General features: G+C 40.6%; 2 protein-coding genes and 2 non-coding genes across 4 annotated transcripts in view; 2 read left to right on the forward strand and 2 right to left on the reverse strand.

Annotated features, from left to right (window-relative positions):
- Positions 1 to 4,456: 4,456 nt before the first annotated feature.
- Rnf8 (ring finger protein 8) lies at positions 4,457 to 42,017 on the forward strand (the record flags this gene model as incomplete). Its single annotated transcript, XM_015487345.2, has 7 exons — positions 4,457 to 4,618; positions 15,497 to 16,225; positions 18,654 to 18,716; positions 30,061 to 30,150; positions 33,557 to 33,664; positions 36,008 to 36,212; positions 41,539 to 42,017. Coding segments are annotated over 7 exons (1,374 nt in total), but the record flags the coding sequence as incomplete, so codon positions are not given.
- On the reverse strand, positions 19,375 to 19,481 carry LOC125617542. The gene has a single exon (XR_007348584.1). It is a non-coding gene; the product is annotated as a U6 spliceosomal RNA (small nuclear RNA).
- Positions 31,321 to 31,825, forward strand: LOC107143866 (40S ribosomal protein S25-like). The gene has a single exon (XM_048805228.1). It carries the CDS (start codon positions 31,397 to 31,399, stop codon positions 31,817 to 31,819), a length of 423 nt encoding a protein of 140 aa, XP_048661185.1. The 5' UTR covers positions 31,321 to 31,396; the 3' UTR covers positions 31,820 to 31,825.
- A 30,065-nt stretch (positions 42,018 to 72,082) lies between the features above and the next one.
- Positions 72,083 to 72,089, reverse strand: part of LOC125617538 — a 107-nt gene continuing 100 nt past the window's right edge. The window contains exon 1 of the small nuclear RNA XR_007348580.1: positions 72,083 to 72,089. This exon is cut by the window's right edge and continues 100 nt beyond it. This is a non-coding gene — a small nuclear RNA (U6 spliceosomal RNA).

Consider the following 72,089-nt stretch of genomic DNA (forward strand, 5'->3'; position numbering starts at 1 on the left):
AGGTATGGTGATATCATTTAATTATAACAGCAGTCAGTTCCCCACCTTTCCAGTTCCTTTCAAAGTTTCAGATTTTGCAGATGAAAAAATAAAACATGGCTTCCCTCATTTTGTTGAAGGGAATACTATAGTAAAATTATCTGTTGGTCATGGTATTTTAAACTTTTTAATACCTGTTCAGAGTTCGGTGTAAAAACAAATGTTTTATTGCAAATTGACTAGTTCTTAGGTCCTATAACTATCAACCCTAAAGCCATAATATCTTTTTTTTCTTGTTTTCTTCTCTCATATCTGGTTTTCTTAAAGCTTTCTGCCCTAAGTGGGTTGAAAAAGGGAAAGGATGGTTTTCATCTGGGAAACAGCAGGAGTTGTGCCCAGGTGGAAAGGGTAGCATTAGTGAAGGTGGACAGGGTCAAGATGAACTTCTAGATCAATAATGTCAACATGTTCAAAGGCTTGCAAAACTGTTGTAAATGGATTTCCAAATGAGCATGGCTGTACTCTTTTAACTGTAGTATAGGTGAAATATCAGAATGCTAAGGTAAATTCTTGGATGAAAGAGTGAAAGGATGTGAAAAAAATCTTTTCTGGATTTGCAGTCTGTAGAAGGCAATTCAGAAAAAGGCACTCCTTTGTTTTTTCTGTACTATTTTCCCTGGTGGCAATCAGGCTGTTTCCCCCTCAAGTATTAAAATGGCAGGTGGAAATTTTTTTGTTTTTGAATTTTTTTAATATTTATTTTTTAGTTTTTTGGGTGGACACAACATCTTTGTTTGTATGTGGTGCTGAGGATCGAACCTGGGCCGCACGCATGCTAGGCGAGCGCGCTACCGCTTGAGCCACATCCCCAGCCCCTGGAAATTTTTATTTCCTCTGGGGGAAGAAAAAAAAAAAAACTATCAAAGCTGGGTGTGGTGGGTACAGGCCTATAATCTCAGCAACTCTGGTGACTGAGGCAGGAGGATCACAAGTTCCAGGCCAGCCTCAGCAATTGAGTGCGTTCCTGAGCAACTTAGGGAGATCCTGTCTCAAAATCAAAAATAAAAAGGCCTGGTGATATAGTACTGTGGTAAAGCACCCCAGTTCCAAAAACAAAAAAGAAAAATGAAAAAAAGCTACCAGGATGGAAATTCATACTGAATGTGAATGACAGGTAATCTTTATACACTTTCCTCCCCCAACTATGATGGGACCAAACCTCACGCCTCTTGCATGCTTAGCAAGGGCTCTACCACTGAGCTATGCCCCAGCCTTCAGAGGAACTTCTATAATTAAATGTTAAACTGTCAAAAGCTTCGGACAAAAGAGTTTTGGTAGAGATGGCCACCACAATGTTTTAAAGGGAAACAAGTCTGATTTTTAAGAGTTCCTAGCTGGTGCTCCATATTTTCAAGTGTAATAATTTAGCTTCCAACTTCTGACCTAAAAAATGTCCATTCTAGAATCTGGAAGGACCCATAGGCAAGATCTCTTTGTCCTTCTATTCATTTAGAAATATTTGATGAACACCATGTCCAGTATAGGAATACTGTGTTAAAAAAAAGATAAAGTCCCTGCTCATGAAATCTATGTTCTAGGAAATGCGGAGGGGGAGGTCAAACAAGCAAGATAATTTAATCATGATAAGTGCATGCTAATAACGGTGGAAGTAGTGTAGACAGCAACATTAGATAAGGGTAATCAGTGTAGGCCTCTGAGGAGTTGAAACTTGAAAAAGATGAGAAAAGTAGCCTATGCAAAAGTCTGAGAAAAGAGTGTCTTAAGAAGAGAGTGTTTTAAGCAGAGGGGACAAGTAAAAAAAAAAAAACCCTCCAGTAAGCTGGAACTTGGAGGAGGTTAAGGAACAAAAAGAAGGCTCAAGTGGCTGAAGAAGCAAGCTAGTGTTGGCAGCCCAGTATGAGTCTGAGACTAAAGAGGAGGTCAGGACATTCAGGGCCTTATAGTCCATGGGAAGAAGTTTGGATGGTAGAAGGATTTTAAAGAAAGAGAAATGATCTGATTTAAAATTTTTACATCACCACTGATGCTACATGAAAAATACAATTTAGGGGAGCTAGAGTAGGAGCAGAAACAGCAGGTGGCCAGGACATTTGGACTCAGATAGTGTCTGGAGAGGTAGAAGTGAATAGATTATGAATTATGGCCAGTAGAATTACTGATGTTTTATTGTTTATTTATTTATTTTTGGTACTAGGGATTGAACCCAGGGGCACTCAACCACTGAGCCACATCCTCAGCCCTTTTTTTGTATTTTATTTAGAGACAGGGTTTTACTGAGTTGCTTAGGGCCTCGCCAAGTTGCTGAGGCTGGCTATGAACTTGGGATCCTCCTGCCTCAGCCTCCCAAGATGCTGGAATTAACAGGTATGCCCAGCAGATTGCTAATGTTTAAAATGTGGAGATGAGGAATAGATGAATCAAAAATGACTTCTAGATTTTAGGCTGAGCATTTGGTTGGATGACATTGTCAATTACTGAAATGAGAATTTGGGAGGAGTGACTAGATTAGGTCAGAGACAGTCAAGGTAGACTTTTATTTTTCCTTCTCCCCCTCCTCCCAGGGGTGCTGTACCACTGAACTACTTCTTTGAGCCCTTCTTAAAATTTCAAGACAGGGTCTCGCTAAGTTGCTGAGGCTGGCCTTGAATTTGAAATCCTGCTGCCTTAGCCTCTTTTTTTTTTTTTTAAATATTTTATTAGTTATTCATGAATCTTTATTTATTTGTTTGCTTATATGTGGTGCTGAGACTCGAACCCACTGCCTCACACATGCTAGGCAAGTGCTGTACCACTGAGCCACAACCCCAGCCCCTGCTGCCTTAGCCTCTTGAGTGGCTGGGATTACCAGGGTGCAATGCCATACCTGGCTTCATTAATCTTTAAGGAACTGAAGACAAGGATGATTCTGAAAGATTTTCAGAAAGAGCAAAGAGGGTAGGTCTTAGAACCCCACAGACTTTCTATGTATGTGTGTGTATGTTTCTGGGGATTGAGCCCAGGGTGTTCTTCCACTGAACTATATCCCCCACCCTTTTCAAAACATTATTTTTTATTTTGGGAAAGGATCTTGCTAAATTGTAGAGACTTGTGAGCCTCCCGCCTCAGCCTTCCTAGTCACTGGGATTATAGGCATGCACACTGTGTTTGGCTAGAAAACCACAAACTTTAAAACTTCAATATTTCCAGTTAAGGTTGTGGAAGGGGTCATTAAAGAGAGCACTTGTGCACTGAAAATAATAAGCAGGAAAGATCTGGATCTAAGAAGAATTTCATTTCCTTCTTTCACAGGGTTATTATGAACTTGACAAGTCCATCAGAAAATATGATAAATGTGAATTTGGGCTTCTTTTCAATCTTTGCCAGAGGCACTCAACACTTTCCTTATGGCTAAGATGGAGGATATTGACTCAGTGCAAAGACTTTTGGTTGAATTTTAATTGATTGAAAGTATACCTAAGTTATGTGGGAGAATGTTTGCTAGGCTTTCCCTGAGAGCTTTGTTTTTGGCTACTTCCCATTTCAATATTTTTTTTTAAATATTTATTTTTTAGTGTAGTTGGACACAATACCTTTATTTTATTTATTTATTTTTATGTGGTGCTGAGGATTGAACCCAGGGCCCCACGTGCTAGGTGAGCGCTCTCCTGCTAATCCACAACCCCAGTCCCCCAATTTCAATATTTTTTATCTGTGTCTTGAGTGAAGGTACAGAATGAACTGCCATGTTANTTTAAAAAAAAAAAAAAAAAAAAAGAAATATAATCATTTCTAAGTCTGAGATTACATTGGCAGAGTACTGTATCTGCTGTGGAAGCAAATGCAATTTGCATTCTATGCTAATAATATCTAGAACTGGGAAAGTGATAACTTGAATTTGACTGTGTGGTAAAATTACATTTAATTTTCTTAATACAGTATCCAGGAATAAAGACAAACCAGGAGTCCTTTCACAGACCCATTAGAATGACAGACTCAAACCCATCCCCTGGGAATTAGGTTGAAGTAATTGGGAACACAGCCAGGGAGAGAGAAGTCTCAGTAGACATTTTATAGATGAGGTGGAAGGAGGATTAGAGATTTTCTGATGGTCCCCAGTGCAGAACCAGGGCCAATAAATGGAATTTGTAGAGAGAAAGATCCAAGTTATAGCCATTAAAAAATCCTAAGGCCTGACTTATATAAAGGCAGTGTTCAAGAAGAGTTGATGGGCTTGTGTAGAAAGAATTCTTCCATGTTATGGCGTCCTGAACCAGATAACCTTTCAGGGTCTTAACTTCCTTCAGCTTTTTCTTGTCACAGTTTCTTGACTTTCTACTTGGTGGCTCCCTTGGCAGCTGAAGAGGAGATAGCAAATGAACTGTTTGGATTCCACAGGAATCTGGTTTCTCAAACTGGGGCTTGTGTACACTGTTGGTTGATAAGATATAAAGGACCTCCTTTTTCAGTACAATGATTGATTATCTCTCTTGCATCGTTGTTGTTTTCCCAGGTGACTATAGGCCGAGGATTTGGTGTCACATACCAACTGGTATCAAAAATTTGCCCTCTGATGATTTCTCGCAACCACTGTGTTTTGAAGCAGAATCCTGAGGGTCAATGGACAATTATGGACAACAAGGTACAGGAATTCACAGATTCACCTAATTGCTTTTATTTATTTTTAAATTAATTTTTAAAAATTTCTTTTTTTTTGCTATAATTTTGATTATGCCAAGATAATTTCTAATGCTTGGGTTGAAATTTGTTACCATGAAGGAAACATCTGAATTGGGGATGTAGGTCTTATTCCAAAAACTAGGCTTTAAGTTACTGGAGGAATTGACCCTTTTGAGATGCAGAACTCTGGGAATCTGCTGAAATTTCTGTAGTGTATCTACAGCTCAGGGGACAGGAGAGGAGAAAGAAAGTGAGCACTTAGCTCCTTTCCTTCCTCACTCCTTTAAATCAGAGCAGTTCCCTCCCTCATCTATTTCTCTTTCTCTATTTTTGGCATTGGAGATTGAACTAGGGCCTTGCATGTGCTAGGCAAATGCTCCACTGATGTACATCCTAGTTCTCCTCCTTTTTTTTTTTTTTTTAACTGTTTTACATATTAGTAAATTTACAAATTAGTAAATCTTCTGTGGAAGATTTCCTTTGGGGAGAAAATAGTTGTTCTGCTTTAAACAAATTTGAAAAACACTGCTCTAGTGGTCAGTATACATGGTACAGTTGAATGAAAAATACCAGGTTAGGTCATATATAACTTCAAAAAGGCCCAAAGGAGGGGAAATAGTATATAAAACCCAGCAATTAAGTACCTTGCTAGCCTAATGTGGTGGTACATGCCTATAACCCAGAGATTTTGGAGGCTGATGTAGCAGGATGACAAGTTCAAGGCCATCCTAGACAACTTAATGAAACCCTGTCTCAAACTTTTTTAAAAAATTAAAAGACCTGGGGATGTAACTCAGTAGTAGAGTGCCCTTATGTTCAGTCTCCAGTACCATAAATAAACAAACAAGGGAGAAAAAAAGAAGTATGAAGAAGTACCTAGCTACTCAGGAGACTGAATCAGTAGGAGTGCAAGTTCAAGGCCAGTCTGGATACCATAGCAAGACACTGTTGCCTCCCCAATCCCCTCCAAAAAAAGACTTACCTAAAGTGCAGATAGGCAGATATACTAGTACCCATGAATATAATGAAAGACTGTGAAGTGAGAGAAATTCTAATATGAACAATTAAATTTAAGAAGTATGAAATATCTTTAGATATCATTTTATACTGCTTCACTGCTCTGATTGGAAGGATTTTAAAGGTACCTGTTAGAAGGGAGGATATCCCACAAGCCTGCCCAGCAGACTCATTTTGCATGCATAAATCTACTAGATGTAAGCTGTTGGAGAAAGTATGTTTCTGGTCTAGAATTAAGTTGAGTTAGCGCTGCATTGAAGGAGCTAATTTAAAAGCTAAGTGAATTGTTTCAATATTATTTGTAAGGTACAATGAACAGAATAGAAATTGGTACTGAAATTATCTAGTTTAACCCTTTCTGTGGACACAGATACACCTGAGCCTCAGAGATACACTATCCTCCCAAACTGGTGAATGAGTGAATAACTGGTGAGTTAGTGAATAAGCCATGACTTAAACTCAAATTAAGATTCTCTACAGTGCCCTGTTGATAAATATCAATAGAGGACATAAACAATTTGCTATGCTAGTTTCATGATTTAAAAAAATTGAAAATTATGCATATCTAAGCTGTAAGTTTTTTTCTTTCTTGGTACCAGGGATTGAACCCAGGGGCGCTTAACACTGAGTCACATCCCCAGAGCCTTTTTTCTTTTTTTTTTTTTTAGTTGTAGTTGGACACAATACCTTTATTTATTTATTTTTATGTGGTGCTGAGGATTAAACCCAGGGTCTCGCATGTGCGAGGCGAGTGCTCTACCACTGAGCCACGATTGCAGCCCCCCAGTACTTTTTTATATTTTATTTAGAGACAGGGTGTATATATATATATATATATTATATATATATAAAATATATATATATATATAAAATATATATATATATATAATTAGTTGTAGTTGTCAATACCTTTATATATTTATTTTTATGTGGTGCTGAGGATTGAACCCAGGCCCTCACATGTGCTAGATGAGCGCTCTACAGCTGAGCCACAAACCCAATCCCTAGAGATAGGTTCTTGCTGAGTTGCTTAGAGCCTTGCTAAGTTGCTGAGGCTGTCTTTAAACTCCCGATCTTTCTGCCTCAGCCTTCCAAGCTGCTGGGATTACGGGCATAAGCCACCATGCCCTGCTAAGGTTTTTAAAGCCTCTAATAGTTTATTTTGAAGCACCTTAGGAGCCGGGAATAGTGGCATGTGCCTATAATCCCAGCACTTGGGAGGATGAGCCAGGAGGACTGTTTGAACCTGGGAGTTTGAAACCAGCCTGGGCAACATAGTGAGGCATCCTCAAATAAATAAATACATAAATAAAAATAAAAATTAATCTTTAGGAAGGATGTTTTCTTCATCAGAGTTGGCCATTCAAGAAATGAATTAGTGCAATAGAGGTGAATTCTCTGCTGCTGCTATCTTTATGCAGATATCTCATATCTTTGGTTATGAGCCACATGGATGTGATCCATGTATGGGATTAGCAGATTTTAATAGGTTGGGAAGCTACCAACTGACTCATGTAGTACTCCTGGAATGTCAGCCACAGGGATGATAGAAGCAGCCTGTGTTAGCAGTAGGTCATGGCTGTGCTCTAGGGTTGCACTCCAGTGTTTCTTCGTACCCTTTCTTGTAAGGCTGTCATGATTATCATTGTGACTCTTTATGTCTCAGTTGGCTAATTTGGAGGAAAGATAGGTTCCTCATTCTTCCAAACCTTTTCTGTACAATTGGTTTAAACCTCTTAGTTTAGTTGGGTCTTTTTTGTTGTTTTGTTGTTTTTTGGTACCAGGGATTGAACCTAGGGGCACTTAATAACTGAGCCACATCATCCCCAGGGTCTCACTAAGTTGCTGAGGCTGACCTTGAATCTGTAATCCTCCTGTGTCAGCCTCCTGAGCTGTTGTGATTACAGGCATGTGCCACCTTGCCTGGCATAAACCTCTTAATTTTGATTCTGTTTTTGAGGTGACTGGCTTTTAGGAAAAGCTATGACAAGGGTTTTTTGTTTTTGTTTTTGGTGGAGTTGGGGAGCATGGTACTGGGGAATCAAACCCAGGGCACTCTACTACTGAGCTACACCTCCAGCCCTTTTTATTTTTTATTTTGAAACAAGGTTTCATTAAGTTGCCGAGGCTTGTGATCCTCCTCCTTTATTCTCTCAAGTAGCTGGCATTACAGGCTTGCACCACTGTGCCTGCCTAGGAACAATTTTCATAAGTAAACCCCTTCCCTCATTTGTTTACTTACTTATTTGGCTTGACAGATGCTCCCTTTCCTTCGGGCTTTTTTCTGGCACAATAGTATTGCAGTTGTCTTCTGCTGATGAGAGATTTGAATTTCTGCTGCAAGATATTATTGTTGTGGTTATTTTTGAAGTCATTTGTCAAGTCTCTTTTTAAATTATTTTTTATTATTTTGTGTGGTTCTGGGGATTAGCCCAGTACAGCAAAACAAACACACACACACAAAAAAAAAAACAAACAAGAAAACTGATGGTAGTATTACAAAATTTAGAACTTCAAAAGATACTGTGAGATGAATGAAAGGCAGACTCAGTAGAATGTTTGCTGTATAACCGACAGAACTCCAAATCTATTTAAAAAAAAAAAAAAGGCAAAATGGAAAAGACAGGCACTTCACAAAAGAATGTTCCAAATGTTTGATATTCATGAAGTTATTCAGCTTCATTAGTGTTCAGGGAAATCAAAGCTACAATGGAATACACTGCACATTCACCAGAATGGCTAAAATTAAACTGGTAGTGCCAGGTTCTGGCAAGGATATGGGACAAGTAGAGTTCTTTTATATTTGATGGGAATAAATTGATACAACTATTTTGGAAAAGTATTTGACATTACTTACTAAATTTAAACATATTTAGCTCATGACACAGTATTTTCTCTCTCCAGAAACAACTGGAATGTCCATCAACAAAATGGATAAACAAACTGTGGAGTAGTCTTATATCTTATAATGAAACATTATACTATAGTAAACATGAATGCATGACGACACTATCCAACAATATGGATATATCTCACAAGCATAATATTGAATAAGAGAGTAAATGTACATATGTGTGTGTGTGTGTGTGTGTGTGTGTGTGTGTGTGTGTGTATGTGGCTTCTTTTGTGAAGCCAGACACACAAAATACTATATATATTATACATACATAATCTATATATCTTTTTTCCATTTTAAACATTAAATGTTCAAAATTATGTAATGTTCAAAACTAGGCAAAGCTGGCATGCTTTTTTAAGATAGTATTATCTAATTTTGTTTATCCATTTCATTAGGAGCAAGGACCTTGCTTATCAAAACTGCCAAAAAAGAGTACTCTGCCTTTTATCATTATTATTTTGTAAATAAATTTTTCCAACTTAATTTTTGAGAAAAGTATAATTTTCATATTCCTACTAAGATGCCAGTGTTTTAGATTTTTTTTTCACATGGCATTTGTTTGAAAAGAGTAAACCTTACCCGGCCCCCCTTACCAGGTCAAACAAAAAGAATCCAAAGAAACAACTCAAAATGCCTGTAAAATTATTGCTTTTCTTTCTCTAATGCAGGTGAGGCTACAAATAGAAGGAAATTTGGTAAATAAGTTACAGTTTGTGCTTGCTCCTTCTAATGTGATTGCATGTCCATGAGTGTCAGTCAGTGAGACAGTCTGATACTGTGGGTAGCATTTGTTCAACCTGGAACACTGAGGAAGAAAGCCACATTGTAGACACAAGGAAAATGAATCGATCCAGTCTGTCTAAAGAACAACATTGAGAAATGGTACTAACACCTTCTTAGAACATGGAAATAAAATATAACCCCGTCAGAGGTACCTTGCCAAGGAGCATGTTGAAAGTCCAAATAGCACCATTCATCAGTGTCCTGGGTCTTATGGCAGCATCTCGGTCAGTTAACATAGGAAACAGTGAATTTCAGAAACTACTTCTATATATCAAAAGAGTGCATGGAAAAAATGCACAGATCATACACAATCGATGAACATAAGCTACTAGGCTTATTGCATCTATATGAAAAAAAAAGGCGTGTGTTGAGGGAGAGACTCCCAGCCTCTGCAAGAAGCAGTCGAGAGCTGAGTGAGTGGAAAGGCAGGAGTGGACCCGTTATGTGAGCACAGTAGGAGTCTGAGTTGAGAAAGAAAGTGTTGTAGTTAACCAGGCCTGTTCACTACGTGGGTTCACAGTGTGAAATTCTATGCATTTTTCTTGAGTCAGAATGATTAAAAACTGGTTTGATGATACCTTTTTGTTCACTGTAAATTCTCTCTTCTTTTTTTTTTTTTTTTTTTTAATGCTGGGGCTGGAACCCAGGGTTTCACACATTATAGGCAAGTAAGTGCTCTACCACTGAGCCACATTGCCAGCCCTCCACTGTGAATTCTAAAGCAAGGCTCAGACTCCTATAGTTTCTTCTTTATTTTAGTGGGGGGGAGTACCGGGGATTGAACTCAGGGGCACTCAACCACTGAGCAACACCCCCATGCCCATTTTGTATTTTATTTAGAGACAGGGTCTCACTGAGTTGCTTAGTGCCTCGCTGTTGTTGAGGCTGGCTTTGGACCCGTGATCCTCCTGTCTCATCCTCTTGAGCGGCTAGGATTACAGACAGGTGTGTGCTATTACGTCAGGCTTAGTTTTTGTTAGTTTCGTCTTCTTCTTCTTTTTTTTTTTTAAAGAGAGAGAGAGAGAATTTTTTAATATATATTTTTTAGTTTTCGGTGGACACAACATCTTTATTTTATTTTTATGTGGTGCTGAGGATCGAACCCAGTGCCCTGCGCATGCCAGGCGAGCGCGCTACTGCTTGAGCCACATCCCCAACCCTTAGTTTCTTCTTATACTCAATGATTTAAACAGAAAAAAAAAATCCCATTTAGGATACCATGGCCTCATCAGTACCCATATGCTGTTTGCAAAACAAATGGAGATGTTACAATTAAGAAGAGTAGAGGTGGCTTGGCACAGTGGTACACACCTATAATCCCAGCTGCTAGGGGGAGGCTGAGGCAGGAGGATCACAAGTTCAAAGCCACTTCAGCAACTTATCGAGACCCTGTCTCAAAAGAAAAAAGGTGAAGAAAAGAAAAAGAAAAGTGGAGGTAACTGGTACTTGGGGAGTAGAATTCATTGCTGCCCAGTGGAGTCAGGGAGATAGTGTTAGTCTCTTCTTGTGATTCACTTCCTTTGGGACAGGAAGTCTTCCCACAGGAAACCTTTCTTCCATTTCCTTGCCTGCAAATGGATCTTGACTGATCCAGACATAGAGTTCTGGATATTAAATGGTTTTGGAGGCTGGATGTCCAAATAGTAGAAGTCTCTGGAATGCCTATAATTTTTTTTTTATTTCATGGTTGTTATAAAAGATATATTTACTCTGTAATTAGTTATTTATTTGGGCACTTTTACGCCTGTATGTTGTACTTTTATTAAAGACTTATTTATTTAATTATTCATTTGAGTTTTTTTGGAATACTGGGGTTTGAACTCAAGGCCTCATGCATGCTAGGCAAGTGCTCTATCACTGAATTACATCCCCAGCTAAAAATGACTTCACAAAAGATTGACCAATGCACACCTTTTAGGATTTCTAAAATAAAACTCAGTATCAAGTTCTGGCGAGCATGCTGAGTAACTCGAACTCTTATACGTTGCAAGTAGGAATATAAAATAGTAGCTCCACTTTGAAAAACACTGATGGTGGGCTGTGGTGATACACACCTGTAATCCCAGTGACTCAGGAAGCTGAGAAAGGAGGATTGCAAGTTTGAGTCCAGCCTCTGCAAATTAGTGAGGCCCTTAAGTAACTGAGTGAGACCCCGTCTCCAAAGAAAAAAATAAAAATTTGGGGGATGTAGCTCCATGATAAAGCACCCCCGGGTTCTACCTTCAATCTAAAAATAAAACAAAACAAAAAACCAAAAAACACTTTGGTGATTTTTTTAAAAAGAGTTAAGCAGTACATTTATCTAGTTTCCTATTTCTAAAATATTTACCCGAGATTAACAAAAATTTATCCTCTCATAGCAACTTGTACATGAATGTTAAGGTGGTTTTATTCATAATCACCAAAAACTGGAAAAACAACTAGGGAATGGCTGAATTCTGTTACTCATACACTCAATACTACTCAGCAATAAAAAACTAAACTCCTCTGATAATGCAGCAACATGGAGAAATCTCAGAGCCATTCTGCTAAGTGAAAGATGCCAAACTCATCTAGAAAACTCCAAGAAAACATTGCCTTGGGGCTTTGGGTTTTCACTGTTTTTTACAATTGTTTAAAAGTAGCTGGATAGAGATTGAGCTTTGAGTAAAGTAACGTGTCTGGAGGGTGTGCCCTATCCCATCTTTTTTTGCCATTGATGGCTTGGAGACTGCAGGGTGGCTGAAAGACTTCAGGCAGGTTTTTCCTCTGGTTATAATTTTGCTGCTGCTAGACCTTGTCCAAGCTGGTGACTATGAAAACCAACATTAGAAAATCCTTGAACAAAGCATGATTTATGTAAACCATTGTATTCGTGACCATATTCCTGGGCAAGGCTTGACTGTCCTAATCCAGTGATAGTTTGTTCATTATTTTGTAGTCACCTTTGGAACAGACCTGACTCAGAGCTGTGGTTCAAATTATACCACTAGGTGTCACCAGAAAGTGATGAATGGTTAAACAGAGGGATCCAAGGATAAAATGTATTGGGAAATTTTTGAGAACTTATTTTGCAGGCCAAAAGAACCCTGTTAAGATGGGTTAATGCAGAGAATCCAGTGGAGGGCTGCAAGACATCTCAAAAGTTTGCTTCAGTTTCTTAAAGGTTGCTTGTTCCTTCTAGCCTGGAGCTTCTATAACCTATTTATGCTACTTTTTAAGACTTTTCTTAAATTTCTATATACAGGCATCAGGTGGCCACCTATATCACGTTACTTTGCCTGAGACCTTTTTCCTACGTGTAATCTAAAATCAACTTTTATGTTCTAAAATTGTTCTCAAATGGATTGTTCTGGCTCCATCCCCATCCTTTGTTTTTTCCCTATGTGTTGATGCAGAGTCAGCAGGACTGATCATTCCCCTAGGCTGAGTAGAAGAATGGGGGAAGGTTGCCAGGTGAGCCATGTTAGGCCCAAGGAAGTGGGTTGACTAGCATTTATTTATGTATGTATGTATGTATGTATGTATATATATATATATATACACACACACACATATATTCTGCTCAAGCCAAATACTATAGAAAAAGCCAGAAATAGAGGCCTAATACCAAACCATGGCTAAGATCCAATCTCTATTCCCCATTCATCCTCTGTGCCTTGTGGTGAAGCCCTCTGTCATATTCAGGTTGATCAGGGATTTTTTTCTGGCTGAAAAGTAAGCAGCTGTAGTTGCTAGTATAAAGATAAGTTTTTCCCTTCTCCAATGCTGGGGATCTAACCCAGAACCTTGGACATGCTAGGCAAGCACTCTACCACTGAGTCACATCCCCAAACCCCAACATAAGTCTTAGTCTCAATTCAGAAGTGAGTTTCATCTTTGGCCTCTCCCCTAAAGTCAAGTCCTTGATATGGGTTAAAATAACTACCAATATCTGTTAACTCTAAAGCCTACATTTGTTTCAGATCTATTTGTGGACCTATCATTTCTGTTTAGCATCCCTTAGCTAGGACCTATCATTTCCATTAATACCCCAGCTTCACGTGATAATCCTTTGCGTTTATAGGCTGTGCCATGTAATCCCACACCTGTTTGTGCCCTTGGGTTATTCTTTCTGTAGTCAGCTGCTAAAAGTTTTCAGATGGGCATGGTGATACACACCTGTAATTCCAGCGTCTTGGGAGTCTAAGACAGGAGGATTGCAAGTTTGAGGCCAGCTTCAGCAACTTAGTGAGACAATGTCTCAAAATAAAAAATAAAATAAAGGTCTGGGCATATATACCTTGGTACCCCTGGGTTTAATCCCCAGTTTAAAAAAAAAAAAATTGTTTTCTTCTGCCTTTGCACTTGATGTATTTACCTTGTAAGATGTGGAGCTTAGAATTGGAGTGACTTAATAAATCAGTTGAGCCAGGATATAATAATAGTGAACATTTATAAAATGCCACAGACTAGGCACTGTTCTAACTGCACATTAACTCATCAAATTCACAAAAAGATCATGAGGGAGAGACTGTTATTATTCCCCATTTTATAGATGCAAGTAAATGGTCCATAAAGAGGCAAGAAATCTGCTCAAGGTCATACAGCTGGTAAGTGGTAGAGACAGATTATAAATCCAGGCAGCCTGACTCCAGGTGCAGGGTCCATGGTTTTTTTTTTTTTTTTTCCATGGTGCTGGGGATCGAACCCAGGTCCTTGTGATTTCAAGGCAAGCACTCTATTACCAAGTTACATCCCCACCCCCAGGTTCCATATTCTTTTTATTTTATTTTAGTTGTAATTTTTAAAATTTTTATTTTTATTTTATTTTATTGGTAATTAACAAATAATAATTATGATTATGTTGGTCCATTATAGTTGTAGCTAATGATGGGATTTGTTGTTACATATTTGTACGTGTACCTAGGTTCCTTTTTTTTTTTTTTTTTTGGTAATTTTGTTGTTGATGGACCTTTACTCTATTTATTCACATGTGGTGCTGAGAATTGAACCCAGTGCCTCACACATTCCAGGCAAGTGCTCTACCACTGAGCCACAACCCCAGCCTCAAGTTCCATATTGTTTTTTATTTAGTTAGTTAGTTGTTGATGGACCTTATTTATTATTTGTGTGGTGCTAAGAATCGAACTCAGTGCCTCATGCATTCTAGGCAAGTGCTCCACCACTGAGCCACCCCCACCCCACCCCCAAATTCTTGACCTTTACACTTCATTGAAACCAGACAAGTAAACATCAAGCATTTACTTTATACTTAAACACGTATAATAATGTTTTATGCACATTATCTTATTTGCTCCTTACCATCCCTATTTTACAGACAAAATTGAGGCACAGAGAAGTTAAATAAATTGCAGAAAGGACATACAGTTAATAAGCCCAAGGTGTTGCTTCAGGCTCTGGGCCCAAGCCTGGGTCCAGAGCTCTAGCACTTAACCACTATGGGCCTTTGTTGGTATTAATTAGACCAGATCCCACCTACAGTTTGATCCTAGTACAGAGCATTGGTATTCTTTTTTTCGTTTATGCATATTGAGAAGTGCTTTGTTCATTGTGTTGAGGCATCACTTCAGAAACGGTACTTGAGCAGCATTCCTGGCCAAGCCGGCCTTGTGGACTTCACTATTAGGTGACGCTTCCTTCGCTAATAGCAATTTTTCCATTCTTGGGCTATTGCCTGCAGTTTAGGTCAATAAGAACAATTCAGTTTCAGTTTCCTTTAGTGCTATTGCATGTGTTTGAGCAATTTATCCACCAATAATAAGGTGATTCTTGCCTGTTTTCCAGGCAGTTCTCAGTGGAGGCATGAATGTGAAATATGGGTAAAAAGCCAAAGCACTGTTTGAAGAATGCTGTTTCTAAGGATGGTGGTTTATGGACCTTTCTTTTCTATTTGTTCTCAAGGGTGTTTGTTCTGAAAAGGCAGAAGGTTTTGCAGCAGCAGGTGAGAAATTTCATTAAGAAGAACAAAACTGGGCTCGGGTTGTGGCTTAATGGTAAAGTCCCTGCCTAGTATGTGTGAGGCACAGGGTTCAATTCTCAGCACCACATATAAATAAATAAAATAAAGGTCCATTGACAACTAAAAAAAAAAAAAAAAAGATTAAAAAAAAGAAGAGCAAAACCAGGAAACTTACTTAATCTTTCTTTCCCTTTCCCCAGAGTCTGAATGGTGTTTGGTTGAACAGAGAGCGCCTGGAACCATTAAAGCTTTATTTCATCCATAAGGGAGACCACATCCAGCTTGGGGTGCCTCTGGAAAATAAGGAGAATGCAGAGTATGAATATGAAGTTACTGAAGAAGAATGGGAGAAAATTTATCCCTATCTGTCCCCAAAGAGTGACCGGATGAATGAAAAAAATAAGGACTTGAGAACTAAAAGGAAATTTAGTTTAGATGAATTGGAGGGTCTTGCAGCTGAAGGCCCCTCAAATTTGAAATCCAAAATAAGTAAAGTGTCATGTGAACCTGGTCAGCCACTGAAGTCACATGGGAAAGGTGAACCCTCTGAATATTTGGATCCTAAGTTGACTTCTCTTGAAGCACATGAGAAGACCCCAGGGGCTAGTATTTGCCCTGGCCCTCCCAAAGTCATGGAGCCTCATCAAAAGAAGCAGAAAGCCTCAAATCCTTCAGCATCTCAGAGCAGCTTAGAGCTGTTTAAGGTGACCATGTCCAGGATTCTGAAGCTGAAAACGCAGATGCAGGAAAAACAAGTTGCTGTTCTGAATGTGAAAAGGCAAACCCAAAAGGGGAGCTCAAAGAAAATCATGAAAATGGAACAGGAACTGCAGGACTTACAGTCCCAGCTGTATGCAGAGCAGGCTCAGCAGCAGGCAAGAGTAGAGCAACTAGAAAAGACTTTCCAGGAAGAGGAGCAGCATCTCCAGGTACCACACTAAAGGGAAGGCAAGGTTGCCCATCGGTGGGCTGTTACTTTGGGAACCTCTATCTAGAGCTGTCTATTTCTGGTCCAGAGACTAAATGTTTGAGTACCAGAAACAGGAGATAGAATGGGAGAAGAAAGTTGAGAAGGGGGTTAAAGTTTGAGCATGCTGACCAGGAGCCAGACTTAGGGTGTCAAGATATAGGGTATGATGACTGAAAGAGCCAGCTAGAGCATAACTGATCTCAGGATACAAGCCAAGGTATCTCAGACCCACTGTCAGGTGAAGAAGTTGGATGAAGGTCAGGATGGCACAAAACCACATTCCACTCCAATTAAGCCAAGAGTTGACCTCATGACTTATCTGTCTTTGCTCAGTGATCAAAGCCAAATCACTTAGCTGCAAGGCAGTAGGTCAGCTGGTTACTCTGCCCTTGTACCTGACAGTTTGTTAGCTCTGAGGATGAGTCCACTCTGTAGCTAACCTAAGAGGTCAGAGGCTAGAAAAACAGAAAATGTTTTTGTTTCAGTCTTGAGCATCCAGCATGCAGAGGACAGGGACACCATGACTCTGGTATTATGTTGAAATGATAAGCCACTTACTTTCCTTTACTGGGATGACTGTCTTGGTGGTGTCAAAATAATGCTAAATGTGTTTCCATGCCTGAATCATTTGCTTAGGTGACAAGCTTTTGCACAAGCTTTAGGCAAACCTGATTCTGTTCCTACTCAAAATGTCAGTTCCCATCTGGCAGGAACCACACATTACTCCCACCCATTTGCTCAGGTATTGTTGAATGTCAGGAATTCTCTGTTGTTGACTTAGAAATAAGAAGGACCAATCACAACTGAAGTGAATAAGCTTTTATTTTTGCTTAGGTTGCTCAGGGCAAGGAACAACAACTGGCTTATTTCTGAACAATTTATAAATTTCATTCTAATTTCTGTTATCCCTTTGAGCTGGCTAGTAGTAGCAGAGAACATGGATTAAGAAGCTCTTTTTTAGGGCTGGGGCTGGGGCTCAGTGGCTGAGCGCTTGCCTCAAACATGTGAGGCACTGGGTTCGATCCTCAGCACCACATAAAAATAAATAAACAAAGTAAAGATATTGTGTCCATGTATAACTAAAAAAATATTTTTTTAAAAATGAAGCTCTTTTTAGGGTATATACTGTTGCATGTGTGTACCTTTTTGTTTCCCTTATCTAGCCTAGACTAGTTCTTTAGATTAATAAAGGGTGTTTTATCTCTACGTATTTAGTGTGTCAAACCTTCACTAGAACAGAACCCTCTTGAAGGGATAATGTGTTCAGGAATAAGAGTTACTCTTTGTTTTGTGATGATGGGGATTAAACTCAGGATCTCACGCATGCTAGGTAAGCACTCTACCACTGAGCTACATCCTGAAGAGTTACTGTTAATATTTGTGGCCATTCTGTATGCTTCAAGGTATAGGTGCAAAACCTATTCCTGTAGCCAAATGTTAACTAAAGGTGAAAAAGCCTGGTTTAGAGAATTTCTCCAGGGGTCGTGTATTAATGGCTCAAAGCAAAGTGTATATAGTCCTAGCTGCATTTCCTTCTGCCCACCCAACCCTGGGGATTTAGCCTACCCCTGCTCCTTGTTCAGAAGTTCACATAGATTTTTTTTTGTTGTTTTTGTTTTTTGGGTAACCATGATGCCTGGCACTAAGAAGTTCTGCTGGGCAAAAAATGCTTAATAAATGGTTTTTGCCATTAAGTAATTCATCCTGTTGAAGAGACAAGATGTATTATGCACATAATATAATAGGAAAACAGTTTTCATTGAGTTTCTAAACCAGACTACAATTTCATGTGGGCATACTAAATGGGTAGGTAATTCTTAAGGAGGGAAGAGCCCAGAGGTTCTTTTGGAAGAAGCTGGACTAGATTAATGAGATTGTGGAAGGCTTGCATTATCGCAGCTTTGGCGGACGCTCACACCGTCAGGTGGAGGAAATATAACATAAGCTCATGCTGGGGGACAGGAAGACTAGTTTATAAGCAAAAAGTGGTCTCAGAATGAGGAGACAGGGTGACCAGAATTTAGGGAAAAAACATAGAAGATCTTCTGAGTCCCAGCATTAGACATTATGTCTGAGTTTAGATTCAGAAGTTCTCAGTTTATATCCTTTGGGGTGTCTTGGCATTAGCCAGTGAAGGAGGCATGGACTGTTCCAGAACCACCCAAGTGGTGGCTTAAAGCTGACAGTCCTGAGGTGTGTAGTGTTTGTGGGGATAACTGCTCAAATCCTTTACTGCCATAAGCTTTAGGTGAGAGTGAAGAGATTTCAACCTGCTCACTGACCTCTGTTATTTCTAGATTCCAACACTAGCTCATAGGTTCTGCTCCTTGTTGGGTTTTTCCCCCTTTTTTAATAGGAAAACCTTTCATTTTGTTTTGGCTTTGCAGGGTTTGGATAAAGAGCAAGGAGAAGAAGATCTCAAGCAACAGCTGGCCCAGGCTCTGCAGGAGGTAACTTATCTCTTGCTTCTGTAAGGAGATTGTAGAGTAGCCGGGCATCACATGGCCACTAGCTGCCCCTGTGGCTTAGCCCATACCTCTGCAGCGTCTCTAGTCTGCAGACAGAGCAGGTGGCAGATGCTCACACCATCAGGCTGGAGACTTGGAGCCTCACAGATATGCCAGATCTCAGTATGAAAACTTACATCTTCATCTGAGCAGAAGTTGCTCTGGTGTCAATGGAACCGAGTCTGTAGCAATTAGGAGGCTCTCTGGGGAAGTAGCTCTACTTCAAGAATAGTGAGGGCAGCGGAGAGGAAATGTGATCTATGACTTGGCTCTCAGGGCTTGTGAGGGCCTCTAAGCCTCATCATCCCTGAGCTGTGGCCATCCAGAAACCATTCGAGAATGTTCTAATTAAGCATTTTCAGTCAGATTGAAAATGTTCAGTTTTAATGGTCACCAAAAACACATTAAATCAACAGAAGAGTAAAGCTAACAGGAATAAAATTCCTCTATAAGATTGCCTATAATTTATTTCATTCAACTTGGCTACTTCTCCCATTGATTATTTTATATATATATATATTAGTTGTAGGTGGGCACATTTCTTTATTTTTTTATGTGGTGCTGAGGATCAAACCCAGTGCCTCACACTTGCAAGGCAAGTGCTTATATGGAACGCTTCATGAATTTGCGCGCCATCCTTGAGCAGGGGCTATGCTAATCTTCTCTGAATTGTTCCAATTTTAGTATATGTGTCACTAAAGCGATCACCCATTTGATTATTTTTATGTATTTTTTTTGCATCTTTAAAACCTGCTGTATTTTCTGCCTTTTATGTACTATAATTAGTAGTTTGATAAAAGTTTACTTAGATTAGTGGGGTGACTTGAATTTCTTTGATGAAATTTAGCAAACTGTGTTAGAATTTATCTTTTCAAACTTACAGTACTAACAGCTACATTGTTTGGAAGCATGACAGGGTGCCTGCCTTAATTTCCTTGAGGGGTCCACAAGTAGCTTTGGAAAGAATTGGGTGAAAATCAATTTAGTCTTTTTGGAATTTTATTTCCTGGGCTCTTTTATTTTTATAGAGTGGGAGAGTAGGCATTTTTCCCATTTGGAGCATTATTAAATTAATAATTTTTTTTTTCATCAATTGGGAAAGAGTAAGGTTCCATGAGGATCATTAAATTCCCTGCATCCACAAACCCCTCACCTTGCCTTGAGGCAGACAGGAAAACACTTATGTCAGAGGGTGGTTGGGCATGCATTCATCAACCTAAAGTGTGATGCAAATATCATGGCTCCAGTACCATCATGCCTGAGGGCATGACTTTCTCAACTTGAGAGCAATGGTTGTTTTCTCTTTCACCCTTCCACCCTGCTGGGCCTTCTGAAGTTCCTAGGCCCATAGAAAATTTTGTATTTCTATAGAGCTTCTTTTTATTATACTGGAGATGAAACCCAGGGCTGCTGAATTTATTTATGTTTTTATTTTGAGACAGGAACTTGCTAAATTGCCCTGGCTGGTCTAGAGTTTGTGATCCTCCCACCTCAGTCTCCTGAGTAACTGGTATCACAGGCTGTGCCACCACCCTTGGCTCCATAGAGCTTTAAAAACTTTTTTGAATGTTTTTCATACCTATTATTTTTTATCAACACTGGGGTTAAGAGGAGCACCCATTTTTCCCATTTTCAGGTGAAAAAGTTAAGGAACATAAATCTAATTAGCGGTCAAGATGAAGACCCAGGCCTCTGACATGACTTATTCCAGGAGATCACACATTTAAACTTTCGTTTCTTGAGGAATGTCTTTGCAGAAATGCTTGCCTTTCTCCACTTCTTTTAAAAAATAATTTGAGGTGAGATTCTAAAAAATAAGCTATGCTTACATGTGAAGGAACTCACAAATTTTCTTCCTTCCTTTTCTCCTCCCTCCCTCTCGCCTTTCCTTCTTCCCTCCTTCCCTCCACCTCTAGCATGCTAAGCACGTGTTCTACCACGGACTCACACCTCCAGCCTTAACTTTGTTTCATAGACATGGAACTCCTAGACATTTGCAGTGGGCAGTTAGTTATAGTGAATTAACTATTAGTTCTTGGTTATGCCTACTTCTAGAAGATACTGGCAAGGTTCAGGCAACATTGCCTTGTGATTTGTAGAATAAATAGGTTAAAGGTCTTTTTTATTTAAATGAAAATAAGTATCTCATTTCTCAGAATCCTCTTTCCCCCTGAATGTTTGCTGGTTGGTTTGTTTGATTCCTTGTGTGTGTGTGTGTGTGGTGGGGGTTGTTATGCTCAAGTTCGGGACCCCCAAAAGACCACCAGAGACCAAGATCGATGTAAGCAGCAAAGAGGTGTTTATGGTGAGCTAGCTCTGTCCTCCGTGCACACAGCAACTGGTGTTGCTAAGAGGCCCCGAGCCCAGGGTTTGCAGCAGTTTTATATACTCTTTGGGGAAAGCAGGGACTTCACATACATCATAGCATCTCTTAGCAAATCATCACACACCGCAGGAAGATCATAAAACATGATTAGCACATTCACTGGTGGGAACAAGTTGGGTAAGGGTGATTGGTTAGTACAAGAGGGGGATTCGTTTGAACTGATTGGTTTAAGCCATGAGGGGAGTGCATGCTGAACTACATGGTTTCCCAACATGTTATCAACCACCATAAACTACTGGGAGGGTCATCTGGCATCCCAGGTATTTTCCCTGTCTCATGCTGATTGGTGGCTGCTAGGGGGTTGCAATGGGTCCTCACCTAGCCTGACTGAGTCAGGGTGCCACAGATCTCTCCTGTTATTTATAGATAGGCAGAGTGGGTATGTGCCTAAGAGTGCTCTGTGGGTTTTTCCAAGGACAAGGGTCATGCCCCCTTCCTTGGACAGGCTTTGCTCTGAGGTAGAGGCTGGTTTCTCAAAAAATAGAGTCACATCAGTTTCTTATTCCCCCCTTTGTCTGGAAATTTGGGAACCAATCATGGTTCCCTCAGTTGAGGGTCTATTTGGGCAGGCTCTACATCTTGGTAGAGTAAACAGTAACCCTCAGGGGACAGTCTTCAACTTCCCAGACTCACTCAAAATTGGCCTCCTAAATCCAACCTGACTCAATTTACTACACTGTCTATTTCTGGCTTCATTCCCCCCTCTAATTTTAGGAACACCTTATTGCTGTAAGAAGGGGCGATGGCTCGTTCTAGCTGCTTCAAAGCTGAGAGGGGGGCTCGACGATGCGGGGGACGACAACATAGGGGACGTGGGGGACAAGAGTTCCCTTTTAGAAGTCAGTTCAGTTTGAAGTCTGATTGGGGAAGAACAGATTGTAAAGTCATCTGGGGATGGATGCTTCTATGAGAGAAACAAAAACCATGAGTACTGAATAAATGTTGCAGCAGCTGGAACAGGTCGCTGTATAATAAAAGTTTCCTCACCAGGCTTTAACATCCCCAGTTATCAGGACTGAAAGCATAACATTTAACTTTAACTTTTAGTGTTACAGATGTCCTTCCCCATTAAGATACAGTTTAATAATGTCATCTGATTTTGCAAAATCCTATTACTAGTATGACCTCTGTGTCTAATAGAGAAACCTTTAATTCTGTTACTTGGGGCTGCATGATTATACTAGCAAACACCAAGCCTACATGTGTATGTTAGGAATATCTGTAGGCCTTAAACTAAAAACTACTCTGGCAGTTCTTTTTGATAGTTTCTTTTGATAGTAATCAGGCATTCCTGCCTAAGAATCTCTTTTGTAGCCTCCAGTCATACTTATTCTTGGGGGCTAACACAAGGTGTATACCTTAAGTTACATTTAATTATTATTATTATTATTTAAAATGCCCAATAATAACAGTGTTTGGGTTTTAACTGTCTTTGCTAAGTGTTTAAGATGAAGCAAATTGACTTTTGTTTCTATCTATTGTTAACAGCTGAGTTTCCATGGGAGTCCTGGGGGAACTTTACAGCAGCTTCTCGTTTCTGCTAGTGCCATTTGCACTAGGATGGGTCCAGGTCTTGCTTGACCATGTGTGGCTTCTCTTGGAAGCATCAGGGATCTCTCCCTTCTCCAATGACCCTCCTCTTCATAGCAAATGCACAGATTGGCTTTCTGTTCTTCAGTGGTCTCATTAATCTCCCTGATCGGGAGGTTATGTGGCCCAGAGTTGCAAAGCTCTTGAGAGAAGTTCCCTGTTTCCTGGATTCAGACTGACTCAGAGGGCAAGAGCCAAATATTGGTTTTCTTGGCCCTTTTAATTTAACTTTAATTCTAAATCTTAAACATTCAGCAAATCAATTTCAACAGTTTTATATTAAGAGCACTGGGCTTTAATGTCTATCTCTCTATCCTGTAGGTGATAACTTATTATCTTAAATTAACCCAGGTTGTGTGTTCTTAAAGCAGTACCTCTGCAAAATATTAACAGCCAATCTTTAGACCATTTATAAGAAAACTACAAAACAAAACAAACGAGTAAAAACATATTTAGTTCGTGAAATAGCTACCTTGAACTTTAGCAGAGTTATACATTATATCCCCTGATTGAGATCCTAGTAATCTTGACAAAAGCCAGCTTTTGGACACAACTTTAAATATACTGAAATCTGGCCTACTTCTTTCTTAGAGTCATTCTCACATGTAATAATATGGGACACAGAGCCTTATTTCAGGTAAGGCGGGGCTCTTCATAATTCTTAAGTATTAAGTGCTCTAGTTCTGAAGCTGATCTTTGTTTTTTAAACATCATTTTACAAAGTTTACATAAATTGTTGCTCAAGTTCACATGAATATTAGGTAACAATATAATATCACATCTAAAACATGAATTAAAGAAAGGCTGAAAGCTTTTAACCTTTTGTAGAAAAGTAGCAAAGTATTTTTGTGTTTTACAGTATTAACTTTTACATAGATCAGGCTCTCATTAACTTAAAAATAGATTTAAATTGTACCTCAGTGTAAAAAGTAACATAAAACTTTACATATCTTATTGATAACAGGTCCAGTTATAGAACATCAAATGACATAAATAAATCTCCAATATGTTTTTCTTTTAAGCCTAAAATTACCATACAACTTTATAACACCAGTTGATAAAATGCTCTTTTAAAGCTTCTACCTTACAGACTTGTATACCTGGAAGATATGAACACATTAATAGCACAATAATTACATTGATTTTTTTTTTAACCATACGATTTATTTTTATTTTTTTTAGTCATACATAACAATGTATTTTGACATACATATAATACATACATGGAATGTACATACATCAATCATAATGTCTATTCTATTCTGCTGCCCTTCCTATCCCCCCTACTCCTCCCCTCCTCTCCCATCCTTTCTCTCTATCCACACTTTTTTTTCTTTTTCTCATCACAACATCATATATGTATTCTGTATAACAATGAGGTTCTCTTTCCATCTTCCGTGCAACTCCCCTTCTCCCTCTTTTTCCCTCTCACCTCTCTTCCCTATTTAGTGGTAGTCTTCTTCTCATGCTCTTCCTCCCTATCCCATTTTGAGTTACCCCCCTTATATCAGAGAAGACATTCAGCATTTGTGTTTTAGGGATTGGCTAACTTCATTTAGCATAATCTGCTCTAATGACATCTGTTTGCCTGCAAATGCCATGATCTTGTTATTTTTTAGTGCTGAGTAATATTCCATTATGTATAAATGCCACATTTTTTTTAATCTATTCATCTATTGAAGGGCATCTAGGTTAGTTCCACATTCTAGCTATTGTGAATTGTACTGCTATAAACATTGATGTGGCTGTGTCCCTGTAGTATGCTCTTTTTAGGTCTTTTGGGTATAGTCCGAGAAGGGGAATAGCTGGGTCAAATGATGGTTCCATTCCCAATTTTCCAAGGAATCTCCATACTGCTTTCCAAATTGGCTGCACCAGTTTGAGTCCCACCAGCAATGTATGAGTGTACCTTTTTCCCAGCACCCTCACCAGCACTTATTGTTGTTTGACTTCATAATGGCTGCCATTCTTATTGGAGTGAGATGGTATCTTAGAGTAGTTTTGATTTGCATTTCTCTGATTACTAGAGATGGTGAGCATTTTTTCATGTATTTGTTGATTGATTGTATATCCTCTTCTGAAAAGTTTCTGTTCAAGTCCTTGGCCCATTTGTTGATTGGGTTATTTGCTTTTTTGTTGTTTAACTTTTTGAGTTCTTTGTATACTCTAGAGATTAGAGCTCTATCTGATGTTTGAGGGGTAAAAATTTGTTCCCAGGATGTAGGCTCCCTATTCACCTCACATTATTTCTCTTGCTGAAAAAAACTTTTTAGTTTGAATTCATCCCATTTGTTGATTCTTGGCTTTAACTCTTGTGCTATAGGTGTCTTATTAAGAAATTTGGGGCCTGCCCCCATGTGGTGAAGATTAGGGCCAACTTTATCTTCTATTAGATGCAGAGTCTCTGGTCTGATTCCTAGCTCCTTGATCCATTTTGAGTTGACTTTTGTGCATGGTGAGAGAAAGGGAATCAATTTCATTTTGTTGCATATAGATTTCCAGTTCTCCCAGCACCATTTGTTGAAGATGCTATCCTTTCTCCATTGCATGTTTTTAGCATCTTTGTCTAATATGAGGTAGTTGTAATTTTGTGGATTTGTCTCTGTGCCCTCTATTCTGTACCATTGGTCTACCTGCCTATTTTGGTACCAGTACCATGCTGTTTTTGTTACTGTTGCTTTACAGTATAGTTTAAAATCTGGAATTGCAATACCACCAATTTCACTCTTCCTGCTTAGAATTACTTTAGCTATTCTGGGTCTCTTATTTTTCCAGATGAATTTCATGATTGCTTTTTCTATTTCTGCAAGGAATGTCATTGGGATTTTGATGGGAATTGCTTTGAATCTGTAAAGTGCTTTTGGTAATATGGCCATCTTAATAATATTAATTCTACCAATCCATGAGCAAGGTAAATCCTTCCATCTTCTAAGGTCTTCTTCTATTTCTTTTTTCAGGGTTCTGTAGTTTTCATTGTATAGATCTTTCACCTCTTTTGTTAGGTTGATTCCCAGGTATTTTATTTTTTTTGAGGATATTGTGAATGGAGAGTTGTCCTCATTTCCATTTCAGAGAATTTGTCACTGATATACAGGAATGCCTTTGATTTATTGGTATTGATTTTATATTCTGCCCCTTTGCTGAATTTATTTACTAGTTCTAGAAGTTTCTTGGTTGAACTTTCTGGGTCTGCTAGGTATAGGATCATGTCATCGGCAAATAGTGCTGATTTAAGTTCTTCTTTTCCTATATTTATGCCTTTAATTTCTTTCATCTGTCTAATTGCTCTAGCTAGTGTTTCAAAAACTATGTTGAATAGAAGTGGTGAGAGAGAGCATCCCTGTCTTGTTCCAGATTTTAAAGGGAACGCCTTCAATTTTTCTCCAGTTAGAATGATGCTGGCCTGAGGCTTAGCGTATAGCTTTTACCATGTTGAGATAATTTCCTGTTATCCCTAATTTTTCTAGAGTTTTGAACATAAAGGGATGCTGTATTTTGTCGAATGCTTTTTCAGCATCTATCGAGATGATCATATGGTTCTTATCTTTAAGTCTATTGATGTGATGAATTACATTTATTGATTTCCATATATTGAACCAGCCTTGCATCCCAGGGATAAATCCCACTTGGTCATGGTGCACGATCTTTTTTGTATCCGATTTGCCAGAATTTTATTGAGAATTTTTGCATCTATATTCATTAGGGATATTGGTCTGAAGTTTTCTTTCTTTGATGTGTCTTTGTTCTGGTTTTGGAATCAGGGTGATGTTGGCCTTACAGAATGAATTTGGAAGTACTCCCTCTTTTTCTATCTCCTGAAATAGATTGAAGAGTATTGGTATTAGTTCTTCTTTAAAGTTCTTGTAAAACTCTGCTGTATATCCGTCTGGTCCTGGGCTTTTCTTGCTTGGAAGTCTTTTGATGGCTTCTATTTCCTCACTTGATATTGGTCTGTTTAGGTTGTTTATATCATCCTGACTCAATCTGGGTGGCTCATATGCCTTAAGGAATTTATCGATGCCTTCACTATCCTCTATTTTATTAGAGTATAGGGTTTCAAAATAATTTTTAATTATCTTCTGTGTTTCTGAAGTGTCTGTTTTGATGTTGCCTTTTTCATCCCGTAAGCTAGTAATTTGGGTTCTCTCTCTTCTTCTCTTTGTTAGTGTGGCTAGTGGTCTATCAATCTTATTTATTTTTTCAAAGATTCAACTTTTAGTTTTGTCAATTTTTTCGATTGTTTCTTTTGTTTCGATTTCATTGATTTCAGCTCTGATTTTAATTATTTCTTGCCTTCTACTGTATTTGCTGCTGATTTGTTCTTCTTTTTCTAAGGCTTCAAGGTGTAGTGTGAGGTCATTTATTTGTTGGCTTTTCCTTCTTTTAAGGAATGAACTCCATGAAATGAATTTTCCTCTTAGTACTGCTTTCATAGTGTCCCAGAGATTTCGATATGTTGTGTCTGAGTTTTCATTTACCTCTAAGAATTTTTTAATTTCCTCTTTGATGTCTTCTGTAACCCTTTGTTCATTCAGTAGCATATTGTTTATTCTCCATGTGATGTAGGATTTTTTCTTTCTTATTTTATTATTGATTTCCAATTTCATTCCATTATGATCAGATAAAATGCATGGTAGTATCTCTACTCCTTTGTATTTGCTAAGATTTGCCCTGTGACATAATATATGGTCTATTTTTGAGAAGGATCCATGTGCTGCTGAGAAGAAAGTGTATCTGCTTGATGTTGGGTGGTATATTCTGTATATGTCAATTAAGTCTAAGTTATTAATTGTATTATTGAGCTCTAGGGTTTCTTTATTCAACTTTTGTTTGGAAGATCTGTCCAGTGGTGAGAGAGGTGTGTTAATCTCCCATGATTATTGTGTTGTGGTCTATTTGACTCTTGAACTTGAGAAGAGTTTGTTTGAACGTAGCTGCACCATTGTTTGGGGCATATATATTAGTGATCGTTAAGTCTTGTTGGTGTATTGATGTTTTTATATTAACCAAGTTTAGCTTTTAAAGACATAGCACAATTTTCTAAAATAACAGTTCTTGTTTAATCAGCTGTTTAATTCCTTTAAGATTACTTACTTTAGAAACAAGAAACAAAACTTAATAAAACAAAATGTTATGAGAAATCTTTGTCCTTTTAACATATGACTGATTGTAAAGACAAACTTACACAGACCTTTTTTATCACTTACTTAAACCTATATAGCCAACATACACAGACCTGCTTTATCACTTACTTAAACCCTCTTATTTACTTAATCACATAGACTCTCTTATCCAGAAACACATTTTCCTTCTATTAAAATCCATACCTAGAACCTTCTAATTTCCCTTTTCCATCTGTTAGCCTCCTTTTCTGTTCACATTTTAAAACAATCCTTGTAAATTTCTGAATTTAGGCAGATTATTTCATAGACATCAACATTTTATTAGTTTTTTTTTTTTTTGGACACCTAGAAAAACTTGTAAGCTTAATTTTTAAAACATCTTTATTTTCATCTGTTTACCCAATTTAAATTGAACCGTTTAAATCACGTGAATCAAAGATATTTGGATCCATTTTTTTTAATTTTCATGAGTGCTCTATATATCTGCCAATTTTCATAAAGACATTATTTTTATCTGTTACAGCACATAACACTAGTGTGCACACATAACACAATAGTAAAGGCCTTGTAGCTTTTCGCAGGGGAAATCTCCACTGCAATGTTTAAAGACTCCACAGTTGATATCAACACATTATTGCCCATGTCTTAAAGGGCCAGAAACAGATACAGATAGAGAGAAAGGAGCTCCAGACTACGGCTGACAGACAGGAACTTTTAAAACAGACCAGATAAGAGAAAAATCTCCCCAAGTTTCTAACTCCCATTTAATTATGACTCCTACACCAGTGGCACCATAGATGTCCACACTAGTGGACCAGATGTTCTCACAGAGGGGCAACCAGAAGTGTAAAATCAAGGGTCTCAGTGTGGCGGTTTTACTGCATTCAGTGTCTCCCCCCCCCCTTTTTTTTTAAGTAGACAGAGATGGAGCAATCTTTACAGTGCAGAGAAGGAAGGAGGGAGTTCCCCGAAGCAAAAGGGGCTTCGGTAACTGCTGGGAGTCCCTCAGTCCCTCCTTTTACTTACAGGATTAGCTCCTCTGGTTAGGTCCAATCCCAGGCACGCTGCATATCTCCTAACTTTCCAGTAGTCAGCTGTCAAAAAGTTAATCCTCCGCATGCAGTTGCTTGAAGTGCTAGGCCTTCCCAGGAAAGCAGAGCGAGGGCTCCTCTAGAGTCCCCTTTGGGGTGCCAAAATTTGTGACTGGAAGTTCGGTTCCTGTCCTTGAAGCCAATTAATGCCAATTTAATAATGAGGACAGAGTTTTGAGAAAAAGAAAAAGGGAGATATCAAAGTTCTTAGATCCCCAGAAGGCATTTCCCTCTGCAGTGGGTGCACTCAAGCCAACTACGGGAAGAAAAGAAAACATTGCTTCCCTAATCCCATTTAACAAAGGGGAGTAAAGTTTATCAAAGTTTTTTAAAACACAGCTCAAAGGGGTGTAAAGGGTGAGAACAGAAAAGCTGGCAGTTCTGTTGACTTTTGGTCCCTTTCAGGGAAGCAGGAGAAGCATACCAGGGACATTTTCAGGCTAAAATTTATCTAAAGTTACCTCCACACATCTAAGGCAGATCGGAACTTGGGACACTGCATCTGTCCAAAGTAAAACAATGCCATCACACTTAACAGAGACATAGACAAAAAGACACAGATTCCCTTTTCAGATTGTTGACAAAAACGAAAGTGGGGTGCTGGCCCTAAGCCAACTGGGGCCTTCCCCTCAGACATACAGATTGGGGGAGTATCCCCCTCAGATTGGGTCTGACAACCTCAGATTGGGGGATTAGTTTCCTGCTGGGTAGCCTCATAGTACTTACACACTGGTTTTCCAGAATCATATAAGTGACCCTTTAATAAGATGCACATTCATGGGCCCCAGACCAGAGGTACAGAATCACACTTCCTGGAAGGCCGTGTTAAGTTTTTCAGTTGGTTTGGTTGGCCACTGAGGCTGGGTTAATGGAGAGAAACTAATAGACTTGATAGCTTCCTTCCCTACCGGCCCCTTTGTATGAAAAAAGCAGCAGGTAGATGGGATACTCTGAATGAAAGAAGATATTTTGAAATTGTTAATTCATTGATTTCTGAATATATATATATATATAGATATAGATATAGATATAGTCAGAGACTATAAGGGGGGGAAACAGGTGTGTAGCTCATCTATGTATCTATTATGTTTCTACAGCATCGAGCTCTAATGGAAGAGTTAAATCGCAGTAAGAAGGATTTTGAAACAATCATTCAAGCTAAGAACAAAGAATTGGAGCAGACCAAGGTACTGGAAAGAAGATGGAGGTTTAGAATTTGGTTAGTACATGCAACTCAGCATTTTCAACAGTGCAAGGGTTGCTATGGTGAATGAGAGAGATTGTGGCTGCTCCGAGCCTCGGGGGAAATAATCTGTAAAATTATTCAGGCCTGTAGAGGACTCTGCTTGCAAGACAACATCTAATTCTTTCCCTTGTTTAGAAGCTAAGTGCTGGGAATGAGGTACTTGCACCCTGCATTCTAGTCCTTTCTGGTGCTCCTTCAGGGTATGGTGAATGCAGACTAAGGAGTATTGTAATCAAAATTAAAAAATAGTTCATCTTGATGCATTTATGCAATTCCTTCCCTCAGTGAATCGGTAGAACTCTTAAATCGGGTTATAAACCTAAGTGCCTACCATGGCCAGTAATAAAAGTGAGCAAAGGGGCCTGAGTATAAAAACATGGTAGGGATTGCTGAGGACTGTGGTACTCGCCTTCCACACAAACTGATGAGTCAGCTCTTTGCTCAGTCATTTGTTGCTGTCCAGAAATGCAGGTTGGTGTTGTCATATATTTGTTTTTTTCCACAGGAGATGGAAATCCAGATGTTTGTATAAAAGTATTGGCCACAAATATTTTTTGTTTTTATTTATTTTGTTTTATTTATTTTGTTTTATTTATTTATTTATTTATTTATTTATTGTTGGTACTGGTAATTGAACCCAGAGGTGCTTTGCCACTGAACTACATCCCCAGTCTTTTTTATTTTTTAATTTGAGCCAGGGTCTTGCTAAATTGTGAGAGTTTCACTAAGTTGCTGAGACTGGCCTTGAAGTTGCAATCCTCCTACCTCAGCCTCTCAAGTTGCTGGGGTTATAGGCATGTCCCATCATGTCTGGCACAGTTTTAAATTTTTTAACTGATGCATAAAACCATAGAAATTGTACATATTTAAAAGGTTCTACATGACGTTTCAATACACATATAAGTTTAGGGTTTTTATACGTGCTTTTTAATACCATGAAGACCAAGCTAAACAAGTCTGCAGGATAGATCCAGTCCACAGGTTACCCAGTTTAAAACCTTGAAATGAATACCTGACTGCATCCCTTCCTACTCCACATACAGACCTGAAGCTGAGTGCAGAAGAAAGAGACTCTTTTTTCTTCAGTTGACTTGATATCCGTGTCCTGTATTCAAATCACCTAGTACCCTTTTTGTGCGACATCTTGACGAGGCTCCAGTGGCTGTTGCTGCTCTCCAAGCTTAGCGATGCCGCCCAAGGATGACAAGAAGAAGAAAGACGCCGGAAAGTCGGCTAAGAAAGACAAGGACCCAGTGAACAAATCTGGGGGCAAAGCCAAAAAGAAGAAGTGGTCCAAAGGCAAAGTTCGGGACAAGCCCAACAATCTAGTCTTGTTTGACAAAGCTACTTATGACAAACTCTGTAAGGAAGTTCCCAACTATAAGCTTATTACCCCAGCTGTGGTCTCTGAGAGACTGAAGATTCGAGGTTCCCTGGCCAGGGCAGCCCTTCAGGAGCTCCTCAGTAAAGGACTTATCAAACTGGTTTCAAAGCATAGAGCTCAAGTAATTTATACCAGAAATACCAAGGGTGGAGATGCCCCAGCTGCTGGTGAAGATGCAGGAACAGGTCCAATCAACTGTACATTTGAAACAACAAAACTTTATTAAAACAAACAAATCACCTAGTACCTTCTTCCCCAACCTCCAAGAAACCACCATATCTTTTTTTTTCTTTATTGTGGTGCTGGGGATTAAACCCAGGACCTTGTACATGCTAGGCAAACACTCTACCACTGAACTACATCCCCCAATCCCTGTGCTCTTAAGTTTTTAGGGAACTTTATTCTAGTTAGAAATGGGTCCAGAATCTCGTCACTTCCTTAAGTAACCTGACAGTCTTTGCTTTGATTGGAAGAGAAAATAAAAGATGAAAAAAGAACCAGTTACTCAAATATACTCCAAATGGCTTTTTCTTTCCTCCCCAGGGGCTCTTGTTGCTTTTGTTTGAGGGGATGAGTTAACTGTCTTAAATGTATCAAAAGAGCATGCCTAGAGCTGGGCATGGTGGTGCACACCTGTAATCCAAGTGGCTTGGGAGGTTGAGGCAGGAGGATCATGAGTTCAAAACTAGCCTCAGCAAAAGTGAGGTGCTAAGCAACTCAGGGAGCCCCTGTCTCTAAATAAAATACAAAATAGGGCTGGGAATGTGACTCAGTGGTTGAGTGCCCCTGAGTCCAATCCCTGGTTACCCCCCCAAAAAAAAAAAAAAAAAGTAAAAGAGCCTGCCTAGGATCCTCCCCAAAATGTATGTCCATAGGCAGCCTGACTTCTTGGAAAAAGCACAGGGAAATTATCCTTGAGACCTCTACAAGGGAGTGGCAAGCATCATAGAGCTTGGAGCCTGAAAGTATTTTAGGAGGCCATCTCTCCTGCCTTCTGCCTTCAGGGAATATAGATATTATCCTTATATTATAGAAGAAGTTACTACAAAAAACACAAGGAACCTTATAACTAATTGAAACTTCCTGCCTCTCTGGATTGGTCTTCATAACTCTTTTTTGTCCAGTGAGTTTTTTGTTGTTGGGATGTTTTTATATATTACCTCTGAATTGCAACTTGGTATACTTCAGTATTGCTACCTTCACTTTTTTGATGAGTTAATTTTGGGGAATGAGACAAGCTATCATGCAGATACTGAAAAAGAAAATAGTGTTTTAGTCCACTCAGGCTGCTATAATAAAATACCATAAACTGGATAGCTTGTAAACAACAGAAATGTATTTTTCATGTTCTACAGGCTGAGAGTCCAAGACCAAGGTTCTTGACCAATCTGCCAGATTCAGTGTGTGGGGAAGGTCTACTTTCGGGTTAACAGATGATATCTTCTTTGCATGGTAGAAAAGGAGAACACATTTCCTTGAACCTCTTTTATAAGACGGCTAATCCCATTCATGAGAGCAGAGGCTTCATGACCTAGTTCCCTCCCAAAGATTCTAGTTCTTAATACCATCACATAGGGGATAGGTTTCAACATGTGAATTTTGGAGAGATATAGACAATTTAGGAAAAAATTTATTTATATGTGGTGCTGAGAATCAAACCCAGTGCTTCATACATGCTAGGCAAGTGGGGTACCACTGAGCTACAAACCCAGCCCCAAGACATTTAGACCATAGCAAATAGGAGAGGAAAGAAAGGAAGTTAGTTACCGCTCTGTATTAGAAAGCAATTCTTGAGAAACAGTAACTCATAGGAAAGAGTTTTATTCTCATGTGGCTGCACCAGAATGAATTTTAATTTAGACTCCTCTTGAGTCCTACTTTAGTCAATGAACCTTGCCCCATGTCCTGTTATACATTCTTGTCAGTTTTTCCAAATGACAGATGGTATTGTGTATCTTTGCAGGAAGAAAAGGAGAAGGTGCAAGCACAGAAGGAGGAAGTGCTTAGCCACATGAATGACGTGCTAGAGAATGAGCTCCAGTGTATTATTTGTTCAGAATACTTCGTCGAGGTAACGATGAGCTGTGGCTCACCCCTTCCCATCCCTCCAGCCCTGAGTGGAACATGAACTATGCAGCCTCCTTCTGCTAAAGGGAAACATTTTGAAGAGATTTTTTTTCTCTCAGCAATTTATAACTGTTTGATTGCAAAGTGACATCTAGAGATGGCCGCTTACTTGATTTTGTAGTTGTCTTTCCCTTCACTAACCTTTTTTGTATTTATCCCTGAATATTTATTATTATAGTTAACGCTTTTAGCAGAAATAAAGCCTTATCTCTTTGTGGTGAGGGAGGGGAAAACAGGGCCACATTACAATTTCAAACAGGACACAGCTGCTCAATAAAGCTTGCTTGGGCTGGAGCTAGAGCTCAGTGGTAAAGTGCTTGCTTTGCATGCGTGAGGCACTAGGTTCGATCCTCAGCACCACATAAAAATAAAGATATTGTGTGTTCACCTACAACTAAAAAAAAGTATTAAAAAAATAATAAAGCTTGCTTTACTCCGAATGAGCACAATGCTAAGAGTAGGCTTGTAATGCCACCTTTTTTTTTTTTTTAGTTGTATTTGGACACAATACCTTTAATTTCATTCATTTATTTATTTTTTTTTTAAATATTTATTTATTTATTTATTTTAGTTTTAGGCGGACACAACATCTTTGTTTGTATGTGGTGCTGAGGATCGAACCCGGGCCGCACGCACGCCAGGCGAGCGCTCTACCACTTGAGCCACATCCCCAGCCCCAGCCACATCCCCAGCCCCTCATTTATTTTTATGTGGTGCTGAGGATCGAACCCAGGGCCCCGCGCATGCTAGGCAAGCGCTCTATCGCTGAGCCACAATCCCAGCCTATAATGCCACCTTTTAAACAAGGTGGTAAATGTCTTTGATGTGTGGTCACTTTGGGAATTCAGGGGCTAAAGTGAATACACTTCAGGACTCTGAAGCTCCTTTTGAAAATGAAATCTCACTCTCCAAGGCTATAATTTGTTCTGTCATATTTTTGCACCATCTCTTTCTGGTTTCATAAATTTCTACCATTTGTGACCAGTTCCTGTTAGACTACAAATGTCGTAGTCAGGTTGTTAAATGCCACTTCTTTTTAGACTAGTATATAGTGGTACTCACCTGAATCCCAATGACCCAGGAGACTGAAGTGGGAGGTTTGCAGGTTTGAGGCCAGCCTCAGTAATTTAGCAGGACACTTAGCAATTTAGAGAGACCCTATCTTAAAATAAAAAAGGCTGGGGGTATAGCTCAGTGGTAAAGCATCCCTAGCTTCAATTCCCAGTACCAAAATAAATAAAGAGGAAACCCATATGTACACTGCTTTATTTTCCCAGGCAGTCTTTGCAGAGGTAGGATCTATCAGCTTCCTGAAAATATCTCTCCTGAGGAAACCAGTTTCTTTAGTCTGGATCCACTTTGACTCCAGGTCATAATTTTCCCCACACTTTCTAGTTAGATGATTCCCTACTTTGGGGAAACTCAGTGTTGTATTGACAGGGCTTATGGACACCAGTAGAGGAAGAGGAAAGGGAGGTTGGAATGGGTGATGTGTCAGCCAACCTGGAGCATCTTCAGAGTCAGAGGAAAGACAAATAACTTGGCTTGGTTTGTATTTACACCATATTGCCTGACTTACTCTTCTGATCATTTCCTCCTGCCTCTTTCTCTTTTTTGCCATGTTTGGGATCGACTCAGGGCCTGGGCACGGTAGGGAGATGTTTCACCACTGAATCATATTTTTAGCCCCACTGGTCACCTTTGGGGTATTTTTTTTTCTTTTTTTTTTTTTTTTTTTTTTTGTACCTGGGATTGAACCCAGGGGTGCTTAACCACTGAGACACATCCCCAGCCTCCCCTCCTTTTATTAAATTTAGAGACAGGGTCTCACAGAGTTGCTGAGTCTAGCTTTGAACTCCGCCTCCTGAGTTGCTGGGATTACAGCAAGACATGATTTTGTTTTTTAAAAGGGAATTAATAATGTATTTGAATCAAAGCATTCGCATACCTTCTACTTATGTCCAGTGATATCTGTTTGTAAGTGGCTGATCTTTCTGGCAGTGGTGGAACTTGGTTTGTGGAACAAAACAGGCAAATCAGCCTACATGAGACCTGAATATGTGACCTTGATCGAGTCTAGGACCTTAACTGAGTTTATGGCCTTTGAAAAAGGAGGAAATTAATTGTCTAATAAGAAGTTTAAAATTTTCCATCACCAAGGATGATTCTAATACCCTTTGTAAGCCTTCCAGATGGAACAGTAGCCCACTTTCCTTTTGGCCTTGGAAACTAGCTTTGAGAAAGTAAGCATAACAAGTATGATTCGTATCTTCCCATTCCATCGTAGGCGGTCACCTTGAACTGTGCCCACAGTTTCTGCTCCTACTGTATCAATGAATGGATGAAGCGGAAGATAGAATGCCCCATTTGTCGGAAGGACATTGAGTCCAAAACTCACTCCCTGGTTCTGGACAATTGCATTAATAAGATGGTGGATAATCTGAGCTCAGAAGTGAAAGAACGACGAATTGTCCTCATTAGGGAACGAAAAGGTGAGTGGTTCTGAGAATCCCTGTCCCTCAACAGAGGACCGATTTACTTCTTAACGCCAACAGGTGGTTGTTATTGTTGAAGAAGAGAGAGCGCTAGGTAGATTATTCTTGAACTAAGGACAAGGTAGAAGAAATGCAAAAGAATAAAGGAAGTTCAGATAATTATGTAAGAAAGAATTAAGGCAGAAGTAACCTCTGCTGTTTGAACATTGGAGAAGTGGAAAACTTAGGTAATTGTAGCTTGGTGGTGAAATTAGAGAAAAAGAGATCTGATTAGAAAACAGATCATTTGCTGCACTGGAGGTGCTGTTGCTCGGTACAGTTGAGTTGCATCCAGGGGTTGCAAAATCCTTGAGTTGTGTGGACAGTTTCAAGTAGAATGTGTGTAAGTCACAGATTCACAGCTTGAAGAATGCCCGAAGAAAACACGTACTGGACTTATCCATAAGAGCCACAGCTTAATTAGACAAATTGGATATAAGGTTAAGCTAAAGAGATATAAATATAATCCTGCTGCATGTGATGGCACACACTTGTAATCCCAGCAACTCAGAAGGTTGAGACAGAAAGATTGCAACTCAGCAGGACCTTGGCTCAAAAATATAAAACGGGGCCAGGGTTGTGGCTCAGTGATAGAGCCTTTGCCTAGTATGCATAAGGCACTGGGTTCGATCCCTGGCACCACATAAAAAAACAAAAACAGGGCTGGGGTTGTGGTGTGCGCCACTGCACCCGGCTCACTCATTCTTTAGGACCAGTGTTTCCCACTGATACCTGTGTGCTTTTGCTATTTGATCCCCCCCAGGTTTTTATCTCCAAGGTCCATGTGATTTTCCCTTGCTCTTCCTTCTTGCTTCCTATCCCCCACTCCCCTAGAGCACTCACCTAGTATGTGTGAGGCACTGGGTTCGATCCTCAGCACTACATAAGAATAAATAAATTAAATAAAGGTATTATGTCCAACTACAATTTAAATTTTTTAAAAATATATAAATAAACTGCTGAGGGAATAGCACAGTGGCAAAGTGCCCCTGGATTAAATCCCTAGTACCAAAGGAATAAAAAAGATACAAATATAATCCTGCAGTTAATCTGGGGATCCAGCAAGTATCACAGTCAGAGGGAGTTTGGATAAAGAGTCGGGGAAGGGATGAGTAAGTTTCCTGAATGAACTATGCTTCTGTAGTGAATAGCTGCTCATTTAATTGATGTCGCCACACTTGGAGCCTGTTGTTAAGGGCTGCAGAGAGCCTCTGTGCTTGAGACTTGCAGGACTTTGGCTCAAGAATGTCTAGGCTCTGAACACAAGGATTGCTTATTGAATAAGGATCCATTGTGCATTAAAATAGCATAGATGTGATTATCATGTTCAGTCCCTTAAATAGTCCAGCACTACCTCCTGGGACAGCTTCAGAGCCAAAGTGCTGTGATGTCAATTGGCTCCCTGTAATAGGCCCACCAGAGCCTGGGAGCTCACTGCCCTTACACCTACCACCTGGCCATTTGAACTCCATGGTCATGAGATTCTTGGTTGTACTTTTCTTTAAGTCTGGAGAAGCTGGAAGATCTTAGAGGCCAAACTGCTAAGAATAGAAGCTTCCGGTCACTGCTTTCTTTTCTCTAGCCCTTCAACAGATGTTAGCCATTTTGAGTCAGGCCAAGAATCTGACCCTGATTTTCAAGCACTTATGGTATGAAATTAGCCTTGGTTGGTTAGCCAGAGTAGATCCCAGAAAGCTCAGCACAGAGCTGAGGACTGTGAGTGTACCTGAGCTATGTGTGCCCGAGGAAGATATTCTGACCTGTGGAGGTTGGGGTGAACTTCATTCATTCTTGTTTTTTTGGTGGGGGGGTTTATCAGGGATTGAACTCAGGAGCACTCAACCATTAAGCCACACCCCTAGCCCTATTACGTATTTTATTTAGAGACAGGGTCTCACTGAGTTGCTTAGCACCTCGCTTTTGCTGAGGCTGGCTTTGAACTTACTATCCTGCCTCAGCCTCCCAAACTGCTGGAATTATAGGCGTGCGCCACTGCACCCGGCTCGTTCATTCTTTAGAACCAGTGTTTCCCACTGGTTTTTGATTCCCCCCCAGGTTTTTATCTCCAAGGTCCACGTGATTTTCCCTTGCTCTTCCTTTTTTTGCTTCCTATCCCCCACAGGACCACTGTGTTAGACATCAGGATAAAGAGATAATAAGGCCTCATCTCAAGCCTCACAGCACTCACTGGTGGAGGAGATAAAGGCCATAGACAGCGCAGTGAATTCCACAGCAAAAAGTGCTGTGAAAATTCAGAGGAGGGGCCACATAATTGGCCTGGGCAGGTGGAGGTCTAAGAAGCTCCACAGAGGATATGACTTTTGAACTGAGCCTTAAAGGTTCCCTAGGGGATTTGTTTTCCAATCAGAGGAAACTGCACAAGCAAAACACAGAGGCATGAGAAAGGGGTGACCTGTCTCCCACCCCTGCCTCGTGTGTCCATATGAGACAGTATTTACATGGTGCTAGTCTTACAGGACAGCCAAGACTTAGGAAGTATCTGCTCAGGCCAGAAAAATACTTTCTTTTTTCTTCCCTCTTTGCCATGCCCTGGGAATCCAAATTTAATTAGAATTAGGTCATGACCTTTGACATATGAAGTATACTGGTTGTTGCCTAGGTGGGGACACCCATGTGCATTCTTGGCTTGGCCTGCTGCCTAAGTTCCTTCTCACAGTCCAAGCACAGTAGATGACTTCATGAAGCACTGGAAAGGGAAAGAAGAACCCCATATTCTATGTCCACCTCTGTTTCCCTTACACAGTTCATTATGCAGAGAAAGTACCAAATCCCGCTTTTCTCTCCAGAGGTTACCTCTTGCCCTTTCTGGTAACCGTAGGGGCTACACAGGAAACAGAAACAGCCTCTCCTATTGCATGCGCTTGCTGAGAACAGTTCTGGCAACCATCTCAGTTTCTGTAGTTATCACAGTGAATGCAGCTTTGAGGTTTTCTCTAGAGATAGAAGTTTCTAAAACCTTATTTAGGGAAAGATGTGCCAAAGGCAGCTTCACGGGGCTGCAGTATGGGGTTTAGACAAAATTCTCAGTTCAAATACCAATCCTCCTTGCATGTTCTAGGGCCAGTTGAAAGCTGGTTTAATCCTTTGTGCATGGGAATTTTTAAAAAGGATCAAATTTAGGATCTAGAAACTCGATTGGCAAATGTTTGGTGATATTAGTTCTTACTTTGTGGCAGGACCCTGGGCGGGGTTGCACTCACCCATGGACTGCCCGGGCTGACAGCCTGTGCTTCGGTTTCACAGCCCCTTCTCCCTTGACACCAAAATGTTGGTTTGAGGTTACTGGTTAGAGTACACTGCGGCCTTTGTGAACTACAGAGTGAACCACACCCTTTATGACTCTGAGACAGAGGCTCTTCCAGAGTTGGAGATTTCTGGAAAGATGCACCTGGCCCACAGCTCTGTCCAGGTTGCTGGATGTTAAGAGGAGAGTGGTCCAAACATGGGACAGGAGCAGCTGGCAGAGTCAGACTCTGAAGTATCTTCCTGATCTTTCCCATCCTCCTTTGCTGACATGTTCAGGGAGTGACAGCAATATGGTTATCTGGCAAACTGTACCCACCCAGAGAGAGTACTTGTTAATAGGGCCTTTTAACTTATCTAGTCCTGTTCTGAGGGAATCCAGAATTATATGCATGAAGTATTACTGCCTGCCTTGTATAGGACCACACTCACCCAAGAGAAAATGGCTCTCATGCACGCACTGAAATAGTGTGTAACACTACTCTAGGAAGTTTTGATTTTTAAAAATGTATCATGGGATAGAAAATGAATGATCTTGTTACTCAAAGGTTTTATTTTTCTAATACCACCCCCCCTTTCCCTCTCTGTTCTTTTGTCTACTATTATCCTTTTCTTGTCATCAAAATGGGATCGTCCTCTGTTTAGCTTCCTCCCCTCCTCACCCATAACTGACATCTAGGTATGCAGTGTGATATGGAAAGGGCGTCACAGGAATGTCCTCCCGGTGCTTAGTGGAGGGCAGCTGTGACATTAATTGGACCATGTGAAACAGCAGCCAGAGAGTCCTAGGACTTCAGGTTCCTTGTTGAGGTGTACTCCTTGTGATTCCAGAGCCATCCTTCCATAAGGAGGCCAGGTTCCCTGACTTTTGTGCTCAGTGGAGAGGGTCTTTTTCCTTTCACCAAAAGCTACCACTTCCCTGCTAGTCCCTGGAAAAGCTTCCACAGCTCAGGAGAGTGGCTTTCCTGGATACTGTTAACCCTCCTTCATTGAACTCTAAATGCATAGACAGTTGAATTTAAAAAAAAATTTTTTTTGGTTCTAATTAGTTATACATGACAACGGAATGCATTTCAATTCATTGTACAATAATGGAGCACAACTTTTCATTTCTCTGGTTGTACACGATATAGAGTCACACCAGATGTGCAGTCATACATGTACCTGGGGTAATGATGTTCGTCTCATTTCACCACCTGTCCTGCCCCCAGTCCCCCTCCCCTTACCTCCCTCTCTTTGGCCCAATCAAAGTTCCTCCATTCTCCCCACAGTGCCCTGCCCCCCTTATGGATCAGCATCCACGTATCAGAGAGAGCATTTGGCCTTTGGTTTTTTTGGGATTGGCTTAGTTCGCTTAGCATGATATTCTCCAGCTCCATCCATTTACCTGCAAATGCCATGATTTTATTCTCCTTTTATACACTCAGTAATATTCCATTGTGTATAGTTACCACAGTTTTTTTTATCCAGTCATCTATTGAAGGGCATCTAGGTTGGCTCCACAGTTTAATATTGTGAATTGAGCAGGTATAAACATCGAAGTGGCTGTAGACAGTTGAATTTGAGGGAACTGTGCCTGGCTAGAGTAGAGAGGTCAAGGGCTAACCTTGACTGCCTGCCCCCTCACCTTTAAATAAGCCCTGCGGAGGCCAGTGCAGGAGAGGGGAGTCTGGTTGTGGGGAGCCCCAGTGAGTGAGTGCAGTTTTCTTGAAGGTGAAGCCTGGGACAGGGGATATGGCTCAAGCGGTAGCCCTCTCGCCTGACATGCGCGGGGCACTGGGTTCGATCCTCAACACCACATTAAAAAAAAAAAAAAAAAGGTGAAGCCTGGAACCTGCTGGCCCAGAGGGACCCTGTTGCTGCCACGGCAGTAACTTCAGTCCTCAGCCCCTCTTGCCGCTGGTCACTGGCTTTGAGCAGAGGGTGACATGATCCAACTTGTGTTTTTCCTTCCTTCTGCCTGCTGTGGGAGGAGGGAGAGAACGCGGGCTCCTCCTTATTTCTTTTTTTCTTTCCCAAGCAAAGAGATTGTCCTGAAGACCAGCGTGAAGGACATTTGAAAGACTTCAAGGCGATGGGAGCTCGGGATGTTCCTGAGGAATGTCTCTGGGTGTGACTCGGGCCACTCTGGAGGTCATCTGAGAAGCCACGTGGGACAGAGACTGAGTTAGGAAGCCCTGCGTCACCCGCCTCCGTGATGGCCAGCTCTGCTGCCATCGTCGTCTGAAGCACTACCAGGACTCATAGCACCAAGTGCTTCAGGGTACTTAACAGACTGCTTCACTACATGTTGGATGGGTTATTTAAGTTCTGTTTTTTGTTTTTGTTTTTTTAATTTGTTGTTGTTTTTGATACCTCAGAAGCACTCAGTTGATGTTCGTTTTGGACAGTTGGGTGTACCTCATGCCGCCCCTAAAGGCAGCCTGTTTTTGACAGTCTAGTTTCTCTCTTCTTTGTGAAAACAAGATGTCATTTCTTGGAAATAAAATGTAAAACCTATCGGTTGCTCAGCTGAGCTTTGGCGTATTTACCTTCCTTCCCTTCCAGCTCCCAGAGAGTCTCACGAGTAAACACTGGCAGCTCATAGATCACAACCAAGAAAGTGACTGTAGCAGATGATAGACTTCAAGTGAATTTCAGCCTGAGAAGCCAAGCCCAAGACCCTGGCCACGTGAGGGGGCCTCTGTCCTGTCCTGTTTTCATTTCAGAGTCTGGTTACTACTTAACTTGTTTTCAGGTTCCTTGCCTTCAGCTGGTGTTCTGAAGACATTTCCATGTCTGTTTTCCCAATGTCATGAACTCAGGGGCAGGGATCTTTCTTTCTTTCTTTTTTTTTGTTTTGTTTTGTTTTAGTACTTTTACTTGTGTGTTTTTCCTCATCTTTTAAAAATTAAAAAGTGTCTCCTTTCTGCTTCCCCCATTTTGTGTGTGGGGTATTTGGTTTTTGGTTTTTGGTTTTGTTTTTGGTAGTTGGGATTGAACCCAGGGATGCTTTACCACTGAGCTACATCCCCAGTTATTTTTATTTTTTTCTTTTGAATCAGGGTCCCACTAACTTGCAATCCTCCTGCTTCAGCCTCCTGAGTAGCTGGGATTACACTTGTATACCACCACACCTGGTCCACCTCCCCTTTTTAAACAGAAGAAAAAAAAGGAAAAAAACCCATAGTTTTAATGTTTGGGAGAGAGACGCTTAGGACAGATTGTGGTGTCCTTGGTTACTTGTGATGAAAATGAAGGAAAAACACAGGAAGTTGAAGAGTAGTCATTTGAAGGTAAGGGCCCTCTAGTAGAATTGTGAAACTACTTGTGTCATCAAATGGTTTGCTTCCCTCTCACTTTTTACTGTCTAAGAACCTTTCTATTTTGTTTTTTATACAACATGTATTTTCATAAAATGTTGAAAAACGACTGACTTGGCAACTTTTTAGGAATGGTGGGAGTGCTTTATTGAATATACCATGAAATTCTGATTCTGGAGTCTCTGGTCTTCTTATCCATCTTTCTGCCCAGAATGACTGTCTGGAATGCTGGTACAGGGCTGGGAATGTGGCTTAGGGGTAGAGCAGGTGTTTGCCTAGCATGCCTGAGACCTTGGGTTTGTTCCCACACTGAAAGAAGTAAGAAAGGAAACCAAAAGAAAGAATACTGGTAGAGCCAAAGAGGAAATAAGGTTAAACATAGAAAAACTGCATATAAAGTATTTATTATGAACACATCATAAGAATTAAAAAAAAAAAAAAAAACAGAACAGAAGGAGAAGATTGTTCCCTTCTTCATGTAGGGACTTCTTATTTCTCTGCACGTGTTTGACATGATTGCATGGCTGCGTATTAGTTTTTTTCTTTTCTGTTTTAAGTTCACATATTCTCATTGGTTTTTAAGAGGACATATATCACATTTTCCGAATAGGTAATATGGTTTCATCATTTGAAATTAAAAAGGACAAGAGGACACAGAGTGAAAAACTTCTTACTCTTATCCCCAGTGGCCCTCTCCTCCCTAGAGGCAACAAGTATTACAGTTTCTCCTGTACCCTTCCAGGGACCTTCTCTGAATAAACAGGTAACACGTGCATGGTATTTGCCCTTCTTTTACACAGAGGATAAACTCTGTAGTATTCTGTACTTTGCTTTTCTTTCAGATATAGCTGGCCAGTAGTTCCATGTCAGTACATAAAGGATTTGCTCTTTGTTACTGCTGCCTATTATTTCATTGTATATTTGCCCCATGATTTACTTTTCCAGCCTGTATTTTACTTTTTTGTATGTGTGCTGGGAACCCATTTCCATTCCTCATGCAGGGTATGCTCTGTCATTGAGCTGACCTCCAGCTCTCCAGTCTATTTCTGATGAAAGTCTGGTTGCTTTTACTGTTAAAACATTGCTACAGTGGACACCCGTGCACATCCATCATTAGAGAAAAGACCCTTTAAAAATACTGTGACTTAGAGCTGGAATTGTGGCTCAGTGGTAGAGCGCTCGCCTAGCACGGGCAGGACCCAAATTTGATTCTCAGCACCACACAAAATAAATAAAGGCATTGTGTTGTGTCCATCTACAAAAAAGAGTCAGTCTGTCTCTCTCTCTCTCTCTTCTCTCTCTCTCTCTCTCTTTAAATACTGTGACTTGAACCTGAAGGTCATCTGCAGAGACTGACCTCATAAACGGACCAACCCCAATTTGCAGCTACTCCTTTCAGGATGCCCCGTCGCTCTCAAGTGTGCCATGCTTTATTAAAAACAACAACAAGCCAGGCACCGTGGTGAACACCTGTAATCCCAGCAGCTCAGAGGCTGAGACAGAAGAATTGTGAGTTCAAAGCCAGCCTCAGCAATTGCAATTGCAAGGTGCTAAGCAACCCAGTGAGACCCTATCTCTAAATAAAATACAAAATAGGGCTGGAGATGTGACTCAGTGGTTGAGTGCCTCTGAATTCAATCCCTGATACCCAAAACAACAAACCTCTCAAAGACATATTACTACTAATAATAATACATAAAAACTTAAAATGTAAAAGCCAGACCAGCTGGTTTGCATCCCAGTCCTGCTGTTTATAACTGTGTGACCTCAAGCAAGTTACCTAAGCTCTCTGAAGCCTTGATTTCTTCATCTCTAAATGTATTTCCATCTCTAAAGTATAGCAAAGTGAGGCCTAAATAATTACATCCCAGTTATTGCATTACTCCTAAACAAGTAAGAATATTCTGTGTTTAAAAGACACAAACCAAAAATTAACCCAAACTAGCATTTTTTTCCTCTGAACTACAGAGTGTTCTTTTCCTGGAGACATATCTGATAATAAGTGTCATCCGCATTTTGCTTGCCTAGAAAAATTCATGGTAACTTTTTTGCCTTGCAGCACCAAACTACTGCAGTGTAGCTGAGCCCCCTGCTGTGCGTTCTGCCTTTAATTAAAGGCATAGTCACTACAGCAGGGCTTGGAGACCCTGGGCGGAGAGGGTTTCATTAAGCAGATGCACGCAGCCAGCTTCTATGAGGGGCTCTGCAGTGAGTGGCAGGTGTCCCATAGCCATCTGGTCACGTTAGCCTAGAAAGGGCTCATTCTACCTCTCGGCTCGCTTTGTCCCAACCATCAGACTGTGCCAGGTGGGGACTTTGCCCTTTGCAGGTTGGTGGCTTGACACTTGTTGTCTGTTTCTCTGATTGGAAGCTGCTGTTTTCATGGGAAGACCTAAATTCCCTCATTACCTCGGAGCCTTGTCTCTTTACTGCTCTTTCCTCCTCTGTGAGTGACCGACCAGGCAGTCACCACGACTGCAGGGGTGCCAAGGAGTGAGGGGCAGCTCCCTTCAGCTGCCTGTGTATTTCTTGCATCCTTTGTAAGCTGGAGTCTCTCTACCCCACATCTGAGGATCACCTGGCAACCTGGGGTGCCCCAGGTGTGTTTATCTGACACACATCCCACCTGGTCTCTGATGAATCCTACGATCGGCTCTATTTGACATAGAAATTAAGAGAGGGGGGAATATTTTTTCATTTTCCTCAAACTCCAGGCAGCAGAGTCTGCGGCGATGCTGAAGCCCGGCTCATGTCCAAAGCTGTCATTTCTCACCGGAGGGGCCTGTGCAGCCCAAACCTCTTCAGTCCTCTCCTTTGACTTCCCCTTGGGATGTAGGGACCAGTCCTGAGAGTTCAGGCTCTCCTGGGCTTCTGCCTCTCTCTAGCCAGGGTCCTTCAAGGGCACCTCTGTGGCAAATCTGGGCCCTCAGCACTGCACATCGCGGTCGGTGCAGGCAGACACCTAGGGGACTTATGAGGAAGGCTCAGGTGACCCTACGATGTCCTGGAGCTAGCAGCTACCCTCAACTCAAAGGTCATGATGTGGGGCTTGAGGGCCAACCTTGTGAATCTACCTAGTCACATGATTTGTTTCCAAATGTGCAGCCCTTACAAGTAGCAGTGGCGCATGCCTGTAATTCCAGTGGCACGGTAGGGGCTGAGGCAGGAGAATCACAAGTTCAAAGCCAGCCTCAGCAACTTAGCGAGGCCTTAAGAAACTTGGGGAGACCCTGTCTCGAGATAAAAATAAGGGCTGGGGATGTGGCTCAGTGGTAAAGCATCCCCAGTACCAAAACCAAAAATTCCCTACCCTTGTGGCCCAGATCCTGAAGTTCTAGAATGTGAAATAGAGTTCCCCTTTATCTCCCCTTCAGATGCCCAAATGTGAAGGGACAGGACTGCTCGCTTTCCCTTTCCCTTCTACAGTTATCCAGGCCCTTCTTAGAAGCCCTTAGGTTTTGAACCCCTGCTGGAGGGGAAGAGTTCTCATCATACATTTGTTCCCCAGATATTTATTGAACACCTACTACGTGTTAGGCACTGTGCTAGATACTAGGATTACAGCATTGAAGAAGATGGACACACTCGCTGAACTTGTCCTCTGGGGAATACATATAAATGCATTTTTAGGTGGGATAGTCCTGAGAGCCAAAAAAGCACGGAACCTGGAGCATGTGACATCTAAGCTGAGACCCCAAGAATGCTAGGGATCAGCAGAGTACAGCTGCAAAGAGGGTAGGACTAGGGAGGGGACAAGGAACATCTGGGTGGAGAGAGGTGGGAAGGCTTGGAGGTGAGGGAGAGCGAGCATGTGGCCTCTGATGGAATGAAGGTAAGGTGTTCTACGTAGCAGGACGGTACAGTGCAGTGAGAGGAGGGGTCAGTTAGTAAGAGCACAGTGACATTTGTTGACCATTGCTAGCGCATGAGTGAACTCATGCCAACCCTGTTAGTAATCCATTTTACAGATGAGAAAATCGAGTGAGAGTTGGATTTTATCCAAAGTACAGATAGAGGTCACTGAAGGTCATAATAGGGAGCAGTGGCATTTTTCTGTGTTTTTGGAAGATCACTCTGTGCCATGTGAAGGGTGGGTTAGAGGGAAGGACAAGAGGAACTAGGGACACATCAGGCAATTGCAGTAATCCGTTCAAGAGGTTAGGTGGCCTGAAATAAGGCAGTGGCGGTGGAGAGGGGTGGAAGATTTCAGATACTCAGCAGATTCTTTGAGGACAGTTTATGATTGGATTTGGGGGTAAGTGAGAGCCTGAAGTTAGGGGTGGCATGGGTTTCTGCCTTGGTCAACAGTCTTGGTGATAGTGTTCACTGACCTAACACAGGAAGAGGAAAAGGGGGTGAGATGCTGAGCAAATGAGTTTGGGGCTTGTTGAGTTTGAAGAGAGAAAAAAGAAAATTACTTGGACCACCTACAGAATCTCTCGGCACGTTAATTAGAATGTTCCCCTTTACTATCCACACAAATTTTGTTTTTTCCTCCTCCTCTTCTGGACATCATTTCCATACAATGGTTAGAAGTCGTTAAAGTTTGAGAAATGAGTCCCACAAAGCCCAAAGGTAAATTGTCACCCATTAAGTATGACCACATCCATTTTTTAATAGTTTTTTTTAGTTGTAGATGTACACGATACTTTTATTTTATTTACTTATCTTTTATGTAGTGCTGAGGATCAAACCCAGGGCCTCACACATGCTAGGCAAGTGCTCTACCACTGAGCTACACCCCAGCCCCAACCCTGCATCCATTTGCTGACTGGGAGAGCTTAAGTACTGTTGCTTCAAGTCCTTTGTCACCAGTGTAGACAAATTCACATGTGAAGAATACCCAAGTAAGTACCCCCATTAGGTCACCTTGTAATGTCCTGCCCGTATTAGAACATGAAGCAGTTCCTGCTCTGGGCTGGAGAACATGCTGTTGATCATCAAGATTTTGTGGCTTCCCAGCAGAACTAAGAGTTCAGTGGTGAGCTGGGCTGTGATCCAGAGGTGGGGCTGTGGATGCATTGAGGTCATGAGAGAGGGTCAAATCCCCAGGAGAACGAACCCAGGGAAAAATCACCCAAGACGTAATCCTGAGGATAACAACATTCAAGGGGAGTAACCTGCAGAGACCAAGAAAGGGTAGAAAGCAAGAGTCAGGAGAGTTAATGGTGCTAGATCTGAGAGGGCAAGTGTAGTGGTTAACTTTCTGTGTCAACTTGATTGGCCAATGGGGTATCCAGACATTTGGTCAAACTTTATTCTGGATCTGTAGGATGTTTATGGACGAGATTAACCCTTAAATTAGTAGATTGAATAAAGCAGATTTCCCTCCCCAGTGCGTGTGGGCTCCCTCCCATCAGTTGAAGGCCTGACTGGAGCAAATGACTGACCCTCTAGCACGTAAGAGGGGAGACCTTCCTGCCTGACTGCTTGAGCTGGGACCTTCGCCCTTTCCTGCCTTTGAACTCAAACAAAAACATAAGCTCTTCTTGGCTTCAAGGCTCAGGTTTTAGTACTGGAACTACACCGTCAGTTCCCCTGGGTCTCCAGCAGATCTTGTGACTTATCAGCCTGCATAACTATGAACTCGACTCCTTACAGTAATTCTTTCTCTGTATATCAATATCTTTCTGTGTGTGTATACTCATGTCAACACACACACACACACACTGGTGTCTACCAATAGCTAATACAGCACAGCAGTGTTTCAGAAGAAGGGAGTGACTCGCTGGGCCAGAGGTTGCTGTTTGGTCAAGTAAGATAGAATGTAAAAGTTGAGTGCACGGGTCTGGAGTTGTGGCTCAGCGGTAGAGCACTCGCCTAGCTAGTGTGAGGCCCTGGGTTCTATCCTCAGCACCACATAGAAATAAATAAACTAAAGGTTTTTAGTTTATTTATTTATTAACTAAAAACTAAACTCCAACTAAAAAATAAATATTAAAAAAACAAAAAGTTGAATGCATACCTGCCTCCCCAGCAACTCAAGCGGATGAGGCAGTAGGATCACAATTTTTGAGGGGCTAGGGATGTAAATCAGTAATAGATTGCCCCTGAATTCAATCCCCAGTGCAGCAACAAATAAATAAAAATATCATTGGATTTAGTGACCACAAAGCCATCGGAAGAGCAGTTTTAATGACATTGTAGAGGCAAAACAGCCATTCACTCTGCATTAGTGAGTGAGAAATAGAGAGATGGAGAAAAGAGTTGGAAAATATGGTAGAGGAAAGTAGGGGAATTTTTCCTTTACTGGCTCCTGTTTGTGCCTTTCACCCACCCAGGGACGCCACTTGTCACGTTGAGACTAAAACACTCAGGGTCACTCCAGGGGAACTGGGCTGCACAAAATAACCACACAAGAGACAGAAATACCTTTTTCTTTGGGGTCGCTGTGACGGCTCCTCTGTGACCTTAAGGGTCCGCAGAAAGAGAGAGCACGCGCTGACCCCTTTTATTGAGGAGAAGCTATTCAAATGAGGCAAGGGGTCAGGTTTCAGGGGGCTGAGTCTATCTTCATGATGTCCACTGTCAGCAGGTTGATTGACACCTGGGTAGGCCACACCCAAGGGCACAGTAAGAGAAGGGGACACACACAAGGCACTTCCATGGAACATTCTATCCCAAACAGGGCAAGGGGTAATATCACAAAGGAACAGGTGAGCGTAGCTCGACCCACGGGGCTGCAGGAAGGCACGCCTGCGCGTGAAGACACATTCGCCTCAAGATCGGGGCTACAGTGTTCAGCAATTTAAGAGTAGCCGATCAGGAGAGGAAAATGGTGGTCACATGATGTGATGGCCTCCCACAAGTTTGTCCTGTGAAGTTGGAAAGGGATCTTCTGATGACTGAAGGGAAGGGGATGTGTTGGGCTGGGGGTTGGGACGAGGGGGAGAGGATGTGGGAGAGCTACTGCAGAGACAGGGGAGATCTCTCTAGGGAAACCAAAGGTTTGGGCTGCGTTGTGTGGGGACACAGCAGTGAGGGGACACCGGCTTCTCTGGCAACCGTAGGCACCGTTGTGGGGTTGCCCCTGCTAGCCCCTCAGTCTGGAGAAGACGAAGCTGGTTTGATCTAGGAATGGGATTTTGATAAAGAGATGCTGTGGTTTTGATGAGAGTTTGAAGGGGTAGAACTTGGATTCCAGACTTGTTATGGGAAATGAAGACAAGAGGAAGCTAAAAAGTAGAGAGGCTCAGGGATTAGAGGAGGAGATGGCTGCAGGGTCAAAATGCTGTGTGTGTGTGTGTGTGTGTGTGTGTGAATATACTTGCCCGTGTTAGCCTGCTTTCTGTTACTATAACAAATACCTGAGATAAATCAACTTACAAAGAGAAAAGTTTTGTTTTGGCTCACAGTCCTGGAGGTTGTCGTCTGTGACTGAGTGAACATACTGCTTGTAGGCCTCTGCTGGGGGAGCAGCGCATTATAGTGGGAGCACTTGGTGGAGCCAAGCCATTTACCTCGAAGTTAGGACATGTCCCCTTCAAGGACATGTTCCCAATGACCTAAAACCTTCTAGGCCTCACCTCCGAAAGGCTCCACTACCTCCCAATAGCACTCCACTAGGGACTAAGCACCACACACGGACCTTTAGGGGACATTCCAGATCCAAATTAGGACACTGCTGTTACAACTATATACATATATTTAATAAATATATTTATTAAAAGTATTATTAAGGAATATGTTCACAGGAAGGCTCCAACTACATTCTTATTATAACCCTTAATCTCCTGCCCTCCCCTTAATCTTCAGCTGCAACAGCAGGAACAAATTAATCATTCTTATAAAATACTGTTACAGAAATCTTTGGTTCCTGCTCTTTTCCTGCAACCGAATCACCCAGTCCTTCTGTTTGGCCCTCTAGCACCCATACTACTTTCTCACATTGAACTACTACCTTTCCATATGAAGCCTAGCCTCCCTCCCTCCCCCACAAAGAAGCCCGACACTTTCCCAGAATCCCTTGCAACTAGAGTTGTATACATGACAAGGATCCGTTAATTAGACACACTGAAGCTGCGAATTGGAAGCTTGTGGTGCAAAGAAACTGGGATCAGCAGAATTGTGGTTCTGTGGGGATGGTGGCTGATAAGCACAATTTCCAGAGGCTTTCATGGCTGTGGTCCCCACAGCATCGCCTAAGGTCAGGGCTCTTTGCCATGGAGCTTTGATGTGTGTGCTGAGGTGCCAGAGGCAGTGACTGCACCACACTGGTTTCTGTGAGTGATCTGAGACATTATTCCTGGTCACAGAGCTGCCAAGCCTCTTTCACTCTCTCAAAGATATCTCCTTTTAATCCTTTCAATAGATTCCTTTTCTAATTAATGTGCTCAGAATCCATTGCCGTTGCTGACATGGCTTGGCCTCAATCCTGCAAGCTAGGCTTCATCCTTCCAAATCATTTTCTTTTGCTTCGAAGGAGCAGCTTCCAGGCTGCCTTGCTTGTGTAGGTGGCAAGTGTAGTGGTAAAAAAGAATACGAGCTTCAGGTCTACATTTTACTCACTCTGTGACCTTCAGCCAGTTACCCAACCTCTCTGAACCTCAGTTACCCAACCTCTCTGAACCTCAGTTACCTCCCCTAACAGATAAGAGGTCACTATCCAGTCTGATCCATCCTGGTTATGGAATTTGGGTGGCCCCTCATGGGTCAGTGCTGAGTGATAAGGGCCAGTTGGCCCTGCTTACTGATGGTCCTGTAACACTGGTCCACTTTATGCTTTGAACACAACCCTTGCTGCTCTGCCACTGCAACTGATTTTTAAAACTACACATTTCTTTCTCTTCCTCTCTCCCTGCTCCTTCCTAATCTCTCTCCCTTCCTAATCTCTTTGTTCCCCATCCTGGGCAGAATTATCTGTCCTTGAGTACACACCCACCATAGGAATGAAGTAATCCAGATTTTGGAGATGGCACCAGAAGATCTTAGAGATGACAATCCTTCAAATTACCAAGTGAATTACAACTCCAGAGAACCTGGAATGTAGGCTTTGAGTCACCTCCTTAAAAGCCCCCTGTGCCAGGAAGCAGTTACACACGCCTGTAATCCCAGCAGCTCAGGAAGCTGAGACAGGAGGACTGCGGGTTCAAAGCCAGCCTCAAGAACAGCAAGGCGTTAAGCAACTCAGTGAGACCCTGTCTCTGAATACAATACAAAATAGGGCTGGGATGTGGCTCAGTGGCTGAGTGCCCCAGAGTTCAATCCACAATAACTCCCCCCGCCCTGCCAAAAAAAAAAGCCCCCTGTTCCTGCCGATGGGCAGAATCACAGCCTCTGGGACAGGAGTCCCCTGTGTTTTTCGTTTGCTATCAAAGGAATAAAACTTCTTTTTCCTTTTTCTTAAAACTATGTCCTCATTATTGTACAAGGACAAGGAGACAAGGACTGAGCTTCTGGTAACAGTGCCACCTCATTCCCCCGTCTACCTCTGCTGTCCCCTCCAACTCCATGGAACTTTCTTTTTTAAGTTTATGACATTTTAAAGCAAATGGTTTATCCGCTCTGCTCTTTCACCCATCTCCTCCCTTTACAAACTTTGGTGAGATCCCAGAGGCTAAAGATGCGAGAGAGGAGAGAAGGAGGGGAGTTTCTAAAAGCTCAGGGGGTGGGGAACAGGGGGTCAAACACGTCCTCCACCTCGGCCTCTGATGGAGGCCTGACTTGTGAGGAGCTTTTCAGAGCACACACATCGCATCCCAAAGTCAGCTCCTGGGTCAGAGTGTGCCAGGGCCTGGGCCTTCCTCCTCTGTTTGCAAGATCTTTCAACAGCCCTTTAAGAAAGCCCCTGGTCTTCCCTCTTTCCCTCTCCATTCCATTTTCCACACCTTATTCAGAGGCCACTTTCTAAAGTATATGTGAGATCGTATCTCGGTCACCTACGTCTCTGCTTGAGTCGTTTCCAAGCCTCAGTTTCCCCATCTGTAAAATGGGGATAATTACCTCAACCTCATGGGTTGTTGTAGAGATTAAATGAAATGGTGAGCGTATAGTGCCTGGTACATCACAAGAGTTCACGGATAGCAATTGCTATTTACCATTTTTGCTATTGCCCATTCTGAAAAACAACCATGTAGTCTAGTGGTCATGAGCACAGCTGGGGGCCAGACACACCTGGACTTGAACTCCTGATGCACCTTTACTATTCATAGAGTATTAACTAATCTATCTTTTGATTTCCTTTTCTATAAAATAAAGATAATCTTGTTCCTCCCAGGGATTTTGTGAGGGCCAGCCAATTTTAGTGTATGCATATTAGAATTAGGTCAGGCTTAAATACGGGGCCTTAAGAAAGCTGTCCCCCCAACACACCCACACACCAAGGAAGCTGGAGGGAAAGGCTACTTTTTACTAGAGACTCAGGCTCTCTGTCTTTCTCCATCACCGCCCTTAGTGATTGCCTGACAGCCTAGGACAACAACTATCTGTCTTTTTCTTTTCTTTTGGCAGAGCTGGGAATTGAACCCAGGGCCTCGCGCATGCAAGGCAAGCACTGTACCAACTGAGCTTTATCCCCAGCCCCCAAGTATCTGTCTTTTAAGAAGACTTCCCAGAAGTTCTACCCAACATCTTCTACATATAACTCCTCGGCTAAAACGTAGTAACGTGGTCACGCTTAGCAGCAAGGGAGGCTGGGATTGGAGCTCTTAGCCAGACAAGCCAGAATGAATAGGTTCAGTGAGGAAGGGAGGCATCTGCTAATAGATACGTGAATGAGCTTGGAAATGGGTCCCCCAGCCCAGCCAAAACTTTAGATGGTAATAGTCCTAACATATAGTTTGATTTCAATGTCATGAGAGCCCCTGAGCCAGTGCTACCTGCTCTGTATTCCTTACTCTAAGAAACCATGTGAGAAAATAAGTGTTGTTTTAAGCTGCTAAATTCTTGGGCAATTTGTTATGCATCAATAAATAGCTACTATAGTATGCAATAAATACCAGTAATAGTAATAGTACTTGTGACTTTGTGTGCAATAGAAATAATCGCTATTTTTGTATATTAAAGTTGTAAGTACTTCAAAATATTATTTCTATCATTACTCCAGGACTACAGTATTATAGCTCTACCACAAGAAAACACATGGTTATAATATGTAAAAAAAACTTTCATCTATTTACATTTGTGTGATAAAGCCATTAGGCTACTCTGAATCTAGTAATGATATCACCACCAATGGTGAAGGGGTATTTCTCAAGTTGGAAAATCCAGACATCTTTGTTGCTTTTCAGCAATTTCTATCAATAATTGTTTATTAATCAAACAAGGGAGATGTGTTTTCATTGCTGACTTAAGTTTTATAAACCAGACAGTTCAAATGAGAATGTTTTTTGGGGGGTACCAGGGATTGAAACTCAGGGGCACTTGGCCACTGAGCCACATCCCCAGCCCTATTTTGTATTTTATTTAGAGACAGGGTCTCACTGAGTTGCTTAGTTCCTCACTTTTGCTGAGGCTGGCTTTGAACTCACAATCCTCCTACCTCTGCCTCCTGACCCACTGGGATTACAGGCATGGGCCACCATGCCCGGCTCAAATGAGAATTCTTAAAACTATATGGCTGCTTGGCCTTTTGAATCATGGACAAGCGTACAGTCCATAAATGTGGGCCAGGCAATGTTAAACATATCTTATGATTGAAGTCACTGTTACGAGGTGTTATTTAAGGTAACCATTGCTAGCACATGAAATAGAGCTACAAGTTCTGCAATAGTAGAGATTATTTCTTTAACTTTTCCCTTTAGATTTCCTTTTGTACATTCTCTATTGTGTTAGTCAGCTGTTACTGTAACAAATATCCAAGATAAATCCACTTAAGATGAGGCAAGGTTTACTGGGGTTCACAGGTTTGAGGTATCAGGCCATGATGATTGACCTTGCTTTGGGCCGGAGACAGCAGGATGATTTCTGGTAGGAGCACATGGCAGAGGAAGACTGCTCACCTGGTGACTAGGGATCAAAAGAGAAAAAATGGAACAGGCCATGGTCCCACAGTCCTCTTTGAGGGCGTGCCCCAGTGACCTGAAACCCCCCATTAGGCCCAACACTTAGATTTCTACCACTTTTTAATAGCACCAGGAGCTAGACAAAGCCTTTAACACATGTGCTTTGGGGAACATTCCAGATTCAAACTGTAGCACCTTTGTTTTGAAGTAAAGGCAGCAACAAATAGTATAGTCTGAGGAAGTATTTATATACTATTTTTCCTTGAAAAAATATTGAATATTAAAAAAAAAAACTGGTGTTGGATTTCTGGGTCTAGTCAAGTTGGACTTACTGTCTTGTGGGTTGTTAAGCATTCATCTAAACAGACATGGAGTAACCGAGAGAAAATCAGAAATAAAAATATGAATTAGGGGCTGGGATTGTGGCTCAGTGGTACAGCGTTCGCCTAGCACATGTGAGGCCCTGGGTTCCATCCTCAGCACCACATAAAAATAAATAAATAAAAGGTATTATGTCCAACTACAACTAAAAAATAAATATTAAAAAAATATATATGAATTAGAGGCTGGAGGCATAGCTCAGTGATAGAGCACTTGAACCTGTATATTAAAGTTGTATAAAGTTCAATCCTCTGCACACACACCCACTTGCACCTGCACATGTGCGCACGCACGCGTGCGCGCGCGCTCACACACACACACACACACACACACAGATGCACAAGGAATTAAAAAGAACAGAATAGAGACATCAACAGCTACATACTACAGGAGAGAGAAATGGCTTTAGCCCGGACAAGTTACTAAGAAGAAGAACTACAAACAAACAAAAATAGGCAAACCCAACAATTTACAGGGGAAAAATTAGAATCCAGAGTTGCTATGAGGATCTAAAATGTTCAACTTTCAACAACAACAAAAATTAGAAGACAAATGGGGGCTCAGGCGTGGTGGTACAGGCCTATCATCCCAGTGGATTGGGAGGCTGAGGCAGGAGGATTGTGAGTTCAAAGCCAGCCTCAGCAATTTAGTGAGGCTCTAAGCAACTTAGTGAGGCCCTGTATCAAAATAAAAATTTTTTTAAAAAAAGCAGGCTGAGGATGAGGCTCAATGTTTGATTGCCCCTGGATTCATTCCCTGGTACCAAAATATAATAAACAAATGAACAAAAAAACATCAAAACCAGTCAACTAATTTAAAACTGAGCAAAGGGCTGGGGGAATAGCTCAGCGGTAGAGCACGGTTTTGGCATGTGTGAAGCCATGTATTTAATAACCACTTACACACACACACACACACACACACACAAAGGCAGAAAAATAAAAATGAAGAAAGGATTTGAATAGACATTTCTCCAAGGAAAATATTCTAATGGCTAATAAGCACATTTAAAAAAGTGCTCTACATCACTAATCATTAAGGGAATGCAAATGGAAACCACACTGAGGGGCTGGGCACCTGGCTCTGTGGTAGGGCACTTGCCTAGCAAGCACAATGCCCCAGATGCTGACTCCAGCACCATAAAAAGAAAAAAAAAATCCTACAGATGAGATGCCAGCTTCACACCCATTAAAATGGCTATTGATAAAACAAAAGCAAGCTGAGTAGGGTGTGCACACCTGTAATCCTAGCTACCTGGGAAGTTGAGGCAGGAGGATCAGAAGTTTCAGGCCATCCTGGGAAATTTAGCAACACCCTGTTACACATACACAACACACACACACACACATACACAGTTATGGTTTGAATGTGAGGTGTCCCCCAAAGCTCACGTGTGAGACAATGCAAGAAGGTTTGGAAGAGAAATCATTATAAGGTTATAGCCTTAACCTAATCAGTGAGTTAATCCCTGATTAATTGAGTGGGGGTGGAGGCAGGTGGGTGTGGCTGGAGGAAGTGGTCCATGGGGGGCGTGGCTATGGGGTATGTATTTTGTATCTGGAGAATGGAGTCTCTTTGGGTTTTCTAATCATCACGCGAGCTGATTGCTTACGCCCCACTCTGCCACCATGTTGTTCCGCTTTAGCTAAGACCTGAGGAATGGAGCCAGCTGATAATGGACTGAGACCTCTGAAACTACAAGCCCTCAATTACAGTTTTCCTCTTCTAAAATTATTCTGGTCTAGTTCTTTTAGTCACAGCAGCAAAAACAAGATGACTAAAACACACACACACACACACACACACAAAGGCTGTGCATATAGCTCAATGGTAGAATACTTGTGTAGTATGTGGGAGGCCCTGGGTTCAATCCCCAGTACTGAAAAATCAAACAAGAAAATTAAAAAAAAAATGTTGGTGAGGACATGTAGAGAGATTGGGACTGTTGCGTGTAGAAGCAATGTAAAATGGTATAGTCACTGTGGAAAACATTATGGTAGTTTCTCAAAGAATTAACATAGCTGGTCCACACCTGTAATCCCAGTGACTCAGGAGGCTGAGGCAGGAGGATCAAAAGTTCAAAGCCAGCCTCAGCAATTTAGTGAGGCCCTAAGCAACTCAGCGAGACCCTGTCTCTAAGTAAAATTATAAAAAGGACTGGAGATGTGGCTCAGTGGTTAAGTGCCCTGGATTCACTCTCTGGTGCAAAACAAAACAAACAAAAGGCATACATCCTCTGAATCTCTTTATATAAGTTTCCCAGAATATGCAAATTCACAGAGACAAAAAGGGCAATGGTGGTTGCCAGGGACTGAGGCTCCGCGGGGAGTTATTGTTTACTGCCTACAGTTTCAGGATGGGAAGATAAAAAAATTCTGAAGATTGATGACAGCAACGATTGCACAGCTTCGGGTGTGCTTAACACCACTGAATTGTACAGTTAAAAATCATTAAAATGGGGGCTGGGGTTGTGGCTCAAGCGGTAGCGCGCTGGCCTGGCATGCGTGCGGCCCGGGTTCGATCCTCAGCACCACATACAAACAAAGATGTTGTGTCCGCTGGAAAACTAAAAATTTCTCTCTCTCTCTCTCTCTCACTCACTCTTTCTTTAAAAAAAAAAAATCATTAAAATGGTAAATTTTGGACTGGGAATATAGCTCAGTGGTAGAGTGCTTGCCTAGCATATGCAAGGCCCTGAGTTCAATCCCCAAACACACACACACACACACACACACACACACGGTAAATTTTGTATGTTTTGTCACAAAAATTCCTATAACTTGCTGGGGGAGTAGTTCAGTGGTAGAGTGCGTGCTTATCATGTTCAAGAACCCTAGATCCCCAGTATGCACACACACACACACACACACACACACACTACTATCGCTAAATGAGAAATTCATTAGAGGGACTTAGTAGCAGATTCTAGAATGCAGGAAAAACATTAGTGACCTTGAATATAGATCAATAGAAATTACTCAATACAAAGAACATAAAAGGAAAAAAATAAAATAAAACCTTGAAGAAAAACAATGCTCAGAGACCTGTAAGAAAGTATCAGGCTTACCAACTTATGTCCAATGGGAGTACCCAAAGGAGAGGAGAGAGAGAGAAAAGGGCAGTTTTGTTTTTTTAAAGGAAACAATGGTCAAAACCTTCCCAAGTGTGGTGAAAACCTCAATCTATATATCCATAATGGTGAAAAACTACAAGTAGGATTAATACAAAGAAATCCACACGTAGATACATCATAGTCTGTTAAAAGACAAAGATAAAAAAGAAAAAATTGTGGTGCTGGGGATCAAACCCAGGGCCTCGCACATGCTGGGCAAGTCCTCCCATCACTGAGCTACATCACCAGCCCTGCAGAGGGAAAGTCTCGAAAATAGCAGGAGTGAAATGACTCATCCCAAAGCACAGTACAAGCAGGATGTGCTGGACATCTCCCCAGAAACAACGGGGGCTGGAAAACAGTTGAACAACACACTTAATATGCTGAAGGAAAAATTCTATATCCGCCAAACTACTCTTCAAAAATAAAGGCAAAGACATTCCTAAATAAGGGTTGGCAGAATAGTTGCGAGATATGCTAAAGTAAGTCATTTAGACTGAAAGGAAATGACATCAGAAAATGACTCAAATCCACACACAAAAAATGAGGTGTGCTAGCAATGTTATCAGGGCAATATAAAAGACTTTGATTTTCTAATTTACCAACTACCTTAAGAACATAAATTGTAGCCAGGTGTGGTGGTGCACCTCTGTAATCCCAGGAACTCAGGAGGCTGAGGTAGGAGGATCACAAATTCAAGACCAGCCTCAGCAACTTAACAAGACCCTCAGAAATTCAGTGAGACCCTGTTTCAAAATGAACAAATAAGCTGGGTGCAGTGACTCACACCTGTAATCCCAGCTGAGGCAGGAGGATCATGAGTTCAAAGCCAGACTTAGCAATGGCAAGGCACTAAGCAACTCAGTGAAACCCTATCTCTAAATAACAAAATAGGGCTGGGGATATGGCTCAGTGGTCGGGTGTCCCTGAGTTCAATCCCTGGTACCCCCCCACCAAAAAAAAAGAAAAAAAGAAAAAAGGCTGGGGACGTAGCTCAGTGGTAAAGCACTCCTGGGTTCAATCTCTAATACCGGCCCCAAAAGAGATTGAATAAACTAATAATTAGAGCACTGATATTATGTGATATAATACATATGAAAATAAAACTCTCTGAATAATGTAACAAAACAAGAACTCTCATCTCTAGGAGGCAGCTTAACATCAGGGGCTACAATAGTCAGTTCTTAGACACAATTTTTTTTGACACAGTTTTTGTTGTTGTCATCTCTTTTAAGGTATACATACGTGAGAGGCCTGGATTGTGGCTCAGCGGTAGAGCGCTGCCTAGCACGGGCGGGACCCGAGTTCGATCCTCAGCACCATATAAAAATAAAGCCATTGGGCTGGGGATGTGGCTCAAGTGGTAGCGCGCTCGCCTGGCATGCGTGTGGCCCGGGTTCGATCCTCAGCACCACATACAAACAAAGATGTTGTGTCCGCCAAAAAACTAAAAAATATTAAAATTCTCTCTCTCTAAAATAAATAAAGGCGTTGTGTCCATCTACACCTAATAAATAAATAAAATTAAAAAATAAAAACATATACATGAGAGTAGAGTGTATTTTGACATAAATATATGGAGTATAACTTATTCTAATTAGGAAGGGACACGATTTTTTTTTTCTTTTTTCTTTTGGTACCAGGGGATTGAACCCAGAGGTGCTTAACCACTGAGCCACATCCCCAACCCTTTTTTGTATTTTATTTATAGACAGGGTCTCACTGAGTTGCTAAGTGCCTCACTAAGTTGTTGAGCTGACTTGGAACTCAAGATCCTCCTGCCTCAGCCTCTCAAATCGCTGGGATTACAGGTATGTGCCCTGCAACACCCGGCTAGGGACACAAGTCTTGAGCTTCTGCTGCTGTACAGTTCTCATAACCACATGTCATTAAAGGTAATAGTATCTCAGATAAAATATAAAACTTGCCTTGTTTTATAGCTCATTATACACGCTCCTTGTGTACCATTTTACCTCACATACGATGACAGTTGGCTCTGTGTCTACTGAGTTGGTATCACAGATTCAACCATCCACAGATGGAAAATAGTATTTTAAAATATTGTGTCTGTATTGCATGTGTAAAGACTTTTTCTTGCCATTATTCCTTAAACAATACAGTTTAACAATTATTTACATAGTATTTGCATTGTATTGTGTATCATAAGTAACATACAGATGACTTAAAGTATGTGCAGTAGGGGAGATGTGTGCAAATCATACGCAAATACAATGCCATTTTTTAAAATGAGGGATTTAAGCATTCTCAGATTTTGGTATCCTTGGGGTCTCTGGAGCCAATCCTCAATGGATACCAATGGACATCTATACTTATTTCACATTAAGCCACGACAACAATTTACTTAAAAACCATATGAGGCATTGGGGTTGTAGCTCAGTGATAGAGACTTGCCTAGCATGTATGAGACAATGGGTTCAATTCTCAGCACCACATATAAATAAATAAAAGTCTATCAACAACTAAAAAAGTATTTAAAAAATGTGAAAGTTGTATTTCAAAATATCACCTAAAGCATTAAAATAAATAGTAGTAATTGATAATAACCTAGGACTATGCTAAGTGCATGCATTCATTAGGTAGAAAAAAATATTCTATTTACAATAGAATGCCAACCAATAAAGGTAGAAGGAATGATGGGGGTAGAAAGCTACCCTTTAGCAGATAGCACAATAAAAATAGTTTTAGTCAAGAGGATGCTAAAACTAGGTGGTGAAGATTTGACAGAAAAACTGTATAGTTTCAAAATATATATTTTTATTTTTTTTAGTTGTTGATGGACCTTATTTTATGTATTTATTTATATGTGGTGCTGTGAATCAAACCCAGTGCCTCACATGCTAGGCAAGTAATCTACCACTGAGCTACAACCCCAGCCCTCAAAATATATTTTAATTGCAAAGAAGGAAATGGTAGCTTTAAGGTAGAGAAACTTGACAGACACCATCAGGTGTTTGACATTAACATTATATATATGTCATGCCCTTCCTGTTGGGGACACAGTGTCATTTCTAAGGTATTTTTTCCAAGAGCACAGGAGTACAATTTAATCATCAGGAAACATTAAACAAATTCAGTTGAGTATTTGTTGTCAACAAAAACTTTTAAATAAAGTTTTTTTTTTTCAGAGTCAAGTTTGTGAAACATTAAAAATAGACTCAGAAACTGTTCAGGATTGACTGATACTAAAGACTTTGCATACAATTTGGTATATGTTTCTGGATTGGTCCCTGGATCAGAAAAAAATTATTTTCTTTTTTTTTTTCATTTTTTAGTTCTCAGCGGACACAACATCTTTGTTTGTATGTGGTGCTGAGGATCGAACCCGGGCCGCACGCATGCTAGGTGAGTGCGCTACCGCTTGAGCCACATCCCCAGCCCCAGAAAAAATTATTTTCTACAAGGGAAATTATGAGACAAAACTGGTAAAATATAAATAAGATCTATAGGTTAGAGTATCAGATTAATGTTAACTTCCTCATTTTGATAACTATACTGTGGTTAAGTAAGAGAATATTATTGTTTTTATGACATAAACACTTTAGTATTTTGGGATAAAAGGCATTATGTCTGCAATTTACTTTCTTTTTAAAAAAATTTTTAGTCATAGATGGACCTAATACCTTTATTTTATTTATTTATTTTTATGCTGTGCTGAAGATCGAACCCAGTGCCTCACACATGCTAGGCAAGTGCTCTACCACTAAGCCACAACCCCAGCCCCTGAAATTTACTTTCAAATGGTTCATAAAATAATACAGAAATGAAAATATGTGTATATAAAAAGATAATAGAGAAAACTGTATATAAAGAGATGAATTTAACTTTATATATACACAAATGATAAAGTAAATGTGGCAAAATATTAGCGGTTGAGGAATCTAGGTCAAGGGTATATGAAAATTCTTTGTATTAGTCTTGCAACTTTTCTCTAAATGTGAAATTATTTCAAAATAAAAAAGTTAATATAAGCCAGGCATGGTGCTGCACGACTGTAACCCTAGCACCTCAGGAGGCTGAGGCAGGAGGATGGCAAGTTCAAAGCCAGTCTCAGCAACTTAGTGAGACCCTGTCTCAAAATAAAAAATAGGAAGGGATGGGCTGGGGTTGTAGCTCAGAGGGAGAGCACTTGCCTTGCAAGCGTGAGGCCCTGGGTTCAATCCTCAGCACCACATTCAAAAATAAATAAGTAAACAAATAAAAATATGTGTCCATCTACAACGAAAAGAAAAGAGAAAGAAAAAAAGGGCTGAGAATTTGGCTGAGTGGTTAAGCATCTCTGAGTTCAAGTCCCAGTACAAAAAAAAAATAATAATAATAATTAAATTAATGTTTTATTTAGCTTCATTTTGTATGTTTTTTTTACAAACTCTATTTAAAATGAAATGTCAAAGAAAAGGACGAATAATATAAATCTTGTATTGTATTGTTTCACTTCTATTATTAAATGTTATAGGACATAAAAGCCCATGTGGTGTGTGCCTATAAAAATTCATGGGAACTGAAGTATGATAACAAAACTGAATGGATACCTCACATCTGCCCAGCCTGAAAGAGCATCCTAATAAGTGTCTCCCAACAGGCATCTCTTCTTGTAGCCAATTGTGTTAGTCATCTTTTCATTGCTGTGACCAAAATACCCAATATAAATGACTTAGAGGGGGAAAAGTTTATTTTGGCTCATGGTTTCAGAGGTCTCAGTCCATGGTCAGCTGATTCCTTTGCTTTGGGTTTGAAGCGAGGAAGAACATCATGGTGGAAGGAAGCTGCTCAGCTCATGGCAGCTGGAAAATAGGGAAGAGAGAGAGAGAGAGAGAGAGAGAGAGAGAGAGAGAGAGAGAGAGGTCTACAGTTACCACCCAGTAGTTAATCCATCAAGTGGATTAATCCACTGATGAGGTTTCAGCTCTCATAATCCAGTGTTTTCCCCTCTGAACATTGCAGCATTGCCTAACACATATGAACTTTTTTTTTTTTGTGGGGGTGCATTTCTATGACTAAACCATAATATCAACTCCCTCTTTTTGTTTCCTAAATATATGCTGATGCCATCAAAGAAGAATTCTTATTTTGTGAGTTCTTTTTTAAATGAACAAGACTCTGAACATTTTGGAAATGGTAAAAGGATTTTTTGCCAAATAAAACTTTGGAAAGGAAACTTCCTACTCTGCACAGATGGAGTTCCTGCAAGGCTTGGTGATGCATCTAGTTTTGCTACTTTAATGAGAAAGCAAACTTTTCACACAGGCTTCATTATTTGTTTTTAACACAGACATGTACTGACAACAAAGATTCTTCTAAGAAACCTGAAAAAGACATTTTGCCATAAATGTCATCAACAAGGCAGATCACTGAGTCAGATATTTAAATTTTTTTCATCAAGGTACGAGAACGAAATATGAATTGTTTTTCTACCACACAGAAGTTTGCTGGCCTTCATGAAGATATAGGCCTTGAAGCACTTTTTCACACTAAGGGCAGAAATGTTACTTTAACTGAAATCAAACAAAAACAAAAGAAAAGAATTTCACTCCTGGGACGTTATGAGAAAAGGAATTTTATTGATGTGTTGGCTTAGCTGTCAGATATTTTAACCATGTGAATGAGTCTAACCTTTCAATCCGATGTTATAAAGTCAATATTATGGATGCTACTGAAAAAGTTTTAAAAATATTCCTGGCTTACGTGGTCGATAAGGAAGAAGCTGGAGGATATGCTTTTATAACAGGGAGTTAGAATATAAAATTCTGTTTCTTTCTTTGAAAAGAGAATTCTATAAATTTCTGGAACATCTCAGAAATCTTCCAAAAGCTGTTGTCATCTTGATGGCTTCTAAGTTGAATCCCAGATACGCAATCATTTCTTTTTTTATAAACTGAATCAAAGTTGTTAAGATGTTCACCTAACTGAAGATGAGTTCTTGATCTTAGGACAACAGAAAATACAATAGAGCCACACATGGAGGTGCATGTTTGTAATCGCAGCTACTCAGGGGGATCACAAGTTCAAGGCCAATCTTGGTAACTTTCTGAGCTCCTGTCTCAGAATCAAAAATAAAAAGGGCTGGGATGTAGCTCAGAGGTAAAGTGCTACAGGTTCAATCTCCAGTACCACAAAAACAAACAAAAAATTAAGTTTAACTCCAAGACACTTGGGGAATTATTCCATGCCTTCATAAAGGATTATTCTTGTCTCCATTTAAAAAAAATAGAGCTTTACCCAGCACCACACATATAAATAATAAACCAATAAATTAAATAAAATAAAACTCTAGAGACTTTCTTTTGCAATAGTAGCTATTTCAAAATGTATAAGTGGAGATTTGCAACACTTATGACCATTGAAACAAAAAATTTAAATGGATAGAATATCAGCAACACATCCATGGCGAAGACTATCTTACAATTTAATTTCTTAAATATGATACCAAAAATCATGATCCATGAAAGAATACATTGGAAAGTTGAAGTGCAACAAAATTGAAAACTATTGCTCTGTGGAAGACAGATAAGAAACGAAGAGAAGCTACACACTGAGAGAAAAATATCCGCAAATCATTTATCCCAGAATATACAAAGAACTCTCAATATTTAACAGTGAGAAAAGAACCTGTCAAGACACACGACTAAACCAGTCAGGGTCACTTCAAGTGAATTTGGGGAATAAATAAAGGCACAGACACAGAATGTACCTTTTCTTTGGGTTTAGTGACCGCTCCTCAGCTGCAGCTCCCACAAGGGGGGCAAGGCAGGCAAGAACGAGAGTGAGGAACACGTGCTGAACCCTTTTATTGGGGAGAAGTCATTCAAATGAGGCAAGGGGTCAGGTTTGAGGGGGTTGAGTCTAGCTTCCTGATGTCTTGCTGTCAGCAGGTTAACTGACATCTAGGAAGGCCACACCCATCTCATGTGCTGTGTGGGGATCAAGGCAGAGCAAGTGAAAAGACACAACATATGTCGCCTGCCCAAACAGAGGGGCAACGTGGGTTCAGTGCACCCTGTGCGCTCAATGCTCATAGTTCACACACACAGCCCATGGCTGGCTTGCCACATCTCCACACTCTCATCGCTCAAAGCTATGGCACTGGATTCCCATGTGGCAGCTCTCGACAACAACCCAATCCAGTTTCCCCTCCTTTACTGAGGATTGAACCCAGAGGTGTGCTCTACCTCTGAGCTATATCCCCAGCCCCCTTTTTTGTTTGAGGAGGGAGTACTGAGGACTGAACTCAGGGGCACTCCAGCACTGACTCACATCCCCAGCCCTATTTTGCATTTTATTTATAGACAGGGTCTCACTGAGTTGCTTAGCATCTCTTCATTGCTGAGGCTGGCTTTGAATTTGAGATTCTCCTGTCTCAGCCTCCAGAGCTGCTGGGATTACAGGAATCCCACGCCCAGAATCCCCAGGCCTTTTAATTTTTTATTTTGAGACAGGGTTTTGCTAAGTTGATGAGGGTGGCTTCAATCTTTAAGATCCTCCTACCTCAGCCTCTGGAAGAAGCTGGGATTATAGGAGGGTGGCACCATGGTTGGCCTAAATTGTTTAAACAGACAAAGATTTGAACAGATCGTTCACCAAAGAAAATACATGGATGGCAAATAAACCCTTGAAAAGGTGTTCCACATCATTAGCCATTACAGGGTCATGAAGATTTTCTCTTGTTTTCTTCTAAAAGTTTATAGTTTTACAATTCAAGTTTATGTCTGTGTTCTGTTTTGGTTTAATTTTTGTGGAGTGTTTCAGTTTAGTTCAAGGTTTGTGTGTGTGTTCGCATTCATATGGATATTCAATTGGTGTTCCAATACCATTTGTTCAAAAGACAATTTCTCTTCACCAACATGCCTTTGAACTTTTGTCAAAAAGCAATTAGCAGTGTTTGTGTGGTCTATTTCTGGGTTTTATATTGTGTTGCACTGATTATGTCTATTATGTTACCAGTGCTACACTGCCTTGATTACTGTAGCTTTATAATAAGTTTTTTTGGTGTTGTTGTTATTTTGTTCTGGTACCAAGGAATGAACCCAGGGGCACTTAACCACTGAGCCACATCCCTAGCCTTTTTTCTTTTATATTTTGAGACAGGGTCTTGCAAAGTTGCTGAGGGTGGCTTTGAGTTTTCGATGCTCCTTCCTCAGCCTCCCAAGCCACTGGGATTACAGCTATGTACCATCATGTCTGGCCCAGATCTTTTTTAAAATTTATAATAGAAATGTTTGTAGCCATGATTTACCCTTTTAGCACTGTGTCACATAAATTTGGGTGTGTTGTAGTTTTGTTTTCATTTGTCTCTAAGTATTTTCTAATTTCCTTTCTAATGTATTTTTTGATCCATTGAATATTTTTAAGTATGTTGTATAATTGTTTGCAAATTTGTGGAATTTCTGATTTTACTTCTGTTATTGAGTTTTTTTTGTTTTGTTTTTGTTAGAGTCTGTAAACAAGTCAAAATAACACCTGGCATTTTGCCAGGGGAATGTTAAAGTTCGTAAACAAGTCTGGATGGTGCCTGGCAAAATGTCAGAGGGAGTGGTTTGAGAAGTAACAAAACAGAGCCATTAGGTGTAGAGATTCCTGATTGGTTGACTGATGTATCTAGTTTATGCTAATTAGATAAGCTGTGTGGAATGTATAAATACTGCTCCTGTCCTGCAATAAACGGCTCCTACTCCTGCTGTATCAACGTACACAAGTTATTCGTCACCCTCCGCTTATTTTGCCCAGCCAGCCGGGCTGCGGCATGTTTTGTTTTGTTGTTTTTTGTGTGTATGTGTGTGTAGTGGTGGTTCTAGGGATTGAACCCAGGGCCTTGGGTATGTGAGGCAAGCACTGTATTAACTGAGCTATATCCCCAGCCCTGTTATTGAGTTTTTAAAATTTTTTTAGTTGTAAATGGACACAATACCTTTATTTTATTCATTTATTTTTATGCGGTGCTGGGGATCAAACCCAGTGCTTCACATGTGCAAGTCGAGTGCTCTACCACAAACCCAGCCTCTTGTTATTGAGTTTTAACTGTATCCTATAGTGGTTAGAGAAGATAATTTTGATTCCCTGATCTCTACCTTTTTATAGCTATTGGGACATTATTTGTGGCCTAAAATATGGTTTATCTTGGAAGATATCCCATTTGCACTTCAGAAAAACATGTATGCTGCTGTTGTTTGTGTTCTTTGTCTGACTGTTAGATCTAGTTGGCTTATTTTGATGTTGAAGTTCTGTTGTATTCTGTTCTCTGTTCTATTCTCTCTCTCTCTGTGTGTGTATGTGTGTGTGTTGCTGGGAATTGAACCTCTGGGCTCTACCACTGAACTACATCCCTAGTCCTTTTTTATTTTTATTTTTGAATTTGAGACAGGGTCTCTCTAAGTTGCTGAGGCTAGCCTTGAGTTGTGTCTCATCCTCTCCGGGAGCTGGGATTATAGGTGGATGACACCATGCCCAACTCGGTCTGTATTGAGGGTGGGGTACTGAGGTCTACATTACAGTCTATAGCTATTATTGTAGAACTGTCACCCCTATTCTCTTTAGGTTACTGTTTGATAGTATATCTTTTCTCATTCTTCCCCTTTCAATCTATTTGTGTTTTTGGGCCCAAAATGCATCTCTTATAGAAGCAGCTAGTTGGATCACATATTTTAATCCATTCTGCTAATCTTTATCTTTTGATTGGAGAGTTTAATTCATTTACATTTAAAATAATTACTGGGCTGAGGATGTGGCTCAAGCGGTAGCGCGCTTGCCTGGCATGCGCAGGGGCTGGGTTCCATCATCAGCACCACATAAAAATAAAACAAAGATGTTGTGACCACCGAAAACTAAAAAATAAATATTAATGAATTCTCTCTCAAAAAAAAAAATTACTCATAAGGAGAGATTTTGTCATTTTTGTATATGATTTATATATTCCTCATGGCTATTTCATACTTCACTTGCTGTACTAATATATTCTTTTTTTGTTTTATTATTATTATTATTATTTGTATTGAAACTCCTTTCTCATTTGCTTTTGTGTATATTCTTTAACTATTTTTTTGTGGTTACCATGTATATTATATTTAACATCCTAAAGTTAACACTCTAATTTGAATTTATACCAGCTTTACATCAATAACATACAAAAGGCTTTGTTCCCACACCTTCTGGTTGTTCACGTCATAAAACTGCATTTTTGTACATTGTGTGCCCCAAAACATAAATTAATAATTCTTTCAATTGCATTAGTCTCTTAAATCATATTAAAAACAAAATGTAGAGTTTTAAATAAAAAAATAGCAGCTTGTAGGCTAATTGTTTTTTTTAAAAGCATTCTTTTTTAAGAATCTTAATTTTATTTATTTATTTATTTTTATGTGGTGATGAGGATCAAACCCAGGGCTGCACACATGCTAGGCAAGCACTCTACCACTGAGTCACAACCCCAGCCCAATAATGATTTATCTAAGGTATTTGTCTCTTAGATCATGTAGAAAACAAAAAGTGAAGTTACAAACTATTGTTGGAATTATACTAGCTTTTATAATTGTCCGTGTATTTATCTTTTTTGGACACTGGTGATTTAACCTAGGGACAGTCTACCACTAAGCTACATTCCCAGTCCTTTTTCTTTTGAGACAGAGTCTTGCTGTGTTGCCCAGGCTGGTCGTGAACTTGAAATCCTCTTGCATCAGCTCCCAGAGTAGCTGGGATTACAGGTGCGTGCCACCATGCCTGGCTTCATGTATTCATCTTTATCAAGATCTTTCTTCTTCACATGGCTTCAAGTCACTCTCTAGTGTCCTTTGATTTTACCTTGCAGGACTCCCTTGAGCATGTCTTGAAGGGCGGATTTCCTCAGCTTTTACTCCTCTGGAAAGGTCTTCATTTATCTCTTACTGTTGCCCGGCAGTTTTCCCAGCTGAAAGATTCTTGATTGACACTATTTTTTTTTTTCTTTTAGCATTTTAAATGTATTGGCCCACTGCTTTCTGGCATCCAAAGGTTCTGATGAGAAATTGGTCTTACTTATTGAGGTTCCTTTGTATGAGATGTGTCATTTCTTTCTTGCTGCTTTCAAGATCCTTTTGGGGGGGAAGGGGTTGTAGCTCCGTGGTAGAGTGCTTTCCTCGAATGCAGAAGGTCCTGGATTCAGCGCTTGGCACTGAAAACAAAAAGAGACAAGCATGAGAATGTAACCTGTCTTCCTGGCTTCTGGGGAGAATGAGCAGAGGATTACTTGAGGTGTAAGTAGTGAGACCCACCCCACCTTGTCTCAAAGATATTCTCTTTTTGTCTTTTTAAAGTTTGATTGTAATGTGTCTCAGCATGCATCTTTTTGAGTTCGTGTTACTTGGGGTTTTCTTAAGTTTCTTGGATGTTTCTATTCATCAAATTAGGGAAGTTTCCAGCCACTGTTCCTTTTAATAGTCTCTCGCCCTCCTGGCACTCCTGCAGGTGCATAGCTCTGCTTAATGGTGTCCCATGGATCCCTTAGGCTCTATTCACTTTTCTTCAGTCTTTTTCTTTTTTGTTCCTAGGACTCAATAATTTCCATGGTCCTATCTTCAAGTTTATTGATTCTTCTTTCTGCCTGTTTAAATCTGTGCATGAACCCCTCTAGTAAATTTTTCATTTCAGTCACTATATTTTTAGCTCCAGAATTTCTTTCTTTCTTTTTTTTTTAAGATTTCCTATCTCATTATTGATATTTCCATTTCATTCATACATCATTTTCTTGATATTGTCTTCATCTTTCTTTAGTTCTTTTACTGTCTGTAAGGCAGTTGTTTAAAGTCTTTATCTAGAACATTGGTTATCAGATCTTTTTCAGGGACGATTTGTATTGATTTTTTTTTTCCTTTGGATATTTTCCTGTTCCTTTGTTTGAATTTTTGTTGAAAATTTGACATTTGAACTCTGGAAAGCAGATCCTCCTTCTACCCCAGGGTCTGCTGTCATTTGGCAACTGTTCTTATTTGTTCTATTGTAGGCTCTCTCTGTGCTAATAATCATCCTGTGGTGTTATCAGTTTTTTTCTGAACCTTTCCCTGGGCATTCTTGGTTATGTTTAAATTTTTTCCATGTAAGCAATTGTTTGTTTTTAATTTCTTAGTCTTTATTTTTCTTATTTTTTGGTATGGGGAATCAAACTGAGGGACTCATACATGCCAGGCAAGAGTTCTACCACTGAGGTACATCCCCAACCTTTTTTATTTTATTTTGAGACAGGGTCTACAGTTGCTCAACTGGCCTTGAACTTGTGATCCTCCTGCCTCAGCCTCTGCAATAGCTGAGGATTATAGGCTTTTACTACCACTCCTATAGAATTCTGTAGTCTTTTTAAGTAGCTGGGGGTGCTTAACCACTGAGCTAAATCCCCAGTCCTTTTTTTATATTTTGTTAGAGACAGGGTCTTGCTGAGTTACTAAGTGCCTTGCTAAGTTGCTGAGGCTGACTTTGAACTTGTGATCCTCCTCCCTCAGCCTCTTGAGCTGCTGGTATGACAGGCATGTACCACCACACCCAGCTAGAATTCCCTAGCCTTTAACGTTTGGTTCCCACACTAGGCAAAAATGGGAAAATAAAAAAGGCACTAGCCTTTTAAGTTCCCTGGAGGTCACTTCAGGCTGAGCGGAAGAGGCTTGGAACAAACAATAGCTGCTCCCCTCCTTGTCTGTCCCTTTGTTATCAGAAGTAGCAATCAGTGATGTTGGAAATATCAAGGTGCTTCAAGAAATCCTTTTCTCAAAAGCCATTTATCAAGGCAAACTGCTGCAGAAGGGTGTGTTACAAAAAAATCTGGCAAGCAAGCACACTAGGTGGGAAATCTGCCCACGTTTTTATCCCTAATACGGCACTGCCCCTTGCTTTGAAAAGAGGAGTTTGGGGTTACAATCTGCATAACTAATTTAAAATAGGGGAGGGCATAAGGGAGAGCTGTAGTTACATTGATCAACTACCACTCTATAGGCATTATGATGGGAAGGCTGAGGACCAGGGGAGATAATGTTGGGGGGCTCAAAATGGCGACCACTTGGTTTTGTAAATTAAAAATAGCTCCACTTACTTACACACTATGAAATTTAGGTTCTAGATGACAGCAAACACATTTTTGTTACATATTAGGAAACTCAAAAAACTAAAGGTTTAACTTTTAAAAAAAATTTTACTTTATTTTACATTTTATTCTGTAAGAATACGAACCCGAGACCTACCCTCAACAGCTTTTAAGTGTTATACAGCAAATCTTAAGAGCGTATTCATCTTGCTCGACTGAAACTTCATCCCCATTGATTAGTGACTCCCTCTTGCCCTCTCTCCCCTGCCCTGTTCACCATTCCAGTCTTTGAGTCAGTGAACTTCACTTTTTTACATATCTCATGTAAGAGAAATTATACAATATTTTTCTTTCTGTGACTGACTTATTTCATTGAGCGTAATGTCCTGAAGATTCATTCGTGTTGTCACATACAGCATAGGTTTCTTATTTTTCAAAATTGTATAGTATTCCTTGAGTGTATTTACCATATTTTTTTTTTAAAAAAATTTATTCAAATATGACAGCAGAATGCATTATAATTCTTATTACACATTAGAGCACAATTTTTCATCTCTCTGGTTGTATACAAAGTATATTCACACCAATTTGTGTCTTCATACCTGTACTTTGGATATTCATGTCCATCACTTTCCACCATCATTTCTAACCCCATGCCCCTCCCTTCCCCTCCAACCCCTCTGCCCTATCTAGAGTTCCTCTATTCCTCCCATGGTCCCTCTTCCTATCCCACTATGAATCAGCCTCCTTATATCAGAGAAAACATTTGGCATAAAAATA

This window comes from Marmota marmota, unplaced genomic scaffold (genome assembly GCF_001458135.2).
Source record: "Marmota marmota marmota unplaced genomic scaffold, marMar, whole genome shotgun sequence".
NCBI lineage: Eukaryota > Metazoa > Chordata > Mammalia > Rodentia > Sciuridae > Marmota > Marmota marmota.

Coding starts and splice junctions, on each gene's coding strand:
- LOC107143866 (XM_048805228.1), top strand. CDS start 31,397: ATGCCGCCCAAGGATGACAAGAAGAAGAAAGACGCCGGAAAGTCGGCT.